The sequence below is a fragment of the Erpetoichthys calabaricus genome, chromosome 2, assembly GCF_900747795.2.
Source record: "Erpetoichthys calabaricus chromosome 2, fErpCal1.3, whole genome shotgun sequence".
NCBI lineage: Eukaryota > Metazoa > Chordata > Cladistia > Polypteriformes > Polypteridae > Erpetoichthys > Erpetoichthys calabaricus.
Window position 1 is genome coordinate 197,477,265 of NC_041395.2, and position 72,089 is coordinate 197,549,353.

The window sequence follows — 72,089 nt, forward strand, 5'->3', positions numbered from 1 at the left end:
AGAATAGCAGACACTATGTGAGCTGTGAGATGAAGGTCAAGATACAAGAGCTTTTATATAACCAAAACCTGCCAGAATATTCTGATTACAGAGAGAGAGTAAGGAGATGAAGAGGCATCTGGTATAACATGGTAGATACTGTGAACAATAATGTGATGAGAAGGCAGCTACCACACTTGCTCGTGGGACTGTGCAAGTGCTGTCTTGTCAGAAGTCATCAAGCCATAAAGCTTCTGCACCTTTTCCCCAAGCCAACTGGACATAGTTGAAGAGCCCAGATCTGAGCCACAGACCACAAATGTGTCCATATTTTCATTGGACCTGAGACTCTTTTATTCTGATGATGTGTTGCTATCCTGTGCCTTGATGGCTGTTTGCTTAAAGAAGTTACAAGAGGATTAAATGTCAAGCTAAGTCCTTTCTTTCTCAAAAGTTCGAGTGTTTTGATTGTAGCCACCAGCTTCGAGGCATGAGTAACTTTTTAGGTTAGCGATAGGGTACAACATGTCATTTTCTAACCTGCTTAATCCAGACCAGGGTTGTGTGGCAGGGCGATGGAGCCTATCCCAAACAGCAAAGTGCACAAGGTAGAAACAACAAGCCCAAGACAGGGTGCCAGTCCATTGCAGGGGTTAACACAAACCCACACACCAAACACACACACTAGGGTCAATTCAGTATTGCCAAGTCACCTAACCTGCATGTCTTTGGACAGTGGGAGAAATCCTACACAGATACAGGGAGAACATGTAAATTCCACACAGGAAGGACCCAGGATGCAAACTCTGGTCTCCTTACTTACAAGGCAGCAACAGCAACAGTAGAAGCACCACTACTATGCCACCATACTGCCCAGCTACACAAGACGGAAGGAACAAATTTTCAAGGAGCATCGACCCCTATAAAACACAGCATACAGTATGTGTAGGTCTTTCAAATACTGGTGGATTACCAGAGTCCCAGAGATATACCCACCCAGACACTTTACAGAAAGTATAAGCTCCACATAGACTGCACTCAGGTTGGGATTCAAACTAAGACCTCCGGGACAAAGAAGAAGAAGTGCTAACCACTGCAGAGAGGCTTCTACTGCTCCGTGGCTCAGACATGTAAGGTGCAGAGCCATTATCCCCTAAGCTGTCCCGTTTTTTGGTCTGAAGCCGATTTCCGTGTTATTAAAGAGCAATATGAGGCAGGTGGTGGTGTGGTGGTTAAGGCTATAAAACTCAGACTTTGAGGTTGTGGGTTTAAGTCCCACCATTGAGTCACTTCACCTGCCTATGGAAAAAAAAACAAAAAGAAATGTAACCAATTGTATCTCAAATGTTGTAAGTTGCTTTGGATAAAAGTGTCAGCCAAATAAATAAATGTATGTATATGAAAGCAAATTATAAGTTGGAACTGAGCAATGCAGAGGATTTCATTCATTAGATTGCCTAGATCACCATTTAAAGATTAGAAATTCCTAAAATTGCTACTGGCAGGCTTTTTTAAGTCCACTCATTTGTCTACTTGGTGAGCCCTTTGTCCTACACCTTGGACTTACTGGGATTGTTATTTTTTTCTTTTCTCCTGGTGTTTCACTCCTCTCGCACTTTCCCTTCTCTGCTCCTCCCACTTTGATTCCCTCTCCTTCTCTCCATTTCCCACCCCTAAATCCTTTAAAGGCAGCACTCGCACAGCTTCCGAGCAGAGGCTCACATCACTCTCTGTCTGTCTGCACTCCAGACCCGTAGCATCACACCACCCGCTGGACTCACTCAAAGCTGCTCAAAGAAGAAGAAGAAGAAGAATTGCTCAGTGTTCCATGGCATCTTTCGGGTGAGAACAACAGCCAAACTGCTTTGTGTCATCCATCTGTGTGTTAGACAGGCAGGTCTGTTAGCTCGCATTATGGTTTTAGTGGGGAGGTGGGCACTCCAACTGTCAGATAGCTTTGATAAAAGAGTGCAGAGATAAGGCATCATAAAAAATAAACACTGAGTTTGTGTGAACTTTCTCACTTGAAGCAGATAAGGGAGAAGAAGAAGAACTGTGGCTCTCAAAATGCAATTGTAGGGATGCACTGTATTATCTCTGAGCTTTAAATTCAGGTTAACATATGGATGCTCAAGAAAAGGCAAATTTCGGATCTGTGAGTTTAGCCCAGCGTGCAGCAGCTCTGAATCCGGTAGCTCCGTGGGTATAATGGACGTTATGGTATGTGTGAGCTCTCAGTCAGATGAGGCGGAGGGGCTTAAGCTTTGCTTACTTTGTGACGACTCTAAGTCATACAGTTCAAAAATTTTCGAATACAGTTTGCTAATTCTAGATTAGGTAGTCCTCTATGTCGAAGATCTTGAGCAGAGAGGTGTACTTCAAGATCGGTTTATTATTAAAAGATTCTTATTTTTACTTATTATTGGGCTGACATCTTCATCCAAGGTGATTTACAATATGTGAGATAGAATTTGTCACGTATCTTTTATTTTTCAAATTGGAGCACAAGCAGGTGAAGTGACTTGCTCGTGCTTGCAGTGTCAGTAGTGAGATTTGAGCAAACATACTCAGAGTTTGAGGTTCAAAGCCTTAATCATAATACCGCACTGCCTAATCAGACAGGGATATATCTATTTGGTTGGTAAATTTTAAATTCTACTTGTTCTTCAAATTTAACTGCAGGTCTAGAACTGAATTCAGTTTTAAGGCTCTGGCTGAAAGACATTTATAGGTCTCAAGTTTAGTTCTCTGTATGGAAGCTGTAAATCTGATGAGGCATTGGGTCTGCGGCTCTTTTCAGTATGTGGGATAGAGCAGATGTGGCTGTGGGTCTCAAATTTGGTTTACTTTGTGGACGGTAGGGATTGCTCACAAGCCATCTGCAAACCCAAGCTGAAGAGGCCAAAAAGAAGACTTTACTACAAGAAAAGTGAAAAGATGAAGATACTGTACAGGGAGGTAGTAAAACACAAACTAACAATAGAAGAGAGATAAAACAATAATCCAGCTGCATCTCTGGGCCCATTCTCATGGCTCAGAAGGCCACGTTAACCAGTTGAGGTGGTTGTCTACAGTCACAACCAGGTATCTTGTATGCATTCCCATCTCTTCTCTGTAACTTTCTTGCATGCCATTATCATCTAGTCTGGACCCTCTCACTCTTTGCCTGTGCACTTATACCATGGGAAATTCATCATAATGACATCATAATGCCCTGGGGAGGTACTGCTGGAGCTGCTCCTAGTGGCCACAGGCATTCATGCACTTGCCCAGTACTATAGTAGTAGTAGTAGGAGCAGTACCAGAGTACAGTGAAATTCTTACTTGCCTGTCTGACCAACATACAACACATTGCTACTGTCCAGATCATGATAAGAATGTATTAAAATAAGGATTTTTTTTAATTCAATAGAATACCATAGAAACCTGACCAGTTGTGCTCTCCAATATGGCTGACATATCCCAGCATATTATACCAGGGCTATGTAGTGCCCTCTAGCAGCTTGTCAGACTTCATTCAAACTAATCAGGGACCCCAGGTTTGGTGCACCCCAGCTCTGTACTGAAGACCTCAGATGAAATGCAAAACAGGTTTCTGCCACAAGTAGAGAGGAGGCAAATTTAATGAATAAGGCACCAGTAGGTAAGACAGAGTCAATAAAATGGAACAAAGTTTGTTACCAGAACAAGAATAAATTGAAACATCAAAGCCTAACCACAGAATTACATTGGAGTCAGCAATCAAAAGTGAAGAGATCAAAAGGCCGCAATATTAATTCATATGGAGAAGGTTTTTGGATTACATGTGCAATCATGGGCAACCAGGGCATAGATCTTTATACTATCACAGTGGTGATGCACAAGCCTCACACCTCTGGTTGTTTATGCATAAAAACTCAGCAGTAAATATAAACAAATCCTCCCAAACTGTCAGGGCCTAGACAAAACTGTAAGAGTTGTAATAATTTCAGCAGCTAGAAGGATTCAATGTTAGAACTAGATGATTTTAATTATAAAACTCAAATACAAAATACCCCAAAAAGCACAAAAAAAAACACAAGAACAAAATGTACAAAAATAAACAGATCATAATACCTAGGATTCCTTATGACCACTTATCGAAATTCTAAATCAGACAAGACTGGCTTTCTAACATTTTAATACATAGCAGTTCCAAAGAAAATTCAGTTGCCGAGTAGAGGTTCTTGATGAAGAAAGATTGTGGGTCTCCAACTATTTTTCAGTTTGTGGAGAGTCTAGGTCAGACAACGTTGGGGTCTTAAATTCAATTCACTGTGTGGAGGTTCTTGATCAGGCAAGTCTGTGGGTCTTAAATTCAGATAACTATTTAGTGGTTCCAGATCGGAGAAGGCCTTTTTTGACATTTAATTCAGTCAGACAAGGCCATTTTTTGGGATCAATTGTTTATTGAATTTTTTTCACGCATAGCAAATTAAACAGAACCATACAGGAGCTGCTAAACTCCTCCTGGCTACATGTTAGAAGGTCATGGATTTATAACTCAGTTCAGTATGTTACAATTCCAGATCAGGCAAAATTGTAGGTCTCCAAATCATCTCACCATTCTGGGAGTTCTTGCACAGAAAGTGCTGTGTGTCTCATACCCATTTCAATCTGTTGAGATTCTAGATCACTGATAACTTTAAGAGGTACTCTGCAGAAGTGGTAGATCAAATGAAGCAGTAGATCTCAAATTTAGACAAACCAGTCTCAGGTCCGTATAGAACAATTTTAGATCTGACAAATCTGTAGGTTTCATAATTCTTTAAATATGTGAAACTTCTATATAAGTCAATCTGCTATATCTTTGTTTTTGTTCTGTGTGGGGAGGTCTTTGATCCAGCAAGGTTCTATTTATCATGCGGGGAAATTCAAAATCATAACTCCAATGAGGTCTGAAATATATTTCAATGAATGATGACTTTAAGCTGCTTTATATGAAGATTCTGAATGATTTAGATGCAGCTCGATGTGTGAAGAGCATTTACCTATATAGCACATTTTCATACAACATGGCTTCCATGGCTTCCTCCTCATACTCCGCTTTTTTCCCAAATACTGGCAGGTTAGGTGGATTGGTGAGGCTGAATTGGCCACTGATGTGTGTGTGTGTTCACCTGTGATGGTCTGGATATCTGTCCAGGCATTGTTCCTGCCTTGCTCTTAATGCCAGCTAGGATAGGCTCCAGCTTCTTTTCACGTAAAAAACATGTGAAGTCTCCTCATTACCTACAGAGACCAGGTTGCTATATGTAATTTTGAATTCAGGCCTACATTCTACATGATTAAGGTTTTAACATTTTAAAATTACTTTAAGTGGACATTCATACAAAAATAAAAATGTACGGGTGCCAGATTTCAAATATAGATTAATATGACTGAGTAGAGTTGATAAATTAGTTACAGATTAACATAGCAGTGAGTTTAAAGGCTCTAGATTAGATAACCATGTAGTTCCCAAACTCATTTCAGTTTAGAGTCTACATTGGGAAAGGATGGGCCTTTCAAACTGAGATTTTTGCGATCACTCTAGAAATCAGTGGTTCCCAAACTCCATCCTGGGGACCTACTGTGGCTGCAGGTTTTTGTTCCAACCATTTTTCGTTGGACTCTTAGCCTACTTAAATGAGTTGTTATTTCTCAGTTTGGGAGTCAATGTAGAGATTACAAATTAAGTTTGGTAGTTTTTTATTAAATTGTAATAAGCAGTTAAATGGTGAATATAGAGTTTGTTTTTTTTAAGTCATTAATGGCATTTTCAACCTAATCTGTTTTTTTAATTTACTAATTAGGGGGTCTGATACTGAAGTTGTTGCTGCTTTCATCATCCCTGGTGTCTGCTATGCTGGTTGTTAATTGTCACTACTAGGGTTAAATGAAGGGAATAAACTAAACAGGAATAGGGAAAAATAATAGGAAAACAACAAAAGAGAGTTAGGCATTTATAGCTTTAAAAAAATAGAAATTTTTCTAAATATCTTATAAATGTAAAAACCATACTGTCATGTTTTCTGAATGCAGAATAAGAGAAGAGTAAAAAAAGACCAGCTGATTAAATGAGATGAGTTGTTATCGATTATTGTCACAGATTGTGAATCTGGTTGGAACAAAAACCTGCAGCCACAGTGGGTCCCCAGGATCGAGTTTGGGAACCACTACTCTAGATCATTTAAGTCCACAGCATGGAGACTATAGATAAGACAGAGCTAACCCTGGATGTGGGGAACTATAAGGCTCCAGATTTTGTTTCTAATCTAATTTATTCTGTTGTTCCTGTCTCATTGAATTAGATGGCTTAAATAAACTTTCTGTCCAAGCTCCCAGAAACAATCACTGGTGTGGCTATAAATCCATCCATCCATTATCCATCCATCCATCCATTATCCAACCCGCTATATCCTAACTACAGGGTCACGGGGGTCTGCTGGAGACAATCCCAGCCAACAAAGGGCGCAAGGCAGGAAACAAACCCCGGGCGCCAACAAAGGGCGCCAGCCCACCGCAGGGCGTGCACACACACACCCACCCACCAAGCATGCACTAGGGACAATTTAGAATCGCCAATGCACCTAACCTGCATGTCTTTGGACTGTGGGAGGAAACCGGAGTACCTGGAGGAAACCCACGCAGACACAGGGAAAACATGCAAACTCCGCTCAGGGAGGATCCGGGAAGCGAACCCAGGTCTCCTAACTGCAAGGCAGCAGCACTACCCACTGAGCCACCGTGCCGCCCGGCTATAAATCTGTTTGTGAAATTCAAATCATTTTGCTCTAGAATCAAAACATTGTAGGGCTCATCTTCTCTTTTCCTGCAATTTTAACATTCTTGTTTGCTAACACTTTCAATTAAAAGCAAGTGTTGCACCTGCGAGTAGTTAAGAAACTGGATTTGCTTACCTTGGTTTACGATTAGGGTTAGGGTGCAATTCTGATCAATTTCCCCTCTGGGATTAATACAGTGTACCAAAAAATGTGTTCTCCAACTTGGTTCAACAATATAATTGCTTGATTAAATGACACAGTTGATATGCAATTCAGATTACTGTGTTGAGACTCTTCCAGATGCAACAGCAGGGTTCTCAAACTCATTTCAGACGATTAAAGTTTTTTCATAAGCCTGGACTACAGCTTTAAACTTTACAGTAGGACTAGAGCAGGGGAATCTGGGGGTTTTCAAATTCAGATTAGTATACAGTATTTCTTAGCTATGGTTAATAAAATCTGTAGCACGATGGAGAGCTTAATCAGAAGAACATGAGGGCCTAATAGTGCAGTGTGTGGATGCTCTCCATCAGGGAAGGCTGCAGGTCTCATATTCTCTTTCTGCAAGGATAGTCTAAATTAAGCAGTGCTGCTGACAGGGAAGAGGCAAGTCTAACAGAAAGGGATGCGATTAATGGGCACTGTGGCTGATCAATGACTGTATTGTATTGAAGTTGCAAGTCACAGAAACCCCTTTAGTATCCCCATTGCATCTTGAGGGCCTAACCAGTATCCCTAACTGATCTCTGCACTGCCTCTCACAGGATCATGGCCAATCTGCAAGTCAACTGCTCAATGCAGCAGCCTGCGTGTGAAGGAGATCTGCAGAACCAGAGTGGACACCAGCTAGAGGACCCGGACTTGAGCCTGGAGGAGCTGCTCTTCAAATACCTTGGGCCAAGGCGCTCAACTGCCTTCTTGCCTGTCTGTATCACCTACTTGTTAATCTTCTTAGTGGGAACTCTTGGGAACAGTCTCACCTGTGTGGTCATCATCCGGCACCATGTCATGCAGACACCAACCAACTTCTACCTGTTCAGTTTAGCTGTGTCTGACCTTCTGGTACTGCTGTTGGGAATGCCCCTAGAACTTTATGAGATGTGGCACAACTACCCCTTCCTTTTTGGCACTGGGGGCTGCTATTTCAAGACATTCCTGTTTGAAACTGTCTGTTTCGCCTCAATTCTCAATGTTACTGCTCTCAGTGTGGAGCGCTACATTGCCGTTGTTCACCCCATTAAGGCCAAGTTTGTGGTGACCAGGACTCATGCCAAGAGGGTGATCATAATTCTGTGGACACTGTCAGTAGTGTGTGCAATACCAAATACAAGCTTACATGGAATATTCTATCTAGTGACTGGCTCTGGAGATACCATTCAGGAGTCTGCCATGTGTACACTGGTCAAGCCTCGCTGGCTCTACAACCTGACCATCCAGTTAACCACCTTGCTCTTTTTCTTCCTGCCAATGGTGACCATCAGCATCCTCTACCTGCTCATCGGTCTACAGCTCAAGAGAGAAAGGGTCCTAGAAGGGCTGGAGGCCAAGGCTGGGACTGGAAGATATAACAATCAAAGTGGACGCATCAAGCAACATAACAACCGGAGGCGGCAAGTCACCAAAATGCTGTGTGAGTGGCAACTTGTGGGTCTGGGTGGGGAAGAAGAGGGCAGGTAAAATTGTGCAGTATGCTGTAATGGAGGAAAGAACAGCTGAGAGGAGGGGGTGGGGTGACAGGTCAAGGAAGACACGGCATTCTAACTGGCACATCATGATGAAGAAGACCATGCAAATACCCCTCAGGGTACCATGTTGGGTTTAACCTTGGGACTTTATGTGTGTAGCTGGATATAGCTTACTCATGTGCTTCTTTAGGATAGATAGATAGATAGATAGATAGATAGATAGATAGATAGATAGATAGATAGATAGATAGATAGAGAGAGAGAGAGAGAGAGAGAGAGAGAGAGAGAGAGAGAGAGAGAGAGAGAGAGAGAGAGAGAACCCATACAGTATATCCTATCCTGTCCCCAGCTTAGCATTAACAGACTAAGCCTTTTTGTGAGAGTGTTGCACTGCAAAGTCTGTGGTAGTTCATTCTGGGGGTAATTTAGTGTCAGTTTAGGTTGTATTTGGAGCCCTGTCAGGTTTGAAGATCTCAAGATGTCTTTTTAGGTTAGACCTGATATTCTAGAGACACTCCTCTACATATAATGTCTTCTATAGCACTTTTTGAAGAAGCCTTGTCAGTGTGGCAGTGCCTCTCTGAAGCTTGATTTGTCAGGCTCTGATAGTTACTTGGGTAGCACAGTAGTATGCACTGCTGCCACATCAATCCAACACCCTTTCACCTCCTGAAGATGCATGCGTTAGGATGTGTAAGATGAGTTTGTATTTTGATGTGATAGACTGGTGCCCTGTCCACAGTTTGTTCCTGCCCAGAGTTGTCAATATTACCTCTGCCCATATAACCCTGAACTGGAATAATTACATTTGAGAATATTATGTTGCGTAATGGCGGTCTTATGACTCTAATTTCTTCCGCTAGTACTGCAGGCATTTTCGCCTTATGGACAAGCTGGTCTCTTACTTTCTTATTCATTAGGCCAGCTGGGCATGGAGGTCAATCTCCTGCAATTTAACTCAGACTTGTGATGACTGAAAGTCATGCAATACTCCTGCCACAACTGTTGGTTCACATTCAGCATAACAGTAAAGCTCAAGTGGCCACGCTGAGGCTGCCCTTCAGTGTCCCTGTCATATACACTGTCATTGCTTGCTTGCATAACCACTTGTCAAAAGTGAACAAACACCAACACATCCAGTGCTATCCCTTATTCTTTTTTTTTGTCCCTTCCCACAGTTGTGCTGGTGGTTGTCTTTGGGGTATGCTGGGCCCCCTTTCACACTGACAGGCTGATGTGGAGTTTCATTGACCAATGGACAGGAGAGTGGCACCTCATCTTTCAGTATGTGCACATCATCTCTGGAGTCTTCTTCTACCTCAGTTCTGTTGTCAATCCTATCCTTTACAACCTCATGTCCAGTCGATTCAGAGAAATGTTCAAAGAAGTCATGTGCCACCGGTGGCGGCCACGCAGCACCAGAACATTCTCACTCAGCATCACCCGGGTCACCGTGCGCAGCACCACAGGTGACACCTTGCCGAACCTGAGCACAGGCCCATTTGAAGCTGGAGATTCAGAGTTCTGCATAGAAGGTCACAACCAAACTTCATGCACCTAGCAGAAGCCATGTGGGAAAGTCCCTTTCCTCAGACAGCAGCATTGCCGCCATGACTGATCAATTAAAGAGGCGTGACTGGTGGATGGAAAGACATTAGAGGATTCTAAAGTGTCCTGTCATGCATCGGCCAACTAGGGTCCTTAATAATCTGGTAATGACCACACGTGTGACCTCAGCATCAGAAGCTGGCTACTATGCAAGTGGACAGGAGGAGATGTAGAAGGGACAAACTAGCAGGATGTCAAACATTATTCTATAACCCAAAAAAAGCTTATTATACATATCCACATATCTTCAAGAGATGCAGTCTGTTTTTTTTCTTCCATTTGTCTTAATCAATCCTATATTATTTTCTTTTTTTAATTCTTGTTCCCCAGTCTTTTATATATACTTTGCAGTAGAGGCCTAGCTAGAAGTGGATCTCAGGAGGACACCCATCCCCCCCCATGGGAATTGTGGTACACATCCTCCTGTAATCTATCTACCCCAGTGCCCCACTCCTGACCTCCTCAGGCTGCTACAGTGCACAAGTGAGGTCACTGGCCAATAGTTGGCATGGTAACTTGCCGCTGGCTGATTAGACAGATCATTTCACTGAGTTTTATTTTATTGAGAGCCTGAGAATGAAACAGAAGTGGTCAACACTCAAAAGAAAATTATAACATCAACTTATCTGATCTTTTCAGACATCAATTTTAAGCACCGACTAAATGTGTATCTTGCTCAAAGGTGCACCCCACTAACTGCCTAACAGGTGGACAGGTGCTGTTAATCCTTAAAGGACCCACCTTTATTCTTCAATTAACTTGAAGGACACAAACAGACAAGGTGTCCATACTTCCCCCAAACCCCCCCACCCCACCCCTTGAAATGCCAAATAGAAACAGTGACCCCTTCTGCCCTCAGACCCACTCATCTAAGACAGTAACCTTCTTGAAGGTCAGCCATTCAGCCAGCTGTCTCCTTCTATCAGCACCCGGCTCCTATACAAATGTCGCCTTGCATTAGGCTGTAAGGAGGCTCACATAGCCACCTCTTAACAAGCGGATGACCCTCCTCCACACCACCTGGGGCAAGAGTGACCTGTGCTTTGTAGAACCTGAGCTACACTCGACCCCAGAACCACATCACCAATGACAGACATCTTCTTGCAAAAAAAGCCCCTAGGCTGGTCATTTTTGGTTACATGAAGGGGTCCACTTGTTATAGTGTCCCATAGCCCTCCAGTGAGGCTTACTGAGGAAACTCAACCACATTCAGGGTCACTCTGGTTTTTGTTGCTCAATCAAAAGGGCTAACAGTATTTTCATTTTTTTTTAAACATTGTATTGTTGTGTCATGCTGTATGATCCTGTCATTTGCTTTGTAAAGCACCTTGTGATTATGGTAATTATGAAAAGAATTATATGAGCAGCATTTTTATTAGATAAACCTGCATTTACAACATTGACTATTCAGTCATCAACAGTATCATTTGGGCATAGAAATGCCACGAAAAGGAAGCAGACAAGTACATCACATGTGTGGTGTAATTCATGGGGAGAAAATGGGACTGCAGATTTTAGGGGCTTGATATTTGAGAAGACTTGCCAACAGAGAGCAATGGGAAAAACAAACCTGTTGGGAATTTCCGGCAGAAAGATTATGGCTGGCATACTGGAAATGGATCACCACCACAAAACATCTGCAGTCCTGAAGTGCAGTGAACTCTAGTCCTGGACCATTGCAGCTGGTAGGTATTGCCAATCGAGGTGTACTACATTGTTTATCCAGTTTTACCAAACATGTATTATATGTATGTTACATAGGGCTAATTTAGTGTTTTATTTTAGACTTTAAGACTTACTAGGGGGTTCTTCCCCCTGCTAAGTATCTATCTATCTATCTATCTATCTATCTATCTATCTATCTATCTATCTATCTATCTATCTATCTATCTATCTATCTAACGTCGCTCAACCAACCCCCAGGCAGCCGTTACGTGCTAGCCACTTTTCAGATCTGCCGCTCGTGTATGGGGAAGCAGATGTAATTTAATTTAAACAGATTGCTATTTTCATGGGAATTATTACATATGTATAATAGAACTAACTATTTTACATTACAGCGAGTAATTAACAATAATAAAAAATAGTAAAACATAATAAATTGAAAGAAAATTATGTTTCATGTGGAGCTAGAGGTATTCGTTGCATTATACATTTTCGTTCTGTTTTTGCTTCTGTGTTTGGACTTACATCGTGAAAACGCAACATATAATTGCCCGTGAGTGAATATCATTTCTTTCTCTCTAATAAATGAACCAACTTTTTCAAATGTTTATCCCTGCGATTTGTTAATTGTCATAGCAAAATCTATTCTAACGGGAAACTGTAAACTTTTTAATACGAATGGCATGTCAAGATCTCTTTTGGTGTCTAATGTTTTCTGCAGAAGGTGTACTACATTACCTTTCTTGTCGCCTGTTAAATTTTACATGTTAGAATTGTTCGACCAATTTTCAATACAACTCATTTTGTCCTATTGCAGGGGTCCTCAATCACAGTCCTGGAGGGCCGCAGTGGCTGCAGGTTTTTGTTCTAACCCGGTAGCTTAACTAGAAAGCAATTCTTGCCAATAATTTAATTTCATGGCTTGTCAGTGCTTTTTCTTCCGCTTTTTAAGGATATCATCCAAATGATTTGAAAGTTAATATGGATGAGTAATTCTCAGTCCTTCACTTTCTTCTCTTCACTTTCCTTCCAAGTATAACTATATTTAATTAAACCCAATAGTGCATGATAAATACACACAGGTGTAAATGGTAACAAGCTAAATGGAGAAATGCTGGTCTCTTTTGTCATTTGCATGTTATTGCTAATTAGGAGCAATTAAACACAGAATACAGCTGTTTAAGACTAAAATAAGCAATAAGGGTTCAAAATCTTAACGAGCGAGACAACTAAAGTGAAGCTGAAGTGTTACTTGAGCAATAAGTGCTTCTTATTAAGCAACTGGGTTGGAGCAAAAACCTGCAGCCACTGCGGCCCTCCAGGAACGTGATTGAGGACCCCTGTCCTATTGCATACTCCACCGCTCAGACATAAATTACACAATAACATTACGACACATCCTTCTTTCAACAGTAATTCGGTTGGTGGAAGACCGGACGGTGTTAACGGTTGTAGATATTCTACGGGATATTGTAAGTTGATGCGTTCATCTTCCGCACAATCACCACTAACTGTTTCAGCATAGTCTATTGATAAGCATTTAACCATTTTGCCGTGTAACCTGATTGACAATATTCTCATTAATTCATTTTACTTCATCATTTCTCTGTACTAGGCTTGCTCGTGTACTCATTTCTTCTGTTGATAACCTTTCAGGATGAAATTCTTCATTAAGATTTGGACATAATAAGTCTTCTTTTATTGGAACTTAAAGTGAGGAAAACATAAAAATTTATAAGACCTGAGAGCACAGGAACTGTGTCTGACACAAGCATTCATACGAATGAGAGGTGAGAGGAACGTGCGCGTGGACCGTTAACCGCAAATAGATGAGAGGAGGGCGGGACTTAAAAAAAATCTCTTGGCAATAGTCTCGTCTCGTCTCAAGATTTTCTTTTATAATAGAGAGATTATCATTGTCGCGATTTAAATTCAGTTATACCAGGCGTTACTTACTAAAAAGCAAGCTAAGAGGCTAACACTGCAGGAGCAGCACCCTTGTTATTAATATACAGTGCATCCGGAAAGTATTCACAGCGCATCACTTTTTCCACATTTTGTTATGTTACAGCCTTATTCCAAAATTGATTAAATTAATTTTTTTCCTCAGAATTCTACACACAACATCCCATAATGGCAACATGAAAAAAGTTTACTTGAGGTTTTTGCAAATTTATTAAAAATAAAAAAATTGAGAAAGCACATGTTCATAAGTATTTACAGCCTTTGTCATGAAACTCAAAATTGAGCTCAGATGCATCCTGTTTCCCCTGATCATCCTTGAGATGTTTCTGCAGCTTAATTGCAGTCCACCTGTGGTAAATTCAGTTGATTGGACATGATTTGGAAAGGCACACACCTGTCTGTATAAGGTCCCACAGTTGACAGTTCAGAGCACAAACCAAGCATGAAGTCAAAGGAATTGTCTGTAAACCTCCGAGACAGGATTGTCTCGAGGCACAAATCTGGGGAAGGTTACAGAAACATTTCTGCTGCTTTGAAGGTCCCAATGAGCACAGTGGCCTCCATCATCCGTAAGTGGAAGAAGTTCGAAACCACCAGGACTCTTCCTAGAGCTGGCTGGCCATCTAAACTGAGCGATCGGGGGAGAAGGGCCTTAGTCAGGGAGGTGACCAAGAACCCGATGGTCACTCTGTCAGAGCTCCAGAGGTCCTCTGTGGAGAGAGGAGAACCTTACAGAAGGACAACCATCTCTGCAGCAATCCACCAATCAGGCCTGTATGGTAGAGTGGCCAGACGGAAGCCACTCCTTAGTAAAAGGCACATGGCAGCTTGCCTGGAGTTTGCCAAAAGGCACCTGAAGGACTCTCAGACCATGAGAAAGAAAATTCTCTGGTCTGATGAGACAAAGATTGAACTCTTTGGTGTGAATGCCAGGTGTCACATTTGGAGGAAACCAGGCACCGCTCATCACCAGGCCAATACCATCCCTACAGTGAAGCATGGTGGTGGCAGCATCATGCTGTGGGGATGTTTTTCAGCGGCAGGGACTGGGAGACTAGTCAGGATAAAGGGAAAGATGACTGCTGCAATGTACAGAGACATCCTGGATGAAAACCTGCTCCAGAGCACTCTTGACCTCAGACCGGGGCGATGGTTCATCTTTCAGCAGGACAACGACCCTAAGCACACAGCCAAGATATCAAAGGAGTGGCTTCAGGACAACTCTGTGAATGTCCTTGAGTGTTCCAGCCAGAGCCTAGACTTGAATCCGATTGAACATCTCTGGAGAGATCTTAAAATGGCTGTGCACCGACGCTTCCCATCTAACCTGATGGAGCTTGAGAGGTGCTGCAAAGAGGAATGGGCGAAACTGGCCAAGGATAGGTGTGCCAAGCTTGTGGCATCATATTCAAAAAGACTTGAGGCTGTAATTGCTGCCAAAGGTGCATCGACAAAGTATTGAGCAAAGGCTGTGAATACTTATGTACATGTGATTTCTCAGTTTTTTTATTTTTAATAAATTTGTAAAAACCTCAAGTAAACTTTTTTCACGTTGTCATTATGGGGTGTTGTGTGTACAATTCTGAGGAAAAAAATGAATTTAATCCATTTTGGAATAAGGCTGTAACATAACAAAATGTAGAAAAAGTGATGCACTGTGAATACTTTCCGGATGCACTGTAAAACAATTAAGGGAGTAAACATGACAAACAGATGTGAATTAGTAAGAAAATGACAAGCATTAATGTAAGCATTTAAAGCAATGGTAAAATATAAGTATCCCTGAATTTCTTTAAAGTATACATCTCATAACACTGCACTTTTCTAATTGCAGAAAAAAGACCAGCTAATTAAACAATCAGATCAATTCAAAGTAAAATAACTCACTCACTGTGAAACTGGTTGGAACAAAACATTCAGCCACAGTAGGGGGGCACTCCTGTAGTGAAGGGAAAAAATTAATTAATACAGCAGCAAAACATAAGCTAACACAACCTGTGCAGAGCACAGAAAGTACTAGTCAGTCACTTATCAGCAGTGCACACTGTCACCAAAGCAGACACACTGTATAGGCTCAGAGTAAACATACTTGCACATGCTAATCAATGCACAACGCATCACCACTCTACAGTACCAAAATTAAAGAGCATGACAACCTTACCTTGAGAGATTTCTGTCTTCCTTAAGTGAATAATCTCAGAACATGTTTTTCATAGCAATTTTGAAACTTTATATAGCTTTGAAGAACATTAACATAGCCTGACAAATCTCATATAAGACCATACCATTCACTGTTCTTTGTCTCAGATGGCAGCAGTTGTACACTTGAGAAGGGGCATTTTTCAACTGAGTACTGCTCCATCCTGCAAGGCCAAGCAAATCCTATCAACAGTTCCCTTCGCTTAAAAGCAAAATTATCTTAATGCAATGTCCCCACCAGTCACTACATTCAAGCCCATGAATGTGAAAACTCTACAAAGGTCAGCATTCATGCTGTATTTCTGTTATTCTACCCAGTTCATACCCTGATGATTTCTGTCTGTTCTGATGGCAGATAGAGGTGAACATACCAAAGTGCCACTCACTAACTACTGGGTCACTCTGCTGCTGGCACAAAAAGGTACAGTAAGGAACTGCAGGCATCTGAACGAAGTGCATTATGTATAGAATTTAAATATTTCCCCCTGTGTGTGCACAGCATTTCTTTGGCAAGTCCAGCTCAAACAACACACGGACTTGTTTTTCAGACATCAGAGAAAACCATCCATCCATTTTCCAACCCGCTGAATCCAAACACAGGGTCACGGAGGTCTGCTGGAGCCAATCCCAGCCAACACAGGGCACAAGGCAGGAACCAATCCTGGGCAGGGTGCCAACCCACCGCAGGACACACACAAACACACCCACACACCAAGCACACACTAGGGCCAATTTAGAATCGCCAATGCACCTAACCTGCATGTCTTTGGACTGTGGGAGGAAACTGGAGCGCCCGGAGGAAACCCACGCAGACACGGGGAGAACATACAAACTCCACGCAGGGAGGACCCAGGAAGCGAACCCAGGTCCCTAGGTCTCCCAACTGCGAAGCAGCAGCGCTACCCACTGCGCCACCGTGCCGCCCCAGAGAAAACCAGAGTTCCTTTAAGAGTCAATCTTGAGAGAAAACACAGAATGGAATGCCGGGGTGTGTCAGAGAGGTGAACACCTTCAGCTATGCTTCTGGTTACCCTGTTGTGGCTGCACAGCAGGTATTTATGTGCATTCCTAAGAGCTGCACATCTTTCTCACAAGTCATTTAATCGAGTGTTATTAACTCAAAGAATCAAAGGGGATTGAATTTGAAGAAAATGAAATGCTCCATCTGACAAGCTATCAAAGACATTAGCTTCATCTGTTTGAAGATGTAGGCAGCAGAAGGAAAGACCATACACTGATGGGATGATAGCGGGAAGGCAAAGTTAGCAGAGTAGAAACATGACTCATCCTGCTCAATGCACATGTCAGAGATAAAGTCCACTGCCTACTATGTCAAACATCCAAACACCCGCTACAGTCAGTGTTCACACTAGAAACCCGATCAGATATAAACAGAATATACACTCACTGGCCACTTTATTAGGTACACCTTGCTAGTATCGGGTTGGATCCCCCTTTTGCCTTCAGAGCTGTCGTAATTCTTCGTGGCAAGGAAGCATTCCTCAAGGACTTTGGTCCATTCTGACATGATAGAATCATGCAGCTGCTGCAGATTTGTCGGCTGCACATCTATTACGTGAATCTCCCTTTCTACCACAACCCAAAGGTGTTCTATTAGATTGAGATCTGGTAACAGTGGAGGCCATTTAAGTACAGTGAACTCATTGTCATGTTCAAGATACCAGCCTGAGACAATTTGAGCTTTGTGACATGGCATGTTATCCTGCTGGCAGTAGCCATCTGAAGATGAGTACACTGCAGTCATAAAGGAATGGACATGGACAGCAACAATGCTCAGGTAGGCCGTGACATTTAAACAATGTTCAGTTGGTACTGAGGTGCCCAAAGTATGCCAAGAAAATATTGCCCACATCATTACACCATCAGCAGCCTGAACCATTGATACAAGGCAGGATGGATCGATGCTTTCATGTTGATGCCAAATTCAGTCCCTACCATCCGAATATCGCAGAACAAATTGAGACTTTTTTCCAATCTTCTACTGTCCCGTTTTGGTGAGCCCATGCGAATTGTAGTCTCAGTTGACTGTTCTTAGTTGACAGGAGAGGCACCTGGTGTGGTCTTCTGCAGCTGAAGCCCATCTGCTTCAACGTTCAACATGCTGTGCATTCAGAGATGCTCTTCTGCATACCTTGGTTGTAACGAGTGGTTGAGTTACTGTTGCCTTTCCATCAGCTCACCCCAGTAAGGCCATTCTCCTCTGACCTCTGTCATCTGCAAGGCATTTTCAACCAGAGAGCAGCCACTTGCTAGATATTTTCCCTTTTATGGACCATTCTCTGTAAACCCTAGAGATGGTTGTGTGTGAAAATCCCAGTAGATCTGCAGTTTTTGAAATAATCACACCAGCCTATCTGGTACTAACAACCGTGTCAAATTCAAAGTCACTTAAATTACCTTTATTCACCATTTTCATGCTCAGTTTAAACTTCAGCAGGTTGTCTTGACGTCTATATGACTAATGCATTGAGTTGGCACCATGTGATCAGCTGACTAGATATTTGCATTAAGCAGCAGTTAAATAGGTGTACCTAATAAAGTGTATATGACCTTGACAGTGAATTTTTCAGGGAAAACCCCCAATTGTAGACTTAAACAAAATAAATGCAGGCAGAAATCAAAAGGAGCTTTTTCCGTTTATTACATAGACCAATTAAATTCAAGGACAAAAAGAAATAGACAAAATGGCCTTTTCTCTCAAGTATCCAGTAACCCCAACGAGAACACATGTGGTGCTGGCCAGCAACAGGGACTACGAGCAGGAAGCACCAGACAGTGGTGATCTAACACCCGCTACCACCCAAATGGTGGCGCTACAAAGTAGCAGGGTAGGTGGTGGTGAAATTCTCTCAGCTGGATGGAAACCATCCTGTTTCCATGGCAATATTAGTAAGCTGTCCAGTCCACACCTCCCTCTTTTCAGCAGGGCAACATTGTGCTTATTACTTTTCAGGAGTCAGCTAGGGCAAAATGGACAGGGCTAGTCATCCTCTTCCTCATCCTCGCTGATATTATACGCCCTGGCAGCACTTGCTCGGGGGGATGAGGGGGGCGATGATTTTGTGAAAAAGGGTAGACGGAAGGAGGGGGATGGAGACCGCTCTCTTGTAGGGCTGCTGTCAGGACTCTGGCGTGGGCTGATTGCCTGCAGCATGCGACCTTTCCCTTCCTTCAACATATGCTTCTGTAGACAGAATGAATGAAACATTACATCAAAATGGGGAAGTAGGGTGGAAGGAGCATTGAACATTGAAAACATGGTACACAAACACTGAGTAAGAAAATTGATGTACATATGCTGAACAACATAGAAAGGGCTCAGTCACATTAGAGAGAAAAAAAAAATCTTACCAGTGCTCCTTCTGGACCAAACATCTGCAGGAAGTTACCAATAAACTCTCGCGATTTTTCTTCCCACTTCTGGATCAAGTCAATGCTCTTCTCTTCTACCTTCTGAACGAACTCTTTGGAACGCTCTTCCACATCCTTCACTTTCTTCTTGACTTTGTCAACCCGCTCCTGTAGATGATATTTTTTCTCCTGACAAATGAGAAGAGTAGGAGGAAAATGAGAGTAGGGTAGTCTTGATGGTTGAAGAGTGGACACAAATTACATGAAATTATGCATAAATCATCAAATACATGTCCACACTCACTCTGTTCTACAAACTACATTTAACATGCTGCCCCAAGTACTTTACATGAATAGTCCCAATAAATTTCTCAAAGATGCACCTGCAGTGTAGGTGACAACTTAGGGTTATATCAAATGACACCAGGATTCTTAATTTAAAAAAATTAAACTCGTGGATAAGTCAGGACTTGATTTTACTATAGAATTTCTGGTATTTTATAATGTCGTCGTATAAGTTGAATGCGGAAAACTCACGCTATTGGTCCAAGAGATTATGATATGCTAATGTTCACCTGAGAGAGTAACCACGGAGCACACTGCCTTTCTTTTTTTTTCTATGTATTGTGCCTAAGTGACCACACGGTAATACCCGAACTATTCCGAAGCAACATTTGCAGCGATTTGTGTTTTCTGTATCTCATACCCTCATAAACCTTTATCATAAGAGATTCTCTTATCTACAATGGAGTGTTCGATCAGAATAAAATAAGAAGCTGGTTTTAAATTAAACGTTGTTAAAGTAGCAATAGAAATTGGTAACTGCACTGCTGCAACAAAATTCAAACCATCTGAGAAACTGGTGCGAGATTGGAGGAGGCAAGATGTAAAAAAATAAATAAATAAAATAAAATAATTGTCGCATTTTTGAATGGGCGTATAAGTCAGGGTCTGATTTTATGATCGATTTTTTGGGTTTCAAGACCCGACTTATATGCGAGTATATACGGTATTCCTAGTGAGCATACACAGTTCAAAGTGTGAACTGGGAACCACACACATACCTCCTTTAACACTAGAATTACCAGAGTCTACGAAAAAACTCGTAGATCCGGCCCACCTTAAAACTGTTCTCACCTCTCCGCCAGCGTCTTTTTTCTTCTAAATGTGCCTATTAAGACGAACAGCAAGCAGCCAGCTATTCCATCCCCCACTGTTGCAGAACATTCACTAAAAGTTTTCCCAGCTCATGCCTTGTTTGATTATCTGGGAGTAAGTGAACTGCTGGAGTTTTAGAGTGGAAATAATAGATCGTTATTTGGAACACATGCATTTCATGTGTGTTCCGTTTCTACAGTAATCTGTGTAAACATATTTTTAAAACAGAAACGTTTTTCATATTTTAGTAGTAAATGACAAAATGTAGGCATAAACTATATAATGTATGAAGCCTGAAGTCCAAAGATCAAGTAAACACTTTCACAAAAGGTTCAAGGAAGAGACAACAGCTTCAGTGGCATCGCAGTAAGATTTGCTGACTTGTAATCAAGAGTCCCCGGTCCGATCCCCACTCACTCCTATATTTGCCGTTTTCAGTAGCGAGCTGCTCTTTTTGTTAATATTATACAGTACACACATTTTGTTTGTGTGTGTAACACACGGTGTGCATTTACAGGACTTGTAAAAGTTAAATTTTTTTTTATTTTTTTTTTTTAAACTTTTATTCTCTCTAAATCACAATCACGATTCATACTACCGCTCCCCCTACCCAGGGATCTGACGCTGTTATTTTTTATTTGAAACGGAATAACTGGAGATGTGAGTGGTGTTTTGAGACAATGGAACTGGACATTCTCTCATCTGGAGGGATTAAAGCTGACACACGAACGCTGGCCAATCTGCCTTCTTCGTATCTCACCATCACTTGATTTTTTTTTATTCAGTTTTATTGAGTGTTCCTGCTCATGCTGAATTAGTATGCACCTTATGGTGTATGATGTCAAAAAAAAAAAAAAAAAAAACACAGACGTAGGTATATATGATATTTGGAATTATTAGTTTTATGACCTGTATAGTACATTTCGGAAAAGTTTGTGGCACGGATGCAACATTATTCATATTCATTCGCATAACATCTTGCTGTTTGTAATCAGTGACTGCGTGTTTTTTTTCCCCCGATCTTGCCAGTCCCCACATGTTGCTGTATGCCTTTTCTTTTGTACTCCAGGACATGCAGAGGATAGAATAGTACAGAGCAGTAACTTCAGTGCTATATGCAATCATCAGATTCAAATGTTAACTGTTCACACACACGCAAGGATCGTCTTTCCTACATTTACAACGTGTGTACCTGTTACAATGTACTGTACACGCTTCTTTCTATGCTGTGGTTTCTATTACACACCTGAAAGAAAGAGACAATATATGTGAAAACATCATCGCACTAATGCAATATTATTTGAAAACGAACAGCGTCAGATCGGGTGTGGATTTATGCTGTCGGCTATTACTGAAAGAAAAAAAAAGATCAACATGTGCGTTGATCCTGCAGCACTGAATAAGCTCACGCGCTCTAAGATCCCTCCCCCATACCCCCCTCCAATTCAACTCTAAGTAACAGCGCAAGTACAGAAGCAAACCAAGTGTGATCAAGAGTGTCCGGTTCGATCCCCACTTACTCCTATATTTGCTGTTTTCAGTAGTAAGCTGCTCTTTTTGTTAATATTATACAGTACACACATACACTTGGTTTGCGTCTGTACTTGTGCTGTTACTTAGAGAGTCAGATTCGGGGGGTGGGAGATGTTAGAGCGCGGGAGCTTATTCAGTGCTGCAGGATCAACGCACATGTTGAGCTTTTATTTCTTTCAGTACATGTGCCTTCCCTGTTTATTTATATACTAGTAAGCCCGCGATTTGCCAGCAAATCGGATATCCAAGAATGGCAATCAGTTTCTGTTCCGTCTGATATCTGGATGGATGACATATCATGGAGGGTGGGTGTGTCTGGGGAAATGTCATTTAATTACATACACATATCTGAAGTAAAGCGGTCTCGTTTTGTGGAGACGTGATTCCGTTGCCTTTGCTGACACCGACTGCTGGCAGAGTGGAGCACAGCAAGTTTAGCCCTGCGCCCTGCGTCCATATCCGGTTTACGCCGTGTAGTTTGGACGTCTGGGGCTTCCGTACTGTAATACTGTAATGTGATTCACATATGCGCTGAATCCTCTCGTTTTTGTTTTCTCTGTGGCGGGCTCGTTGCAGTGCGGCAGTGCGAGTGCGCCTCGATGCGCCCTGCGTCCATATCCGGTTTACAACCTTCGGTTAGTAAGATGGATCTAGTGACTTTTCTGCCTGTCTGTCTCTCTATTACGCAGTGCTCTGTCTGTCTCTGTGTTATGGATCTTAAAAATAAGTTATAAGGACACTTGTTCATGTTAACTGCAATCTCGATTGTTAAAAAATATTTTAAAAGGAGCATCCCACATGAAAATGTAACGATGTCATTAATTGACAGTGCATACCAATTTATAAATTTTATGTCCGTTTGAGGTTAAAAAGAAAGAAAAAAAAAACACACTTTCTCCTCAAACGGGAATCGAACTCAGGTCTCTGAGGGACGGTAAGCCTACTGCGCTCTGAGACAGCAAATCTTACCGCTATGCCGCGGAAGCTGTTGTATTGTTCTTGAACCTTTTGTGAAAGTGTTTATATGATGTTTGGACTTCATGCTTCATACATTCTATAGTTTATGCCTACATTTTGTAACATTTATTACTAAAATATGAAAAAAATTCTGTTTTAACAATGTGTTTACATAGATTACTGTAGAAACGGAACACACATGAAAGGCGTGTGTTCCAAATAACAATCTATTATTTCCACTCTAAAACTCCACTTCTCTCCCAGGTAATCAATCAAGGCATGAGCTGGGAGATGCTCTTGCACGTTCTAAGTCGGTGGGGGGATGGAATAGCTGGCTGCTTGCAGCTTGTTTTTATTGGCACATTTAGAGGACAAAGGACGCTGGCGGAGAGGTGCGAATGGTTTTAAGGTGGGAAAGATCTACGAGTTTTTTCGTAGACTCTGGTAATTCTAGTGTTAAATAAGTCATGCATATACACCAAACACTTCTTCCAAGACCTGTCAACAAATACACACATTGCTATTCTACTGCCAACCACATGCTCACACGCCACCAGCGCACCTTACTATTTCACATTCAACTACATGCAGCACATGTACTCTCACTGTGGTGCCCCAAAATGGGGTCCTCTACTCACATTGATGAAACTGACGTTGAGCTCCTTGGCTGTGTAGCCCCTCTGAAGGTTCCGACGCACGTAAACATCATAGTCCCGTACTATGCGGGTAATGATATCGGAGGTAGAAATGCCCTCAGTGCGCTGCGTAGGAGCAAACATCCCTAAAAGAAATTAATACATCAGTCCTCTCTCTGATTTCAGGTTAATAAAGGAAATCTAAAGAACCCACAGCCCCAACACACCTGCCTCTTTAATGTGTTTGTAGACATCATCACTTCCTGCTGAGGAGTATGGAATATCATCATGGGCTACAAAGTCAATCTGCAAAAAATACATTATGGAAAAAATGCTTTGTACTGACATGCTGCAGTGCAGCACGGGTCTCAGTGTATGCACTCACCCGATGCTTGGCAAGAAACTCTGGCGTGAGAGTCCAGGGTGCATTGCGAACAATCTCATCCACATAGCGGCAATGGCTCACAGCATCATATCTCTCGTCCTCACTCATAACCGTGAACCCCTTGAATTTGTGTGTCAGATCATCATTGCATACTGTGTGAGAACAAGATATGTAACAGGCTGCTGCAAACACAATGAGTGGATATATGCATTTCCCAGCTAGATACAGCTCACTCACCTCCCACTATCAAGTGGGTATTTGGAAAGAGATCTTTGGCCTGCATGAGAGCACGAGCGTGTCCAGAGTGAAAGAGGTCAAAGATTCCATCAGCATAAACCCGCACAGGCCGATGAGCTGCAATCAAAGGGGACAGTGAGCACAGAGCAAACCACTGGTATAGGGATTTTTGTGGTACGAGAGTTTAAATCATTTACTTACGTGGAGTTCCCTTCCGAGCCTCTTCTATTGAAACTCTGCAGTATGGCTGTGTGTGTGGAGTCTCAATCTCATCTGCAAATGGAGCTGGCTGGGACAGACCCTGAAAAACAGTAAACCATCATAGCAAGCAATACAGCACAATAAATCAGCAAATCCTAATTTATAAACACATTAATCAAGCAGCTTGGCTATTTTAAGACCTAGAGGAACCATCCACTTAAGTCATGGTTTAAATCAGTGAAAGGCAACCTTTCTCGAGTTGCGGCGAACTAAGTCCAAAAATTTTCTTTCGTGGCGCACCTGAGGGACTGCCCATAAATAAAGTCATGACGACACAATCTATGGACAATCGCCAATAAAAACAGTTAATTTTACAAGTTTGAAAGACATTTTATTAATAAAAGAATCAAAGGATAAATCTTAACTTTAATTAATGTGAACATTGAGATTGTTTTTCAGCATATATGAGATTGATGCGAGGATCAATTTTCGAAAGACAGACGCGCATTTCCTTGTCGATCATTTGAAGTCTCTCGCGTTTCTTAGACTTCATTTCCGTAAGTGTTGAAAAACCTTGCTCACAGAGATAAGAGCTTCCAAATGGTAAACTGGAAAAGGTCACTGAGTTTACAAAGTTTACTGTGTTGATCAGCGGTGTCAGAGCGAAAATAAGGTTAATTTTTCCATAGTAATACTCAGATGATTAAGTGGTGAGAGCTGCAGCTACAGCGATACTCTCTCGTCGGCAAGAGCCGAAATGTAGCGTTCGTATTTTCTCGTTCTATATTTGCTCCGCCTTCTTCTATCCGTATAGTGAGCGAGATCTTCTAACAACGAGACTTTTTAAGTCTCACGAGATGTGTTTTTGACACAGCTGGTGTTGATATTATGATGAATGATGAACAGCGAAAATTTTAACTTGCATTCAAAATAAATACATTCGTTTATTCAACAATCTGATTAACAGTTATCTGTTTTTTCAACATAAAATATATTTTTTTTAAACATTATCTTTTTAATCAACCAAAAGTTCAAAAACACTAGCAATTTTAAATATTTTACAAAAGTTTTTGCAGCGCCCCTAGTAAATTCCACGGCGCACCGGTTGCCCGACAGTGGTTTAAATAATGACTTCAAGTAAATTTTTCCAGACAGACCTTGGACAACCAATACATGTCAAGCCTTTTTATTTAACTCAAGCAATGACCCAAACTGTCAAAAGTTACAATTGAGGGTTACTGGCCCAGGTATTGGGGTTCTGTGGTTTGGGCTACATTAATAGGACCTGCGGCTACACCAATGTCAGGCTAGACGGTTCTGAATGATTCACAACTTCATTTTAAATATGCCAATTATTAAAAGTAGGTAAGCCAGTGATTTTGTCCACTGGTGTCATGTTCATCTTGCCTGCTGCATGGTTCCGCATTTTTTCCAATAAAGTTTGTGTCTGTTCCACATATGCGAACTTTCACAAAGCTTTGAGCTCAGCAGCTTGTTTTAAACTGCTCACCAACCACATTAAATTCTGCTCTACCATTTTAAATCATGATACTCTTTCATACATAATTATTGAACGTGTTGAATATCAGAGTGTTTCAAATATTCTTTAGGTCATACAAATGTTTTATGCTGAGCACATCAGTATTTAAGAGAAAAGTTCAGAACATATAGGAGGTCTTTCTATGTCACATCCAGCTGCAGTGAGGACAATGCCTTGATTAGCAAGCAAAAAAACTGCAAATTCTTTTATAGCTATACTGCTCTACTGGAGCAAGTCAACTTTGGACTCTAGACAATTCGTGGCACTTCCTGTAGTTATTTTAAACTATGCCTATGATTCTCTTGATGAGTAATTTATATCCATTTTGCAATGCTCACTTGTGAAATTTCTAATCAAAATGGATAAAATCACAATATGAACAAAACAGCATCTTTTACAAAATAAACATCCCAGTCCTTGTTGGGTATACCTTGGAAAAGCATCAGTTGTAATATCTATTTCTATAATTGTTGTTATTTACTGTGTAATTTAGTCAGAGGAACACCTGAATAACACAATATACCTACAAGATTGTTTGAGTAAATAATAATTTATGATTTATTTGAATTATTACACATGATATTGGTCATCAACTCAGCTTTTACAAATAAAAAAAAAGCTACTGGCAATAATTTATTAAGCTTGACTTCAAACTGGTTAATGAGAAAGAAGCAAATATTACAGAAATAAGTGCCTCATGGGCTAAGATCATTAGTTAACATGTGCATTTCTAACTAATTTTATATCTAGATATCCATACACTGTATTCACATGTAAAGAAAAACAAAACATCTTTTGGGCAATATTTATTTTTGCTGTTTGGATTCTGGTAGCTGTTTCCTGTCTAGTAGCAATCTCTCAGGTAGCTTTAAAAAAATGGTATATTTTTCACAGGAAAAAAACTACAACATCTGTAAACAAGTTCTGTCATACATTACACAAAGATAATAAAAAAAAAACATATAAACCTATTTTTAAACAAATTTAAAAATTCAAGTTTTGTCCAATATTACACAAAGGTAACAGAAAAAAATACAAATTGTTAAATTCTACTGGGGGAACAAGTTGTGTGACAGAAACACCAGTCTGTTCACAGCATCTGGATTCAGAGTAGCATGGTTATAACATTTCCTCCAATGCTTAATGCCCTCGCAGAAGGGCTGCTTGAGGCTAGGATGCACATGTACTTTTTTGCAAGTTTCCCCAATTTGGAGAAATGAACGTCTTGTGTATTCCATCACACAAGTGGGTTTACATCACTGTTATCCTTCTCTGAATTCCTATGTTTTTCTAAATAGCTGCCAAAAGACTTTTTTTTTCTTTTTTGCTCCCTTCCTTGTGTCATCACCTGCTCCAACTTTTGCAGTTATAGGGGTGGGATGGAATGGGGAGAGTAGGCAGGGACCTGTGCAAGTGTTTTAAATAATGAAAGAAAAAAATGTGCTCTCAAATTGAGGACCCCACACCAAGACGGCTTGCAAAGTAAAACACACCCAATAGGCATATGCTTCTAACAGAAATAAAACATATCCATTCAAATTATGTAATTTGTCCAAACTGATCAATAATTCATCTAAACTGAATTGTTTTATTTTTGCCTGACACCTACAGGGCTCCATACTAGATCAATTTCACTTAAAACTGCATTTGGAACCCAAATTACTCACCAATGGCAATAGGAAGCCTATGTCCAAAATAAGGAAGCTTCTTCCAATTGTTAATCCATATGACACTGACAACGTTAACCCCACTGTCTGTTATCATACAAACCATGCAGTCATCTCACAGCGACCATGATACCAGCACATATTTCAGACCTTGCGCAATGAATGTTGCCTGTGTGGTCTTCTGGGAAGTAGGATGTTTGCAAACAGTAGCTTATGCCAGGTTTCATCGATGAAGTGCACTGTCAAGGAGGGGTATGGCTCAGATGTATGGCTTGACTATAAATCCATTCTTGTGGCAAAGAATTAAACCTTCTGCAGTTTATGCCTCAAGAGTCTGGCGACATGAATCATACAATTTAGGCAGAGCTGAATTTATAGAGCTGATTTTTTGTGCAAAAATAACAACATACTGTAGGCTCAAGACTATAAGAAATCTTTGGGCTGTGAGACAGTTTATTGTCTGCCAGATATATAGAATGCACAGCATCACATGTCTACTTGAAGAGTGTTTCTGAATTCAATAGATTGATAATACTTATTTGTCCCCAAGGAGAAATTGTCCTGCATATCAGAAAAAATACTCTGAACAATGCAAGAATATATTCTTGCACTGTGTACACATTTACATTTCTGCCTTTAATGCTCCTCTCTAAGGCTCCTTAATTATTCACTACACTGCTTTGTACCATAATTTGAGTAATTCATCCTTATAAAAGCCCATAATATATGTTATATAATATCATCTTCATTAAAACATGATTAAATAACATTTCAGTCTTGTGCAAAGGCCAGGTGTTAAACTACTCTCCTTCTGAACAGATACAAGTTAGAAAATAATAGGTATTTTGATAGTGTAAAAATGTATAACCTTGCAGGTACTGATAGATATTAAGGGTAAAAGTCTTGTTGTATAAAATGTATTGAGTCATAAGTATGCAAAAGATGAAGATAGTCCATGAAAAAAAAAAAAAGTTACTAATGACTTTGCTCTGGTAGTAGTGTCCACCTCAAAATTAGCTTAAGGTATCTAATTTAATGCAGTCATAAACATAAGTGCTTAATAGTTCAAACACAGAATCAATAAGGCAATCTGAAACTATCAGGCCAGGATAGGTTAGGTTGGGCAGCATGCATTGGTAGAGTGCATTGCCACACCCACCACACAATGAAACAGCTCAGGATCCTGGTTGGCAACCCCCAAGGCAGACACTCAGTTCAGTCCCACCCACCAGGAAATGACCATCTAAGTCATTAAAGGCCTGAAACTGTCCATATCAATAATTTGACAAAGCAATAAAACAGGATAGGTGAAAAGCAGCACAAGTCTGGGCAAACCTCTTATGTAGGCAGAGCATCTTTTTTATGAGAACTCTGATACCCAACTGATGTTTCCCATTGCATTAGATACTTACTAGGGGGCTCCGCCCCCTGCTCGCTTCGCTCGCCAACCCCTGGTGTTGGGAAATGACAAAGAGCGTGATGTATGAATGAGATGTAGAATAGTGTGAAGGTGTAGATGATGCATATAGAAAGCAAACAATAAAGTGTGTGGCACAGTGTAAAGGTTTATTGGAAAAATTCTTTGTAAACGCCGTTTAAGTGTAAAAGGTAATTCCAGGTCAGAACTTGTAAGGTCAATGAAGATGGTCATTGTCGTGATCAGAGTCAACTTTGTCAGAGCTTAGAAAGAGTTGTGTGTCTCCAGGAAGTAATGCAATGACTTGGGTATTTATGTTTTACACATTAATATTTTTTGGACATAATATAGTGCGGTGTGTTAAAAGGGGCATTTGGTCTAATGAGATTGCTGTTCCAAATATCTCTGTAACTAAGTCGTCGCAGATAAAGGCTTGAGGAATTGTAATAATATCTGGGTGAAGTCTATCTATATTGGTGAGTGTACCATCTCCCAGTTGTAATAACCAATTGTTATGATCTGGATCTGGACATCGCATGTTTTGTACTAACTGTATCTTTTGAAAGCAATGCCAATTGTCTGCGTATTTTAAGGTGCACTGAACAATAGCTGAGCGCATGGCATGTGGAACAATAGCTAAGCACTGTCTAAAATCTCTTCCTAATAAAAGTACCTTTCATCGAAAGGGAATATTATTATTCATCAACGTTTGTAGAAGTTTATGAATGGTGTTGAGTAAGTGACTGGATGCCATTGTACATTCATCAATAATTAACAGTTTTGCAAGACGGATGTCACGTGCAGTGCTACTGTTCATGTTCATAGTGGATACCGATTTGTAGGATCTAATGCAGTTCATAAAGTTTTTACTTTCAGGTACATCGTTAGTTAGAAGCTTCTGTAGATATTCAGGATATGAATGTAAAGGAGGCAGTCTAATTTGACCCTTTTGATAACAACGTGTAAATGTATTACTTGTATTGCCAGTTGTTTCTTCAGGGAAGTTAAGTGAATGACAATGATTGCAAATGACATTCATTAATCCGAATGAATTTTCCTGAATAGTGGACTCATTATTGAACGCGTTGTCAGCTAAGTGGCGTAAGCGGTTAGCAGGTGTCTGTCGTTGATGTCCGTGACCTGTACGTTTTGCTTGTGCCGTTTGAGAGGCGCGTCGTTGTATGTCCAGTATTTGGGATGTGTTGTTTTGGAGCTGTAATCAATTTGCCTGTGCTGTGTGAGAAGCCCGTTGTAGTTTACGGCGTGCATTGTTTGTATTGAGCCTTGCCCGTTTTTGTATGTAGGTCAGTTGAGCTTTCTCTTTTTGGAGCCTTGCCTGCTTGTTTTCTGGCATCCCAGATGCGCGGTGTAGACGTCTGCGTTTATTTATTTTGTCCCTTCGCTGTCGTTTCTGTATGTCTGAGACGGGAGGTGTTTTGTTTTGAACCCGTGCCTGTATCGATGCAGCACTGTGAGACGCGCACTGCATGCGTCTACGTTCATGTTGTACCTGTGATCGTGAATTCATGACTTGTTTGTTCTTCAGCGTTAGATATATGGATAAGTAATAAGGAGGATCGCACTCACTGTTAATATGGAGCCTTTTCTGCGGTTGAACGGTTAATAGTGCCTCATTGTAATGAGATCCACCTATGCTGCATAGTGTGAATTGTGTTTGGTCCCGTTATCCGAGCCGTATCGTTTTGTACCCGTGATCGTGAATTCATGACTTGTTTGTTCTTCAGCGTGAGAAATATGGATAAGTAATAAGGAGGATCGCACTCACTGTTAATATGGAGCCTTTTCTGCGGTTGAACGGTTAATAGTGCCACATTGTAATGAGATCCACCTATGCTGCATAGTGTGAACGTGTTGAGATGTTTAATAGGGACGGTTCATTTAGAAATGGGGCTTTGTGTGTCATTTGTTATTTATGTTAGTGTGGTCGTGGGTCTGAATAGTCATTTTTGTGTACGTTTCGTGTGCTATGTCCGTAGTCTGTCCCGTTTTGTGTCCAATGGGTTTTAAGTGGTGCTCGCGGCTTCTTTTTTTTTGTGTGGTAGGGGCTTGTTGAATCCACCTCTTTGTGTGTGTCCCGTTTCGTGTGCAATGGGTTTTGTGCACAGCGCCGGCGTCTGACTCGTTTTTTCTGTGGTCTGACTCCTTTTTTCTGTGCGCGGTGCCTCATTTCTTATTTTAGGTTGCATTCCATCCGGTTCCCGTTGCTTGCGGGGGGGGGGGGGTGTGGGATCTGTGGGGCGCCTGCGCAGTACGTCTTTTGTGTCCACGGCCCATTGCCGGATGTCCCTGCGTCCATCCGGTTTATCATTCTCGGTTAGTAATGTGGATAGCTACGCTGGTGGAATTTTATAATCTGGCAAGTCATGCAAATGGTTAACCAACACCAGCATGACTCAACTGAGTCTGAAACAGGAAGCCACAAGTTCTTCTCAGGCCAGCCTTTAAACTGTGATAGAGATTTTCTCTTCATTTCAGGACACCGACTGTCTGACCCAGGCTCAAGACGTGGGGCCTCATGTATAAACGGTGCGTACGCACAGAAATGTTGCGTACAAACGTTTCCACACTCAAGTCGCGATGTATAAAACCTAAACTTGGGGTAAAGCCAGGCACTTTTCCACGGTACCTCATGCCCTGGAGAATGCAATTTCTCCACTCGGTTTTGCAGACTGGTGTCACCCAGCGTCAAAGCAGTGCTACTGTTCCTGAGTGGTCACCCTTTCTTTCTTAGATCCACATTCCTGACGCGGCTTTATAAATACACTGAAACTAACTGCATATTGTTTATTAGTGTAATGCATCTGATTGTAATTAACCTGCAGCAATATAATGGTCCAGGGAATAGCCATAGTATTCCAAATACCATAACTGCTTTAGCGTTGTTACTCTCAGTGCATCTTCTTCCTCTTTCAGCTGCTCCCGTTAAGGGTTGCCACAGCTGATCATCTTTTTCCATATTACTCTCACTGCACCACTCGGAGTATTTATATCACTGTATCTGAGTGGGGAATCATAGCAGCAGCTGATCGGAAAGAGAATTATCGGTATACAGCATGAAGCAGACGCTTTCCTGTACGGACTTCGCGGTTTGGAAAAAGTTTCATCCCAAGAACTATAAACGCACTAAATCAATCCATCAAGTGCTCCTTGTAGAACTGTTTTGACTTAGAAGTACAATCACTTCACTGTAAACTTGGGATACAGTTATAATATCGCACAACCTGTGCCACTTTATAAAGCGCGTATTTACATATGATGACAATATCATTTTTAAGATGAAATGCAGCAAAATAAGTTGATTATATTATACAGATAAAACTTTAACTTCATTTAAATAATCTGTATTGTTAATAATTAAACATGTGAGGACACGGTGCCGCAGCGCTAGCTAGTTCAGGGATTGTTCCTGCATTGAGTTGTATTCTTGCTGGTGCTGACGCGACACTGGAAGGATGGACGGATAGAATAATTAAACATGTACTACGAAGATATTTCAATGTTCCTTAAAAGTTTTGAAGAATCTGCATTCTAAGCTTACAGATGGCTTCACGTCTATTACAGAGCTGATTGTGTGGTGATTGGGCATTTGGAGAAAGAAAAGGACGGACAGGAATTGGAGGTTAGTACGTTTGAAAGAGACAGTACTGCTGCAATAAATTATTTCATCGAAGGTCGCGCATGGCGCAGCAAGCCTCTTGCGTGAGACATGAACAAGCACTGTGCCGTGTTCTCATGTTTAATAACATGCTTTAACTCCTATCATCATGAAAAGGATATCAAGTATACATCTCAGTATTTTAATTATTCAGAGAGCTGTAATATCACGAATGTAATGGATTCTGTGTCCTGTCAGAGAAAAAGAAAGCCCGTTTAAGAAGCAGGTAGTGATTCTCACACAGAGCACATAGAAGATCAAATACAGAACAAAGCATTTATGTGCTACTTTATTTACAATGGGATTTGAGAAACTAGTAAATTAAACGATTTTAAGATGAAGTTTATGATGTTCTACTTTAATGGTAAAATAAACTACGCGATTAAAGTGGAAATTTCGAGATTAAAGTTGACATTTCGTGCTTTTTTCCCCACTGTGTGCCTATTTTTTTTGTCTGTACCCTAATAAGCTTTCATATGACACTCAGATGGTGGGCTACGACTTGCCTTTTTACGGCGACTTTGCTTTGTGACTTCTTTTTTATTTCGGGCACTGTGCAACTTTGTGAACTTGAGCTTTCGAGTTTCTCCGACACTCTGTCACTTGATCAACTTCATTTTGTTGATTATACCACTGTTTAAACCAACAAATAGAACGTTTTTCCTTTGCCCCCATTTGGTATTCGCTGAAATTCTTATATTTTCCCCCGTGCTTTTCCCATTGTCTTTTCACATTGATTTGCATATTCAAAGAGGCGTAATTCTGGGAGGAGTTGGGGCGGGACAGAAGGCACGTGCACGTGCGTTACTTTTCACGCTGATCAGAATTTATGTAGCGGAAGAACGTGGAAGTTTGCGTACGTACAGATTCCTGCATCTGGATTTTTCTGTGCGTACGCACATTCCTGCTTTTGTGCTTACGCCATGTTATAGTGTGAGTTCTACACACGGCGTTATGCATGAGGCCCCTGGTCCCTTACCCAATTCAGACAAGTAGCAAGTTTAAAATATACATTAACTATTTTCCAGTTCTGAAGCCTTGCTTTATGGAAGATGACAATAAATTTTGTTTTACTTGGAGAACAGTTGTAAACTATGCCATCTCTGATGATGCATGCTATAAATGATTTATGATTATTATATGCTTAACCAGATGTTTTCACACTTCACAATGTAAGACATGTCAATTTGTTTCTCACATGTCCCTTCTTGTACTAATTACACACTGATCCAAGATAAAATACCAGCATATGCACTATGCAGCTGGAATATTATTGTGACAAAACAAAAGTGTTTCATCATGCCCAGATTGGGGGGTGGGAGTGAGGAAACCACATCAATTCTAATTCTTCTCAAATTAGTCTAGCACAAAACCCATCTGCTGTGATGGACAAGTATGCTAAGTGCAGATGACAATGACACTCTATGCCTCCAAGTTTTCCTCGTCAAGACATGTCTGCTAGGGTTAAAACCTATGAGACAACATACACAGTATTTATTTATCAGATCACAACTGTAACCACTCAATGTTAAGCTAGTCTAGAGTTCACTTTGCTTAAATCTGTAAACATTACTTTTTACAATGTTTCTACTCAGCTACTTACACCCACAAGTCAGATAAACTCAAGAAACTGAAATCCATGCAAAAGTCCTGACTACAATTTAGATTAGAAAATCTAAACAGAATCTTCCGGAAAGCCAATACAGTACTTACAAATAACTCAACAACAATTGTCAAAATATGCCACAGCTTAGGAGAAATCGTAAAAAGGAATAGGGTCAAATAAAAGCATCAAAACAAATTGAACAATTAACCAAGTATCTAGCACCATCAAAAGTGCTATATATCTATATCTATCTATCTATAAAAAAAGTCAATGTATGTTCCAGCATCACGTCCGAACGGCTAGAGCGATTTTCACGAAACCTGGTACATAGGTTTCTCAATAGTCAACTAAAAATACTGTAGGGTGAAATCAGGCCTAACCCACCCCCTTCTTGGTAGGGTGGGGATGATCTTGCGGTCTTGTATGCATGTTATCATTCAGTTAAGACTCGGAACGACCACCAGAGGGCAAACTGGAGGTGACTGCCAGCATTCTTTATGTTTGAGCACACCGCGCCCCTGTTGCTTTTGAAATTTAATAGAGTTCTACGCGTGTAAGCGTGTGTGTCTGTCCGGCCTGGAAGTGAGACATAGAGTCAGGGTGAGGGCTCCAACTCCGAGAATGCGCAAGCGAGGCCAGCACACCAGGAAAAAGGAAACATCCTAAGAAAGACAGTCGCTTAGCTGCTAATGCATAAACGATGCGAGCACGTCTGCAACATGAATCCTCATAGCAGAGAGATTCCCACAATAGTTCTGACGATGTCAATACTTTGTAGGATCCCGTGCTGGCTCACACAGTTAGTATATAGCAGGTGACTGCCAGCATTCTTTATGTTTGAACGCTACCACGCCCCTGTTGCTTTTGAAATTAAATACTGTAGAGTTGGCCGGTTCCGAGTGTCAACTGGATGATAACATACATACAAGACCGCAAGACAAGGACATTAGTGAGTCTTTATTGTTTGTTAATTTATTTTTAAAGTTGTGTTTTTTATTTTTATTATGTTTTTCGCAAACATAATTAAAAAAAAAACACTATTTTCCTCCCGGGCAACGCTGGGTATTTCAGCTAGTATACAATAAAAAAAAAAAAAGAACTAATGCAATCAAGCACTACAGTGCCTAATTAAATAATTATTTCAAAATTTAAACATGAATCTGCCAATTCAATCCACATGTCTACAAACTGGAAACAGGGTGAGCCCTGGTTGAAAATGAGCTATTGTCTTCCACTATTTAAGTGATATTTGAAATAAATAATCCTTGTACAATTAAAATGCTTTTCTTTTCACTTGGCATCAATTCAGTGTCACACGTTTCCTCACTAGAATACTTCACGTTTGTCACTATTCTAGTTATAAGGCTTGAGAGTCAACCCTTTGTAGTGTCCCTGTAGTCCCCTGTTTCCCTCACCACAGTGCAGCGAGGTATTTTGACAGGAGCAGAGCCTTCTTCGGTGTCCCCATTTGACCCCTCCTTTCTCCTCTTCCTCGATGATAACTTGTTTGAACTTAAAGCCTCCATTTGTAAAACACCTGAGGAAAAAAAAAAAAAAGACAATAATGAAAAAATAAAAATATAATTACATCCTGCAGGACTAATTCAATTTTTTGGGGGGTATGGTTCCTTTTAAACACAAAGTTACATACTCACTGGACCAATTGAGGCTCATTATAAAACCCTTTGCAGAACAGAATACAACACCTACTTCCAATATAAATATCCTGGCAGTGCCTCCCTTTCTAAATTTAAAGCATACTCAGCGTGAAATTATAGAATAAAGGACAAAGGATGGGTCAAAATCCATTCTTTATATTATTATAGGACAGATTTGCAAACTGTGCTCTTTCCACAGAGTATAGAAATATTGGTCATTTATACATGTATTTTCCTGATGAAATTTTGCATTATTAGTATACTTTTCAATTCACAAAACAGCACTGTCTGTAATTATGTTCCAGCATGAGATAGACAGACGGATATACTTGTCACCAAAGGGAAATTTAAACTATACAGAAGCTCAAGAAGATAAAAAAATATATATCACACATGCACACGTGTATATATAGTGGAATGCACCCTTGCTTAAAATGTCTGTTACGGTGAATAGTTAAGTGAGCAGAATATGAACTGATCACCAAAAGGATAAAGATAGAAGACACATTTCTTTTATGAAAAAAGTAGCACCATGCAAAAGTTTGGGCACCCCAAGATATTTCAGGTCTCAGATTTCTTCCAGGTCACAGCCTTTATTAGCTCATTTGGGCTACAGCTTGTTCACAGTTATCATTAGGAAACCTGCGGTGATGCAAAATAGTTTATATTCTCAAACCATGTCCCATCAGTCAGCAGCCATAGGATCCTCTAAGTAGCTGCCAAGCACTCTGAAAAATAAATTAATTGATTCTCACAAAGCAGGATAAAGCTATAAGAAGATAGCAAAGCGTTTTCAGGTAGCTGTTCCCTCAGTTCATAATGTTAAGAAACTGCAGTTAACAATAATGGTGGAGGTCAAGTTTATGTCTTGAAGACCAAGAAACCTTTCTGAAAGAACTCCTCACTGAATTGATAGAAAGGCAAATGAAAAAAACCCATTTGACTGCAAAAGACCTTCAGAAAGATTTAGCACACTCTGGAATGGTAGGGTTCTGTTCTACTGTGCAGCGACACCTGAATAAATATGCCCTTCATGGTACAGTCAGCAAAAGAAAATCTTTACTGTTTACTGGCCACAAAATTCAACATCTGATGCATTTTGGAAACAAGTTCTGTGAACTGATGAAGTCAAAATAGAACTTTCTAGTCACAATGTACAAAGGTATTTTTGGAGAAAAAAGGGTGTAGAATTCCAGGAACACAATTAATTATTAAGCATGAGGGTGGATCAATCATGCATTGGGCTTGTGGTGCAGCCAGTGGTACAGGGAACATGTCATTGGTAGAGGAAAGAATGGATTCAAATAAACACCAGCAAATTCTGGAAGCGAACATTATACCATCTGTAAAAAAGTTGAAGTTAAAAAGAGGATGGGTCCTACAACAAGATAATGATCTGAAATACGCCTCACAATCTATAACGGAATCAATGGAATACCTCAAGAGGCGCAAGGTGACAGTTTTGCCATGGCCCTCACAGTCCCCTAACCTAAACATCATTGAAAAGCTGTGGATAGAGCTCAAAAGAGCAGTGCATGCAAGACAGCCCAAGAATCTTGCAGAGGCAAAAATTCCCCAGGTAAGAACTGAAAGAAGTAAGAACTTAGCTGGCTACAAAAATTGTTTAAAAGCTGTGATAGTAAACTCCCCTTTCGGCAAGTTTTCTAAGTACTGACAATGTCAGGTGGCCAAATTTTTGCTTCAGGCCCTTTTAATTTTTTTGGTATTTTTGTACCTGTGAATGATGGGAAAAAATTAAATCTTGCATAAAATGCTGATAAGAAACGTGTCAACTCTATCTTTATGCCTTTTGGTGATCAGTTCATCTTCTGCTGACTTAACCATTCACAGTAACAGACATTTTAAGCAAGGGTGCCTAAATGTTTACATACCACCGAGATATTATATATATATAAATATAAATACACACAAGGGATGTTCAAAAAGGTTCTGCACTTTTTTTTTTTTTAAACTCTGTTTATTAGAATTTCAAAAACAAATTACATCACCTAGGACATTGCCACCTTCATTTGCAATGCAAATTTTCCCAGCGTCCTACCAACTTTTTAATGTCCAATTACTACTCCTCCCGCCTTCAACATTTCCAACAAAAATATAAAAGTGCAGAAACTTTTAAAATGTCCCTCATATATATGCATATACGTATGTATTCATAGTTTCTTCTGTTGCAAGTCTTGAGTAAACATCCACACACCTTCACACCGCTACCATATTTTATTGTTGGTATCATTTTCCTGCTGCATCTGCTTTACATTTTACATAATAGCACTGATGCTATCCAAAAAGTTCCATTTTTGTCTTAGCTGTCTATTGAAAATTCTCCCAAAATGATTGAGATTTGCCCGAGTGCTTCCTGGCAAATAGTAGATGAGCAAGCATTTTATGCTCTTCTTGATTAACAGTGGTTCGCACATAGATACTCTTCAATTAAGCCAATTTTGCCAGGTGTCTTCCTGCTAGTAGAACTCAGGAACAATTAAATTAGCGTATGCAGGAAAATGGTGGAGTCCCCTGCATATTTTAGGACCCACTGGACGACTTTAAGATCCCTCACTGAATTTATTTGGGCAGGACAGCTATTCCTGTTACATGAATCGCTAATTTTCGAAGCATTCCCCAGTCTGGAAATGATGGCCTCCTCTTTGCTTTGACAGAGCCCCAGAAGCTTTGAAATAAGTTTGCCTTTTCTAGATTGATAAACATCTTTTTTCTCATCTCTTCAGGAATTTCTGTTAATTACAGCATTAAGTGTTTGAGTCTTTGGGCTGGGAATTTGATGGTATGGTTGAAAATACGTAATATCTATATTAAAAGCTGATTGCTGTAATCAAGCTAGTTCTGATTTTTCCTTTAACTGAGTAGCTTTAACTAGTGGGCGTTTACTGTTTCATTCAAAGTTAGGTTTTATGGGGTAACTTTCTTCATTCAATAAATGTGGTTAAAAAAATTATTTCACCACTCAAGTGCCTTTTATCTAATACTAAACTTTGATTAAAGATATGAAAAAACATTCCTTGTCAACAATTTTCTATAACAGAAGAAACCAGGAAAGGGCAACTAATGCTTTACAGCACTGTACTTAACACTTGGATAATTACACCCACACTTTCCACCTGAATCGAACTATAAATGAAAGGAGGAAATCAAGAGCTAGGGAGAAAGCATGGGTAGAACTAAAAACTTATACCCAACAACAGGGACTATTTTTAAAATGCAATAAAGTAATTAAAGTAGTAAGGAGTTTAAGAACTCTTAACAACTAAACTGGTGTTAAACCAGTATCTCAACTCGCTATTAGTTCAGCACACTGTAAATATGCTCAGGAAATCTTTCTTTCACTGCACTTTCCTATATACACTCTCCCTCAAACCAAATCCTGGTAAACAATTGAAAATATCAGTTTGAAGAGTAATGTCTAGGAAATAAAACAAATTATTAATACATTCAGGTATTTTTAGTATTAATTAATTAACCCAGCCCAGATGGGGATCGGCAGTTTTACATATCAGGACATCTGAACCCCACCCTGGTCAAACTCAAACATTTTGAACATCTAAAATTTATTGTAATCTTAGGAAATACACCAGCTCAGTCAGTCATATTAGATGTGGTTCTGCTCCAGACAGAAAAATGTCTCCCACTTGTATTAGTCCGGTTTCACATGGTATCATTTCTTAAGCCCAACTTTGTTCGGTAATACAACTGTAGGTACCCTCTAAAATCCTACCAAAATCAGCATTTTTGGCGAGAGCATTCCTAAAAAAAACTCGTTCGACATCATATTTGCATTTCTCAGTAGTCCTCTTAACCCCACCCTGCGAAGAGCGTATCCGTACTTAAAACCAAGCCTCAAAAACCCATTCCCATAAAAATTCCGGAAATCGCTAAAATTACAAGTTATTCAGGTAAACCATCATACTCGAATCCTCGCATATAACGTCGTCTGCCAAAACGTTAGTGTATTCTAAACCAGCTCCACAAGCCCGATCAACCCTAAAATAAACCATTCACTTGCACATGCCTGACTTTCTTCAATCAGTGCTACGCAAACTTCAGCTGTCACAACATACACGTCCAGCCACTCAAGCTATGATGAAAACTTTTTGAATCCACACAGGCACCACTAGACACGTCAACAGGCAACTCTTCGAGCTGTCTCTTGGATTAACACTTCAGATACGAGATGACCTGCCCCCAGTCAGCACTGTCATCTCACCCACCCCATGTTACCAGTTTCGCCTGACTTGTCATTCCGATACCTATCACAGGTAGTTTCGGGTACAAACGTCGTCCGACCCGAGCTTGCCAAACTCTTAAGACAGATAAAGCGGAAATACCACAACAAAAAAGGGCGTCAGCCCAGCACTGGCATTACCCAGACATGTCCGTACCTAAAAGCATGTAGGCTAAATTTCCTTTCACTCCTTAATTCCGCCTTACCTAGCAACGAAGATCAAACTAAACTCCTTTTCAGTAGTGCCGCGGGCACAGAGGCCCCGAAATGAGAGAGCGACAGCTGGAAGTGACGTTCAAAGGCACCTCTCGCTCACTTCCGACGTAGGTGGGCATATCCGAGTCTTCAGTCGCGGCTGTGCCGACAACTGCGGCTACTAGGGGCTGGAGGATCGAGCGTATACAACCACGCTCGTGGGTGAGGATTGGAGTGACGACAACTTTGTAATCGAGTTTGTATATTATTATATATATATATATATATATATATATATATATATATATATATATATATATATATACACCAACGTTTTACAAGTTAGGAGAAGATATGCAGTGTGCACAAGTTGGGTTAAGTTTTGGGCTTTAAAATGAATGGTGACTTTAGCTTAATGTTTTACAAAGCCATTAATGCCATGTAAGTAGTGCAGAGAAGCTTTGAAAGAATATTCACTTGCACCAATAACATGAAGAACTCACATAAATTGGTTGTTTGATCTGGCCTATCCCATACAGATGTATACTATTTTCCCTCCTAAAGAAAACAACAGCTCAACATCTTTTTGCTCATAGACACCCCAACTTTAATCCAAAATACTCGAACTGACATCCACTTTTCTGAGTTGAAAAAAAACAAAAACACTCAAAGCCAAATGCTGTGAGAGATATTTACTAGGCTCTCTCATTCTGCACACACACACAGCCAGGCAGACAAACAACCCATCACTGGCCCCTTCCCCCGACTTGCTTGTGGTTCGCCAGTCGTGATGCTTTTCACCTCCGTCCTCTTCCTGGAACTTCAGTAATAGAAGCAGCCAAATACAGCAGCCACACAGAAAAGACTATCCTGAAAAACAAGTGAGTACCAACACTTAGGACTCTGAAATGAGAGAGACATAACTACTGACTAATATCTCTTATTTCTTCACAGAGGCCTGCAATTTACTCTAGTTAAGTATTCAGGGGTCGGTGAGCTTGAGAAGCAACCATGTCCACAGCCACAGAAGTTGTCCAAGCAAACCTGCATGAAATCTGCATAGCCATGACATTTTATAAGAAGACAGAGGTACTCACATTCATATAGACATCCTGCATGTAGCTGTCTGTGTCAGCATCCCACAAACACCTTGCAGCAACCCTAAAATTAGATATACAATTGAGCATTAAGTGATAGCATTATTAATACCTCTAGCATGAACATTTTCAGACTCTTTCACACCTTCTCTAGCACAGCACTTTCAATGGTCACTCTTATTTGTCCGTGCACTACAGTCTTCATACAGGTAATAAGTCCTGCAGTCTCACTTGCTCTTGGGGGCTACAGCAGATGGAGTAGACTGGTAGACAATGCATGTTTGCCAGTGCTGCACTGTTCAAATATACCATGCAAAGTTTTCTTTTGTGTGATTTTTGAAAAGTCTTCCCACTTACCTTCTTGTTTTGAGAAGTTTATCATACAAGATAATTTTTGTCAAGCACTCGTACAAGGCCATATAACCTTGCACCATGTCTGAACCTAAAAAAGTGCCAGTGAATTGGTTGGGGCACTTACACCACCCCCAGGTGGTGTCTCTGACTAGACAGTAACTTTAGTTCCTTTATTAATTCACACTTGCTACTTTAACTTCACAGTATGCGCAACACACTTCTCCTCAGCAGGTCAGTAACCCATTTGCATAGACAGGAGTCTAATCTAAGCAGGGTAGTATGTCACAATATTTACTCTGGGATAAAACAGCTTTAACTTAGCGGAACAAAAATTCCAGGGTGGAGGAAGAAACTAGATGAATCAAACAGAACAAATAGGCAATATCCATCATGAAGGTCTCAAAACAATTTATCCCTTCTACTCCGACCTCTATATCAGCATCTGAACGTCCACTTTCAAAAAGTCTTTTTGTAGGAGGTTAAGATAGTAAGTGCTAATCTCACCAAAAACAACTAGTCTTCACTGTTCAAGTTCAAGGTGGAATCAATGATTCAATTTTGGGCCCTTTCTACACACTCAAACATTCAGAGACAACAAGGTCAAATTACACTAACTTGCTGTCTAATCAGAAAATAATAATAATAATTCTTTTTATTTATATAGCGCTTTTCTCACTACTCAAAGTGCTCAGCAATTGCAGGTTAAAGATGACAATAATGCCATACCAATAATAGTGTAAATACCATGCAACATTATTATATATAAATATATAATAGACATACACTAATATATTTGCATTTGATTATATACACTGCTGATCAAAAATGTGGGGTCACCCAGAAAGTTTCATGTTGTTTCATAAAAATGGATAACATTTTTATCAGTATACCATTAAATTGATTTTAAAATATAGCCAAGGCATTACTATATGTGTGCATAATGGCTACTGCTGCTTGAAATTACTTATTTTTAATGTATTATTTTACATTTGGCTACAAGCCTCATTCTCAGCAGCCATTTCTTCAGTGTCCTAATGGTAAACTCCCTTAGCTTATCCTTAATTAGTCATGTTTACTTTTTTATTAGTAGAACCTTTCTAACTGCATTAGCACCAATGAAACCTGTTATTCCGTTGTCTTGTGTTGTAAGGTACCAGTATTCCTAATGTTCAAATGTGGATTCAAAAAAGCCATAATGAAACTACTTTATCACAAAACGTGTCATTCTATCATTTTTGGGTTTTTTGGGGTTTTTTTTGCAGAATAAATATTATCCCATGTGACAGACTGCCAAGAAACTGAAGATTTCATACAAAGGTGTCTATTACTCTCTTGAGTGAAGATGGCAAACTGAAAGGGCTCAGACCAAGTTTAGGTTTATTATGACCTTGAGTGAAATGCAAAAACAACAAGGAATAGCATAGGGAAAACTCTGTGAATGTCTTTGCATTGTTCAGCTAGATGCCAGACTTCAACCTAATTAATCATCTATGGAGAGACCTGAAAATAGCTGCCCACTGATGGTTGCCATCCAGCCTGACAGAGCTTGATAAGATCTGCAGAGAAGAATGGCAAAAAAATCCATCAAATCCAAGTGTGCAAAGCTTGTCACATCATACCCAAAAAGACTACAGGCTGAAATCACTGGCAAAGCTGCTTCGATGAAGTACTGCATAAAGGGTCTAAATAAAATCACAATGACACAAGTAATTTTAATAAATTAACAAAAAATGTCTAAAATCCTATTTTTTTTTCATTTCAGGGTATTGAGTGTTGCTTGATGGGGGGGGGGATCATTTAAACTATTTTAACATGAGGCTACAATATAGCAAAATGTGAAAAATGTGAAAGGATCCAAATACTTCTGAATCCACTGTATATATATATATATATATACATATATATATATATATACATATATACAGTACATATATATATATATATATATATACATACAGTGGTGTGAAAAACTATTTGCCCCCTTCCTGATTTCTTATTCTTTTGCATGTTTGTCACACAAAATGTTTCTGATCATCAAACACATTTAACCATTAGTCAAATATAACACAAGTAAACACAAAATGCAGTTTGTAAATGGTGGTTTTTATTATTTACGGAGAAAAAAAATCCAAACCTACATGGCTCTGTGTGAAAAAGTAATTGCCCCCTGAACCTAATAACTGGTTGGGCCACCCTTAGCAGCAATAACTGCAATCAAGCGTTTGCGATAACTTGCAATGAGTCTTTGACAGCGCTCTGGAGGAATTTTGGCCCACTCATCTTTGCAAAATTGTTGTAATTCAGCTTTATTTGAGGGTTTTCTAGCATGAACCGCCTTTTTAAGGTCATGCCATAGCATCTCAATTGGATTCAGGTCAGGACTTTGACTAGGCCACTCCAAAGTCTTCATTTTGTTTTTCTTCAGCCATTCAGAGGTGGATTTGCTGGTGTGTTTTGGGTCATTGTCCTGTTGCAGCACCCAAGATCGCTTCAGCTTGAGTTGACGAACAGATGGCCGGACATTCTCCTTCAGGATTTTTTGGTAGACAGTAGAATTCATGGTTCCATCTATCACAGCAAGCCTTCCAGGTCCTGAAGCAGCAAAACAACCCCAGACCATCACACTACCACCACCATATTTTACTGTTGGTATGATGTTCTTTTTCTGAAATGCTGTGTTCCTTTTACGCCAGATGTAACGGGACATTTGCCTTCCAAAAAGTTCAACTTTTGACTCATCAGTCCACAAGGTATTTTCCCAAAAGTCTTGGCAATCATTGAGATGTTTCTTAGCAAAATTGAGACAAGCCCTAATGTTCTTTTTACTTAACAGTGGTTTGCGTCTTGGAAATCTGCCATGCAGGCTGTTTTTGCCCAGTCTCTTTCTTATGGTGGAGTCGTGAACACTGACCTTAATTGAGGCAAGTGAGGCCTGCAGTTCTTTAGACGTTGTCCTGGGGTCTTTTGTGACCTCTCAGATGAGTCGTCTCTGCGCTCTTGGGGTAATTTTGGTCGGCGGCCACTCCTGGGAAGGTTCACCACTGTTCCATGTTTTTGCCATTTGTGGATAATGGCTCTCACTGTGGTTCGCTGGAGTCCCAAAGCTTTAGAAATGGCTTTATAACCTTTACCAGACTGATAGATCTCAATTACTTCTGTTCTCATTTGTTCCTGAATTTCTTTGGATCTTGGCATGATGTCTGGCTTTTGAGGTGCTTTTGGTCCACTTCTCTGTGTCAGGCAGCTCCTATTTAAGTGATTTCTTGATTGAAACAGGTGTGGCAGTAATCAGGCCTGGGGGTGGCTACGGAAATTGAACTCAGGTGTGATACACCACAGTTAGGTTATTTTTTAACAAGGGGGCAATTACTTTTTCACACAGGGCCATGTAGGTTTGGATTTTTTTTCTCCCTAAATAATAAACACCATCATTTAAAAACTGCATTTTGTGTTTACTTGTGTTATATTTGACTAATGGTTAAATGTGTTTGATGATCAGAAACATTTTGTGTGACAAACATGCAAAAGAATAAGAAATCAGGAAGGGGGCAAATAGTTTTTCACACCACTGTATATATATATATATATATATATATATATATATATATATATATATATATATATATATATGTATGACCTGTTGATAGAAGAAACTATGCCTGAATGTACTGGTGTGAGTTCCAATGGTCCTGTACCATTTGTTAGAAGGAAGGTGAGAAAGCAACTGTGCAGGATGACTGAGGTCTTCAGTAATACTGTTTGTCTTTCTGAGGCAATAAGTGTCATATATGCTCTGAACAGATGGCAGCTGGTTGCTACAAGTTTCCTGTGTCATCTTTACAACCCTCTGAAACCTTTGTCCACTTTCATATGGAGCTGTAGGATTCATTTGTCATCAAATAGATTATTTAGTTAGTTAGTAATCAATAAAAAAATCATTCAAAATGCATAAAGTATAAGCACAAAGGAGAAAGCTGGAGCAGAAGTTGCAGAATAACAGCATGAAGGAAGTGTGGGATGGGATGAAGATCATCACTGGCTGCAGCTCGAAGCGGGGGTACCATCATCGAGAGAGACGTGAAGAGAGCAAACCAAATGAACAACTTCTTTAACAGGTCTCCGAGGTCTCACCTCAGAGTACTGCACTCTCCACACATCCTTCTGCTGATACCAGCATAGGAGAGACATCCCCACCCACAATTACAGCAGCACAGGTGAGCAGAGAGCTGAGGAGACTTTGTGCCAGCAAAGCAGCGGGTCTAGATGGAGTATCGCCACGACTGCTGAAGGTTTGTGCATCGGAGCTGGGGGGTCCTCTACAGCGCATCTTCAACCTTCAAGGCTTTGGAAAACATCTTGCATCACCCAAGTCCCAAAGGTATCACGTCCGAGTGAGCTGAATGACTTCCGGCCTGTTGCTCTGACATCACATGTGATAAAGACCATGAAGAGGCTGCTGCTTCACCACCTGAGGCCACAGGTTCAACACGCCCTCGACCCTCTGCAGTTTGCATATCAGGAGAAGGTGGGAGCGGAGAATGCCATCATCTATATGCTACACCGATCCCTCTCCCACTTGGACAGAGGCAGTGGTGCTGTAAGAATTATGTTTCTAGACTTCTCTAGCGCCTTCAACACAATCCAACCTCTGCTCCTTAGGGACAAGCTGACAGAGATGGGAGTAGATTCATACCTGGTGGCATGGATCGTGGACTATCTTAAAGACAGACCTCAGTATGTGCGTCTTGGGAACTGCACGTCTGACATTGTGGTCAGCAACACAGTAGTGCCACAGGTTGACTGTACTTTCTCCGGTCCTGTTCAGCCTATATACATCGGACTTCCAATACAACTCGGAGTCCTGCCACGTGCAAAAGTTCGCTGACGACACTGCTATCGTGGGCTGCATCAGGATTGGGCATGAGGAGGAGTATAGGGACCTAATCAATGACTTTGTTAAATGGTGCGACTCAAACCACCTACACCTGAACACCAGCAAAACCAAGGAGCTGGTGGTGGATTTTAGGAGGCCCAGACCCCTCATGGACCCCGTGATCATCAGAGGTGACTGTGTGCAAATGGTGCAGACCTATAAATACCTTAGAGTGCAGCTGGATAAAAAATTAGACAGGACTGCCAATACTGATGCTCTGTGTCAGAAAGGACAGAGCCGGTTATACTTCCTTAGAAGGCTGGCATCCTTCAACATCTGCAATAAGATGCTGCAGATGTTCTATCAGACGGTTGTGGCGAGCGCCCTCTTCTACGCGGTGGTGTGCTGGGGAGGCAGCATTAAGAAGAAAGACGCCTCATGCCTGGACAAACTGGTGAGGAAGGCAGGCTCTATTGTTGGCATGGAGCTGGACAGTTTAACATCTGTGGCAGAGCAACGGGCGCTAAGCAGGCTCCTATCAAAGATGGAGAATCCACTGCATCCACTAAACAGTGTCATCTCCAGACAGAAGAGCAGCTTCAGCGACAGACTGCTGTCACTGTCCTGCTCCACTGACAGACTGAGAAGATCGTTCCTCCCCCTAACTATGCGACTCTTCAATTCCACCCGGGGGGGTAAACGTTAACATTATACAAAGTTATTGTCTGTTTTTACCTGCACTATTATCAATCTTTAATTTAATATTGTTTTTTGTATCAGTATGCTGCTGCTGGAGAATGTGAATTTCCCCTTGGGATTAATAAAGTATCTATCTATCAAAGGCTTTTTTGAACACTGAGACACAAACACAGCCACAACTCACTTGACACCTTCTCCTCTTTGTTCTCCTAGGACCACCTGTACCACCAGCTTGTATCTGTGAAACCCAAGCTCTGCGAAGAGAGACAGACAGCAAGAGAAAGAAATTATTCAGCTGTTGACCAATGATGGGAGAAAATGGCCTGTAGTCAGCCCTTTGCCAAATCCAATAGGCTTCTCTCACTTTTGAGCTGATCCAGTATAGTTTGTGACAGGCTGCGCGACAGGGTCCCCACTTCTTCTGGGTCGTACTGTTTGCTGGCCAGCTCAGTCTTCAGGACACTGCGAATGCACTCTTTCACCAGAGCACCCTTGAACCTATGTAAGGGACATAATTAATTATTACCCAACTCACTCAAAAAAATCGGAAATCTTTTCCTTTTTTCCCCCAGAGTGGGGTTAACTTTTAACTGTTTTTTCATATTAAAATAGCATGCAATTCTCAAATACTTTTACATCCAATGTAGTGTTACAAGGATCTGGAGCCGATGTATTAATGATAGTAAAGGCAATATGAATATGAACCCAGCTGTAATACTATAGATTCTACTTAGAAGCTCTGTTATTAAGTTATCAGATAGCAGGATGACGGTGGTACAGTACAGGGCCACAGCTTTCATTCCCAACCTGGCCACTGCCTAAATGGAGTCTCTGTTCTTTCTGACGTTTCTCCCACAACCCACAGGTTAGTTTACCTGGTGGCTTTGAACTCTTCCTGCATAACTGCGAGCGGAAGTATGTGTAAATGACTGTGTCCTGCAAAGGGATGTTATCCTATCCTGGAGTTATCTGCCAAGCATCTAATAGTTACAATATTGTCTCAAGGCCCCCTTATTTTGGATTAAGTTTTTAAAAGTGTTTGCTGCAGTAATGCTTCACCCATTCCGTCTTACACTGAATACATTTTTAAAATACTTTTATTGTGACACACGACTATGTAAAACTGTAATATCAACACTATTTGAAGTGTTATATTCGTACACTGCTTATTTACAGCTTAATATATGGGTATCTTTCTTCGGATATTAGAGAAGGAACACAATATGATTTCAACACGTAGCCGTTTGAATATAAGCCATCCTGTACTCATCCTTTTACAGTAAATACCTAGTGAACTGCCCCAGGAGTAAAACACAACCACTCACTTGTGCTGGAAATTGGGCCTGATGGTGTACGTGCTCTCCGCCGCCTCACCGCTGCTTTCCATCTCCCACTCACTACCGCCTCGTAATCACAGTCTTCGTCGCAGCCGACGTCTATTTTCGTCCCAATTGGAGACAACTAAACATTTAAACACTGCACAACGACAAGAGAGAGAAGCTGGCAAATGGTAACAGAGAAACGTCCCACCCACTGAAAAATTGATAGAATAAAAGTCCTACACTTCCGGCCTCTCGTTCTGTTGTATTCGAAAATAGGGTTTGTTTTCTGACAAACGGAGGTACATTATAAAAATTGCATCTTAGACATATATGTGAGTAATAAAGTGCTTTTTTCTCTTAGGATTTTTTTGTTGTGACAATTTCTGTCTCTTGTCAGGTGCATCTACCTAGTAATCTTCCCTTGGGGGCCGCCCGAGGAGTAGCCTACCAGGTAACCCAAATCGGCTCAACTGGCTGCTCTCGATTAGAATAACAGCTGCTCCACGCCAGGGTTCTCCTGACTGGCGAATTTCTCATTCTGTTAAAAAGAGTGCACATTATAAACATGCGTCATATTTTGTTACATTTTCTATGAACTTTACTTAACATTTAAAAAAATCTTGTTGCGGTCTTAACAGCGTTTTACAGGGCGGTCCTGAATAGCTACAGTTTGAGAGACTGGTTCCCAACTGGCGCCACTGCTGGAAAGGTAAGAATTTGCAGTCAGTGATCGTAAACTGGGTAAAATCATTAAAAAAGTGGATAAATGGACGGACTGCTGGATTTTAACTCGTTAATTTTATATTCATCATTTAAGCAAAATGCAGAAGTGATTAAAAAGGTTAATGTTAGGTTATATCGTTAAAACGTTTTACTGTATGCATAAAACAAATACTAGCAAGTAATCATATATTGTATATAATTGTATATATGCGTTGTGTGTTTTTATGTCTTGGTTGGTTTATTGTATGATTGTCAGCTATTCGGAGGAGACATGCAAGCAAGACTATCATTACACAATTTAATCTTTGTGCTATGTAATCATGAAAATTAACTTGGTCTGAGTCCTGTCTGAAACTGCGTCCTGCCCTGCACAGACTGATGTCAAACCATGTGACCCTGAACTGGACTAAACCAGTGCAAAAATGGATGGACTGATATTATAGTGTATTCAAACCTCAAACTCTGTGCAACAAAATCATTTACTAGAAATATGTTTGCTTGACTGCGGTGGGTTGGCACCCTGCCCAGGATTGATTCCTGCCTTGTGCCCTGTGTTGGCTGGGATTGGCTCCAGCAGACCCCCGTGACCCTGTGTTCGGATTCAGCGGGTTGGAAAATGGATGGATGGATGTTTGCTTGACTAAATGATCTCTTCTCATATGTGAAATGCCTTAAGGTCTCGTGCATATGTGTTGCATCTGATTTAACTTGTGCAGCTTAGTAATATACCACATGTCCATCAAGTTCATATAGGTCAAGAGTTCCCAAACTTTTTTCAGCCGCAGACCCCTTTACCAAAAACTTTTAAAACCGTCGACCCCCTAATTACATGCAATGGTTTTTCATATCCGCACTTGCTTTGATATGTTCGATAAGACAATGAACAGACATGTTTGTGCTACATGTATTTTCATGCATTCTTACGTGTGACTCTTTTAATGACACATTTTACCGTTTCGTTCGCAAATTTGGTATGTAATGTGTTTTTTTTTAATGATTTTACTTCTTAATTAGGTACCTATTGGAATCATAGATATTTTGAAGTAACAAACAAATAGCAGTAGTAAGGGGGTCTATTTTTGCTGTCGTTGACCCCCAAATTTTTTCATTGAAACTATCGACCCCTAGAAAGTTCAAATCGACCCCAGGGGGTCAATATCGACCACTTTGGGAACTCTTGATATAGGTGTAATGGTCAGGGATCTACGAACCTTTAGCCATATGGTGTACAGTACAGTATATGTTTTAGGATTGCACCATAGTAAATGTGCATCGGTACGAGGGCACTTTTATTTTGATACAGGAATTTGCCTTTCAGACCGGAAGTAGTTCTTGTTGCTACCCTAACAATAATGGCGATGCTAAGCAACAAGAAACAACAACAGAGTCGGACAGCAGCGTAAAGTGTGTGATGAAGTAGGCTTTCGATACATATGCGCTCGCGCGCGAATCGGGCCGGCAACGCATCATTGGGTAGTGACAAGTCTCTGTTTCCAAGTAGATATTGCTGGAGACGGACGTTTCCCCACCCCCGCTAGGCCAACTTTGTGATACATTGTACTGTCAGTCAGTCATTTTCTAACTCGCCTGTTCCGGAAGAGTAGTGATGTGTAAAATTATTCTTTTTAGTGATTATGTTAATTTCGTTCAGTTCATCAAAATGTTTACAATCTTTGAATCGCTGATTCGTTCACTTCAAAAACAACAAAAAGCTATATTCTAGTTTATAATCTAGGATAGTATCAATAGTATCATAACAGTGTAACAACTTTAACCACCAAACAATATTAACAATATAAAAAGCAAGCAACAAAGTAAGTAGTTTACAAGTAATAATAATAATCCTCCTAAATGAATTCTTAAAAAAAATGAAATTTCATCAATAAACAGAAAAAAACAATTATACAATTAAAAATTTAGAATAGTGCACACATCATGGAAAACTTTGATGCAATCTCCCATACAATCAATTAACTGAACTGAGATTCAATGTAATGAGAGTCTTTGGTCTGGAGTTCATTCCTGTACACAAACTGATTCTTTTGGGGAACTAGTTCAGCATACCGTACTGCAAGTCTCTTGTCTGCAGTTTTTCCACAACAGAATTCAGTCAGTCGGTGTACGCACTGCAATGGTCATAGTCACTCAGTTAGAGAGAACCAATCAATTGGAGGTGCTTGGTGTCATCTACAAATTCAGTCATTAGCTAGTTTTTTTTTTTTTTTTTTTTTTTATTTCGCCTTATACAATTTCTTGTATTAGGAATTTGGTAGTTTTCACATACCCCTTGGGGTCAGAGCGCAGGGTCAGCCATTGTACAGCGCCCCCTGGAGCAATTACAGGTTAAGGGCCCAGCAGAGCAGGATCTCTTTTGGCAGTGACGGGGATTCGAACCGGCAACCTTCAGGATACCAGCGCAGATCCTTAGCCTCAGAGCCACCACTCCGCCCGTTGGCATGAACGTTTTGCTGAAACAGTTACCTGATAGGCTATTTCCCGAAGATGGCAGTCATTTAAGTGAAGTTAAGATGATAGCTCTGGACTGTCACAGAATGCAATATAAAATATAGGACAAGCTGAGCATGCCTTGAAAAGAATCGTTCTTTAATGTCATTGCATAAGTACTTTCATTCAGAGACCAAAACAAGTACAAAAGAGCTAGTTCGTTCATTGCACATCACTACTGAACAGGGTCGCGGGCATCTGCTGGAGCCTATCCCAGCTTACATAGGGCACAAGGCAGTAATCAAACTCTGGAAAAGGCGCCAGTCCGTTGCATGGCAAACATCTGCACACACACCGGGGACAATTTAGGAAATGCCAGTCCACCTAACCTGCATGTGTTTGGACTGTGGGAGAAAATCCAAGTACCCAGAGGAAACCCATGCAGACATGGGGAGAGCATGCAAACTCCACACAGGAAGGACCTTGATGCAAACCCTGGTGTCCTTGCTGCAATGTAACAGCGCTACTACTATGCCACCTGTGCTGTAAAGTATAAGCCAACTCCAAATGAAAATTCTTTAGCTTACAAAATGAAATGGAATTTAAATATTGTTCTTGACTTCAGTCTGTTCAATATCAAAAAAATACACATGTTCTAGCACTAAAACTTTCAAAACTAATATGTCTTAGAGAATTGTATATAATATCTTTGTATCTTATGAATAATTACGCTTCAAATGTAACTTCCATCCATCCATCCATTCTCTTCCGCTTATCCGAGGTCGGGTCGCGGGGGGCAGCAGCTTGAGCAGAGATGCCCAGACTTCCCTCTCCCCGGCCACTTCTTCTAGCTGTTCCGGGAGAATCCCGAGGCGTTCCCAGGCCAGCCGGGAGACATAGTCCCTCCAGCGTGTCCTGGGTTTTCCCCGGGGCCTCCTCCCGGTTGGATGTGCCCGGAACACCTCACCAGGGAGGCGTCCAGGAGGCATCCTGATCAGATGCCCGAGCCACCTCATCTGACTCCTCTCGATGCGGAGGAGCAGCGGCTCTACTCTAAGCCCCTCCCGGATGACTGAGCTTCTCACCCTATCTTTAAGGGAGAGCCCCAGACACCCTGCGGAGGAAACTCATTTCAGCCGCTTGTATTCGCAATCTCGTTCTTTCGGTCACTACCCATAGCTCATGACCATAGGTGAGGGGTAGGAACATAGATCGACCGGTAAATTGAGAGCTCTGCCTTATGGCTCAGCTCCTTTTTCACCACGACAGACCGATGCAGAGCCTGCATCACTGCGGATGCCGCACCAATCTGCCTGTCAATCTTACGCTCCATTCTTCCCTCACTCGTGAACAAGACCCCAAGATACTTGAACTCCTCCACTTGAGGCAGGATCTCGCTCCCAACCCTGAGAGGGCACTCCACCCTTCTCCGGCTGAGGACCATGGTCTCGGATTTGGAGGTGCTGATTCCCATCCCAGCCGCTTCACACTCAGCTGCGAACCAATCCAGAGAGAGCTGAAGATCACGGCCTGATGAAGCAAACGGGACAACATCATCTGCAAAAAGCAGTGACCCAATCCTGAGTTCACCAATCCGGACCCCCTCAACACCCTGGCTGCGCCTAGAAATTCTGTCTATAAAAGTTATGAACAGAATCGGTGACAAAGGGCAGCCCTGGCGGAGTCCAACTCTCACTGGAAACGGGTTCGACTTACTGCCGGCAATGCGGACCAAGCTCTGACACCGGTTGTACAGGGACCGAACCGCCCTTATCAGGGGGTCCGGTACTCCATACTCCCGGAGCACCCCCCACAGGATCCCCCGAGGAACACAGTCGAACGCCTTTTCCAAGTCCACAAAACACATGTAGACTGGTTGGGCGAACTCCCATGCACCCTCCAGGACTCTGCTAAGGGTGTAGAGCTGGTCCACTGTTCCGCGACCAGGACGAAAACCACACTGTTCCTCCTGAATCTGAGGTTCGACTATCCGACGGACCCTCCTCTCCAGAACTCCCGAATAGACTTTTCCAGGGAGGCTGAGGAGTGTGATCCCTCTGTAGTTGGAACACACCCTCCGGTCCCCCTTCTTAAAGAGGGGGACCACCACCCCGGTCTGCCAATCCAGAGGCACTGTCCCTGATGTCCATGCGATGTTGTAGAGACGTGTCAACTAAGACAGCCCTACAACATCCAGAGACTTGAGGAACTCCGGGCGTATCTCCACCCCCGGGGCACTGCCACCAAGGAGTTTTTTGACCACCTCGGTGACCTCAGTCCCAGAGATGGGGAAGCCCACCTCTGAGTCCCCAGGCTCTACTTCCTCATTGGAAGGCATGTTATTGGGATTGAGGAGGTCTTCGAAGTACTCCCCCCACCGACCCACAACGTCCCAAGTCGAGGTCAGCAGCACACCATCACCACCATATACAGTGTTGACACTGCACTGCTTCCCCCTCCTGAGACGTCGGACGGTGGACCAGAATCTCCTCGAAGCCATCCGAAAGTCGTTCTCCATGGCCTCCCCAAACTCCTCCCATGCCCGAGTTTTTGCCTCAGCAACCACCGAAGCTGCATTCCGCTTGGACTGCCGGTACCTATTAGCTGCCTCCAGAGTTCCACAGGACAAAAGGGACTGGTAGGACTCCTTCTTCAGCTTGACGGCATCCCTCACTGCCGGTGTCCACCAACGGGTTCGGGGATTGCCGCCACGACAGGCACCGACCACCTTACGGCCACAGCTCCGGTCAGCCGACTCAACAATAGAGGCACGGAACATGGCCCACTCGGACTCAATGTCCCCACCTCCCTCGGGACATGGTCGAAGTTCTGCCGGAGGTGGGAGTTGAAGCTACTTCTGATAGGGGGCTCTGCCAGACGTTCCCAGCAGACCCTCACAACACGTTTGGGCATACCAGGCCTGACCGGCATCCTCCCCCACCATCGAAGCCAACTCACCACCAGGTGGTGATCAGTTGATAGCTCCGCCCCTCTCTTCACCCGAGTGTCCAAGACATGTGGCCGCAAGTCCGACGACACGACCACAAAGTCGATCATCGAACTGAGGCTTAGGGTGTCCTGGTGCCAAGTGCACATATGAACACCCCTATGCTTGAACATGGTGTTTGTTATGGACAATCCGTGACGAGCACAGAAGTCCAATAACAAAACACCACTCGGGTTCTGATCGGGGGGGGCCATTCCTCCCAATCACGCCCTTCCAGGTCTCACTGTCATTGCCCACGTGAGCATTGAAGTCCCCCAGCAGTACGAGGGAGTCCCCAGAAGGTATGCCCTCTAGCACACCCTCTAGGGACTCCAAAAAGGGTGGGTACTCCGAAGTGCTGTTCGGTGCATACGCACAAACAACAGTTAGGACCCGTCCCCCCACCCAAAGGCGGAGGGAGGCTACCCTCTCGTCTACCGGGGTAAACCCCAATGTACAGGCTCCAAGTCGGGGGGCAATAAGTATATCCACACCCACTCGGCGCCTCTCACCGGGGGCAACTCCAGAGTGGTAGAGAGTCCAGCCCCTCTCAAGGAGATTGGTTCCAGAGTCCAAGCTGTGCATTGAGGTGAGCCCGACTATATCTAGCCGGAACCTCTCGACCTCACGCACTAGCTCAGGCTCCTTCCCCTTCAGAGAGGTGACATTCCACGTCCCAAGAGCCAGCTTCTGTAGCCAAGGATCGGACCGCCAAGGTCCCCGCCTTCGGCCACCACCCAACTCACACTGCACCCGACCTCCTTGGCCCCTCCCATAGGGGGTGAGCCCATGGGAAGGGGGACCCACGTTGCCTCTTCGGGCTGTGCCCGGCCGAGCCCCATGGGTGCAAGCCCGGCCACCAGGCGCTCGCCATCGAGCCCCACCTCCAGGCCTGGCTCCAGAGGGGGGCCCCGGTGACCCGCGTCCGGGCGAGGGAAAACGCCGTCCAAATTTTTTATTCGTCATAGGAGGTCTGTTGAACTGCACTTTGTCTCATCCCTCACCTAGGACCAGTTTGCCTTGGGTGGCCCTACCAGGGGCATAAAGCCCCGGACAACAGAGCTCCTAGGATCATTGGGACACGCAAACCCCTCTACCACGATAAGGTGGCGGTTCCTATCAACATAATTTTTCCACTACTTTCACATCAGAAACTTTGCTAACAAGAATCTACACAACTTTCCACACTTCCCACCAACCATGCACAGAATACAATCCAGCTCCATATGCACAAAGCATTCAATTATTCAACTTATAATCTTTTATCAAGCACATGTATCTAGTTTAAATTTATCCAAGATGTATCCAAGCCAAGATTCAACCTGCAAATTTTGCAGTCTAGTTCCAGCTTCACTGGGCAGGCACCCACATGTTTTGGGCAGGCACCAAATTAACATAATTTTGGACAAAAATCAGATAGCCTTGGCGTCACAATCATTCCTAACCCATTAACATCTGTGTTTGGTGGACTCTCAGGTGAGCTTAAAGTGGAGAAGGACAAACTGATTTTAATTGCCTACTAGGGGACTTTGCCCCCTGCTCACTTTGCTCGCCAACCCCCACGGCCTGCGCTACATGCCAGCCACTTTGCGTCTCTGCCACTCGCGTATGTGGATTTCACTTTCACCAAACAACAAATCTTTTAATTCTCGCGGATACGTCTCTTCATTGACAAAAAAACACTACTTTTCCCTGATGGCAACATGAATTAGACAATCTAAAAGTCTACAACTTAAAGTTTAAATCCAAACAATATATTCAATCTCTTTTCGCTGTTCCGTTATTTCACTGTGTAATAATTTCCATTTGTTTGCACTAATGCGATCTTTACTATCATTTTTTTGAGTCTTTCAAATTTTAGTACTGTCATTATCTCTAACCTGCTCTGCATGTGTATCGCGCCAACATTTTTGAATTCTTTACGACGTTCTACTTTGTCATCTACTCTTTGTCTTTTATTTTGGCCCCGGGTGTGGTTACATTTCTTGGCACAAAGTCTCATTTCGCGGGACGTGAAAGTATCTCTCTGAAAAAGTCACGTCTCGTTCCAAGCTAAAAAATCTTGTCTCGTCCTAGGACTTTTTATTATAATAGAGAGATACCACACTACTAGCACATACACTCATCTTGTTCAACTAGAAGTATCCCAGCCCATCTGTTATAAGTCAGTGAATTCAGTCAGTAAAATCAGTGAACACTGATGTCCTATACTATTTGAAATTGGAAAAAATTCTCACTTAGAGGATCTCTTCACAACTTTTTAAAAATATGGCAATATCTAATTAATAAAATTTTAGAATAAGCATTTATGTCAGGGAAAAGGACATTCTCTCTTTTTTGGTGGTTTTAAAGATTTGCCTTTCTTGTTGTCTCTTCTCTTGTTCTCTCGAATGGGCGTTTAATTTTGATTTGTTATGTTATTTTCTATAAATAAATAAAATGTCACCATACTGGATACAGGAAAACACAGTGTGTTTTACTGGGAAGCTTTACTTTACGTTTTAATTTTTCCTTTTCTGTAGAGTTTTTCCCCCTTAACTGTATCCAAATGAGACGATTAGAAGTAAGCAGTGCAGACACAGGTGCAAAACCACTGAATGCTAAAGGAAATCAGTTAATTCACTGCCATTTTCACTGGTCTGTATATTAAAAGCATTTCTTGCAAATGAGGAGACCAATGAATGTGGATATCAAGTAATTGTTCTCCTCAACATTAAAAAATGTTGAAAACAAACATATGTTAAAAATACACCACTTCTCAAAGTACTGGGCCTGCATAAGCATTCTACCTGTTTGCTCTGCCTCGTTGAATCACACTGTTTGGGGTCACATGGAAGACCACTAAAAAGGGGCTTGAAAACTCTGGATACCTCAGGTACTACCCTTTTGTTCTCAAAGGTAACTACTAGAGATATGTTCACCAGGGTACACCCAGGCATGCCATGCAGAAATGGAGGGATGAAAGATGGTCATAGCGGAAGAATGAGGACTACCTTCTCCTGCATCATCCTTCCAGAGTGTATAGGAGACTAAGGACAGTTCACCTACCTTTCCTGTAGTAGAGGAACTCTGCCTGAGTTGTTGCTGTAGGTACCCAAAAGGTGACATAGCCCTTCCCACATGGGCATATTAGATCAAGGGGCTTAAAACTCGCTGTTTAATAAAGGTGTCTGTATGTCTGAAGTGGGAAGATTTGTGCTCTAATGGCCAAGTGTCTCCTATCAGTGACAGTATCTGCAGCTGCGCTGATCCTACCTCCTTTTGACTGACTTGGGTGAAAAAGATGTATGAGCTTGTTGGACTGAATTCCTGTTCTCGTCACAATTTTCCTAATATTCTGTGCTTTTGTTATATTTATAGTTCTATAAGCAGGCCATAACCTAACTGCAGAACTAACGATTCTTGTATTTTTAATATTTTGTTCTTTGTTGTTTGTTAACAAGTAATTTATGTCCATCCAATCAGGTGTACTATGCAATATGTATTACATTTTTGCAATCATCTTGATTAAAAGCATCTACTAAATAAAGAATGGTAGGTCATATAAAATGTTAATGGACATTTTCTGTGTGTTAATAATTCATACTACTACTTTAATGTACCTTAAAACACACACTAGAATTAAGTACCATTCTAAAAGGAACATATATAACAATTACTCAGACATATTCAGTGCTTGAAGTGGGCCAGTGCTCACCAGTACATAGTACCAGCATCTCTTCCAGTTTCTATCTACAGTGCCAGCACCTTTACCTAGTGTACCAGTGAACAACCACAACACTGCCCCCCCAAAACACCCTGCAATTTGATTGAACACTAGTTTATCACTATAACTAAAACACTGCCAGTAATTTGGTTCCACTACAAGCACTGAGCAGATTTAAACATATATTCAATTGAAATATTCTAATTTAATTGCAATGAAAAATAAGAATTGACCTACCTAAGGTAATATTATGATGTTTGCATATGTAAAACAGATTGTATTAAAATACACTGCTTAAAAAAATTAAGGGAACTCTTAATCATTGCAGTCTAACATGAAGTCAGTTATGCTTCAGGGATCTCAAGCTGTCCAGTTAGGAAGCATTAGCGATTGTGAATCATCTGCTTTGGTGCCAATGAAAGTGACAACAGGTGTAATGGAGAGGGAACGGCAAAATAAGCCCGAAAAAGGGAATGGTCCTGCAGGTGGTGGCCACAGACAATTATTCTCTCCTTATCCTTGCTGATTGATTCCTCTCTAGTTTTGCATTTTGCTAGTGTCCTTGTCACTACTGGTAGCATGAGGTGGTACCTGCAACTGATTCAGGTTGCTCAGGCATAGTCCAGCTCCTCCAGGATGGCACATCCATATATGCCATCACAATAAGGTTTGTTGTGTCTCCCAGCACAATCTCAAGAGCATCGAGAAAATACAAGAAGACAATCCATTACACCAGAAGAGCTGGTCAGGGCCATAGAAGGGCATCAATCCAGCAGCAGGACTGGTATTTGCTCCTTTGTGCAAGGAAAAACAGGAGGAGCACTGCCAGAGCCCTACAAAATGATGTCCAGCTGGCTACTGGTATGCATGTTTCTGACCAAACTGACAAAAACAGACTCCATGAAAGTGACATGAGGGCCCATCATCCTCTAGTGGGACCTATGCTTACAGCCCATCACGGTGCAGCTCAATTGGCATTCGACAGAGAACACCACAATTGCACCTCTGTCATTGGCGTCCCGTTCTCTTCACAGATGAGAGCATGTTCACACTGCGCACATGTGACAGACGTGAAAGAGTCTGGAGATGCCATGGTGAACATTATGCAGCCTGCAACATCATCCAGCATGACCAGTTTGGTGGCAGGTCAGTGATGGTCTGGAAAGGCATATCCTTTGAGGGTCACACAAACCTCCATGTTCTAGGCAAAGGTATCCTGACTGCTGATAGGTACCAGGATGAAATCCCCTGAGCCATTGTTACACCTTATGGTGGTGCAGTGGGCCTTATGTGGCCAGTGTGTGTAGGCAGTTTTTGGATGATAAAGACATTGATGCCATTGACTGGTTCGCATGTTCCCCAGACCTGAATCCAATTGAGAACCTCTAGATTGTTATGTATAGGTGCATCCAATGCTGTCAAGCAGTGCCACAGACTGTCCTGGAGCTCACTGATGCCCTGATCTACAGTAGGTCTGGGAGGAGATCCCCCAGAACACCATCCACCATTTCATCAGGAGCATGCCCAGATGTTGTTGAGAATGCATACATGCACATGGGGGCCATATTCACTACTGATTCACATTATGAGTTGCCGTGATGAAATTTATGCAAGTTGGGTCAGCCAGTGATGTCAATTTTTGACTTTGATTTTCAGTGTGATGTTGAATCCAAAACTCAGTGCGTTAGAGATTTTGGTTTCCATTAAACATTGTTATATCATTTTGTTCTCACCGAATTACACTTTATTACTCAGTAAAGACTTTCCACTTAAATAGTCAATTCAAAAGAGTGATTTAAGGGTTCCCTTAATTTTTTTGAACAGTGTAGATTGATCAATTAGTCAATCTAAGAAAGATTTCTATTTAATGAACCTACTCTTTTCAGAACAGAATTGTGCAAAGTCAGAACATATCACTATGGCATGAAATACAAGCTAAAAACAAAGCTAGGGTAAACTCTCCATCATGCGGTCTCTGTTGACTAGCCATTGCCAGAGAAAAGCAAGACCCATTATCAGGGATCCGTACTGTCCAGGATACTTCCTCTTCACTTGTGGTGACACCAAATGTAATCTCAGCTGTCACAGACCTGAAGCATTACAATCCATAGGAGCAGGTTCATCAAGAGCTTCTTCCCCTCAGCAGTTAGGTTCGTTGCTAAAAACATACAGGATGGGGTATCCCAAGCCCACAGCCCATCCAGCCATATACCTGTGCAATATTCTCAAGGACTTATTATATGGTCCTATTGCCCGATTGGGTAAAACATGTCAGTAAACTATGTATTTTAGCATCAGTTTTACTTTTAAAAAATTCTATATTCCCCATATACTATCTATCTATCTATACATGCATGCATTTTCTATATCTTTGTACTACATTTCTGTACCAGCATCAAGAGCCATACCACCTGCACTTCAGAACAAGTAATCCACCTGAACCTAAGCATGTCTGGGCCTGGCCAGCACTTGGATCGAACACCATCTAGGAAAAGCTTGGATTGTTGCTGTTGGTGAGGCCATTAGGATGTGCTTACTCTGTCGTCTGTGTGTAGATCCCAATGCCACAGTACAGTGATGAGGACTCTGTGCTGTAAAAGCTGGCACCGTCCTTCGGATTAGATGTAAAACCAAGGTTCTGACTCTCTGTGGTCATAAAAGATCCCTAGGCATCTTTCAGAATAATTGTGTTTCCTAATTTTCTAGCTGCATTGCCCACCATGGCTTGGTCATTCTGGTGCCCTGATTATCCCCTGTCTCTAACTGGCTAACTATAGCTCTCACCCCTTCACCACCTAATAGCTAATGTGTGGTAAGTGTACTGGTACAAGAATGGCTGCCATCACATCATCCAGATGGATGTTACGCATTGGTGGTGATTGAAGTGGTTCTCTACTGTCTGTGTAAAGCACTTTCAGTAGTCTAGAATAATGCTATATAAATGTAATTAATTATTTTTATTAATTATTGCAAATATACACATGTTCTCTGTTTGTCATAAATCTTGCATGTAGTGAACCAACTGAATGATTATCCACACAAGAATTCTCATGCACTTGCATTACAAATGATAAAAAGTGCCTTATCCATAGAAGCATTGATACTGGACAAATTTAGAGGGGATTACCATACACCTGATTGCCCCAGCCCAAATTGCCAAAAGGTTGCGCTTCTCTATTTAGAAGGTAGCTAATCTGATCATTAAATAATCAAGTGAGCTTGATTAGTATTGCCTAGTTCAAATTACTTGAAGTAATATTGAAGCTGTTAGGTTGCACTTAACTTTTCACACATTACTTTTCATTTTTCTTGTTGACTAAATATCAACAAAATAAATTCTGTTGTGTGTTTGTTCCCTATGATGTATCTAATTTTATCATTGAGGTAAGGACTAGGTGAATATTAGTTATGTCCTGATACAAAATTACAGAACTGAAAGGCAGTACAGTCATAGCCAAAATTTCTGAGAATGACACAAAAAGAAGGGTCAACACTACAAACATTGACTCTTTGCATAAATGTAATGTAATTGTCAATAAAAGCCTTTGAAACTTAGGAAATAATTTTAATTATACTTAAGTATACCATAGAAACATCTGACAAAAAGATCTAAAAACACTCAAGCAACAAACTTTGTGAAAACCAATACTTGTGTCATTCTCAAAACTTTTGACCACAACTGTAGATGCACTTTTCCAAAGGATTGCATAGTTACCTCTAGATGGCACTCACACAATTAAAACCATAATAAAGCTGTGTTCCATTTTTACTTAAGTCAAATCATTGGTAAATGAATAAGCTTTACTTTTGAAAGAGGCCAGAATAAGCTTGTAATTTGTGAGCTTCTTTATTTACAAAAGAACTTGATAAAGAGCAACATTTTGTTGAAATCCGACTAGCTGCCCAGGCAGGTATCTACTACAAGTAGGTACAATGCCTTATTCAAAACCCTCACCCACAAACACTACAACCTAAATTCAACACTACTCCATACAAAATTATATTAAACATTAAAGTGAAAATACAAAAATGAACAGTGTAACACAAAATAATCATCATGAATAAATACCCAAACAATTTCCATTGGTACCCCAGAGAACTTCCTACTTAAATTACATTAAATCCCATCCATCCATCCATTATCCAGCCCGCTATATCCTAACACAGGGTCACGGGGGTCTGCTGGAGCCAATTCCAGCCAACACAGGGCACAAGGCAGGAACAAATCCCAGGCAGGGCGCCAGCCCACCGCAGGCCAGACACACACACCCACAAACCAAGCACACACTAGGGCCAATTTAGGATCTCCAATGCACCTAACCTACATGTCTTTGGACTGTGGGAGGAAACTGGAGCACCCGGAGGAAACCCACACAGACATGGGTAGAACATGCAAACTCCACACAGGGAGGACACGGGATGTGAACCCAGGGAGATGCCCCTTTCTTGTGCAGATAATTAATTAAGTCACCTGTCATCTGCAGGGTACTAAATTCCATTAAGTGCAAGCTATCAGCCAAGCATTTCTTTAGTATTTCCAATTAGACCAGTCCTCACTTTCAGTCCTGAAGATCGTCTCCTGTATTTTCCCCCCATTTCAGTATTTTTCCTTAAATTGTTTCAAAAAAGTTGTAGACTGTTAAAGTCTAGAGGTCCTCCAGGACACAATTTACTCACTATAAATGACACAACCACAATTCCATCCATCCATCCATTATCCAACCCGCTATATCCTAACTACAGGGTCACGGGGCAACCACAATTGTGTTTGACAAATATTGTGGAAGCCATTCTTTTTTTACAAGTTATATACCATCAATAACATTAACTATAAACTATATATTCAAGATCTAAATAACCCCAGTAGACTTTCATTAGACAATTCACTGACTCACCTTTTTCCTTTACTTTAAAACCCAGCCACACAGTCAGTATATTTCCTTCCTTTTGAACCAAAGAGACACAACACATTGTTGTTCTCATTGACGGTTTATGCTGCAATCCATGGCAAACTTGATAAAGGCTAGGCAAATATTACTGCAAATTGTTTTTGAAGAAGTTAATGTAAAGTCAAGTGAACACCATCAATTCTATACAGTATGACACAATCAAGTTCAACCTTTCCTTTAGCACAACTGCACCACCCACTAAAGACATAAAAACACTTTCTTTTTAATTTTCTTGATTTTTTTTCTATTGTTATTTGTAAATGAGTCATTTAGTGGTGCTTAGAAAAGACTGAAGAGCATATGAACTTAACCTCTGGCGACAGAGCAGTCAGCCTGAAACAGAAAGACGTAATGTCATATAGGAGGTCCGCTGATTTAGTACTGGCCAGAGCATTCCTTCCTGCATGAACTATTATTACTGAGGGTGAAGCCCACCTCTTGGTGGCCAGGTTCTGAAGATACCACATTTCTTCCCATTTTTATCCCTCTCCTTTCTAGACAATGTGCCTTCCTATGGCTAACCTGGCTTAAATGTAGTCCTATTATAGACCTTGCAGATAAAGAAGCAACCCAGGATCCAGATGTTCTGGGATGACAACAGAAACGAAAGTTAACTGAAAATCCAAAACACTCACATGTTGAAGCGTCACTTCAGGGCTGCACATATCTCTTTAAGATATTTAATCTCCACCTGCTTAAGGTCTTAATTTCACATTCACTCCTACCCTTTGCAGTGGCCAGTTTGGCTGCCTTAATTTAAAAAGAAGGGGAGCTAAAGCATTCTGGGTTGAACCCAGCTCAGCATTAGGACCTTTATGTGTACTTTCTTGACTGGTAAAAAGAAAGTATAGTCTCATAATTACTGTATGTCTTATAAATAGTTTGTCTCTCATCCCTCTTACTTCAATATGACTGTTTACTGTCTTAACTGAGCATAGTGAATCAGGGTATCAATAACAACCATATTTCCTCCCCTTTTCATCTATATGTAGCATAGTACAGTTTCCACAGACCTCTTTACATGTTAATTTAGAAGACCTGACACTGCAATCTTGCTTGCTTGTACGAGATCTCAGAATCTAAAAGCCCCTCTACATACTTCTCCCCATGCTTCCAAACTTGTAAGTAGCCTATCCCTCATGAATGACTGTCTCTCTCATCTCTCACCACACTTTCAAGTTTATCCCAGAACAAAGTAAAGAACAAACATTTGGGGCACGGCCTTACTACCATCTCCTACTTAAACCCATGGCCGTACATCTACTTTAAAATTTTCCAATCCTTATGCTCTATTTTTCTTACCCCTCACAGAGCCCAGCTTCCATTTTTCAGTGCCACCAACCCCTAATCTATAGTAGATAGATAGATAGATAGATAGATAGATAGATAGATAGATAGATAGATAGATAGATAGATAGATAGATAGATAGATAGATAGATAGATAGATAGATAGATAGATAGATAGATAGATAGATAGATAGATAGATACTTTATTAATCCCAAGGGGAAATTCACATAGTAAGCACAATGTAAAGGAATAACGGAGTCTGGTTGCCTTGGTAAGATCTCTTGACTTTTTCATTTACATTTGTTCAGGTAATTAACTAACCTTTTATTAGTCATCTGAACTTCCAGCTCATCAAACATGTGAGGTGTGATTTGTATTGCTTCTTAAGAGGGCCAGAAGTGGTAAAGGGCTCTCTGCCTGTCTACCTTCCTGGGCCATACATTCAGCCTCATTAATTTGAGTAATTTCTGCTTCCACTAACAGGAATAGACAAAATAGTATAGACAGAAAAAAACAGCAACATTTGTAGTTATTATCCATATGCCCATGGTGATTCATTTTTTGACTTTTGTGGTTGTCTTTGAAAAAATGATAATTATATTACATTATGAAGACAGTTCCAAACATTTCAGGCAACAGAAGGCCAAGAAAATGAATTCTGCCATGAACAGATTGCAGGTTTATTCATAAATATTATTCCAGAGACAGGAAGTGGTAACTAGACAGTTGAGAACATTTAATAATTTAACAAAATAATATTTATGTCTTTAAAGCACATTTTTTGCTTTCTTCTTTATTCATAACTTTCTTTTTCAAGCCACAGACTTCAAGCATGGCAGGCAGGTACTTAACACTATTAGGTCAGGGTTTTGTCATATAATTTCAGCTGGGGTGTTTGTCATACCATGTGGCTTGACATCATGCAGTGCGATCAGTACACAGACAGATATTACAACACAGGCTGTAGGCCTAGCATATTGTCTCATAAATATACCTTTCTGGCAGAGAATTCGGATTTATGTCCTGCCTATTACATTTAATTTTGCATTTAATCAAACATTTCCTCTCACATTTTTTCACAGCCCCATGCCACCCCAGATGGGACCATATTGTTTTCAGAATTATTTATTGCAACTTGGGATCACAAACATAATCTTTCATCATTAAAATGTAGTTCACACCTGCTTGTGTTGTTTCTCTGTCGTACTTAAAGCTGTACTCTGCTAACCATTTTGCTTGCTTACTCGAATCTCATAACGAATTGGGATAATTAATAGTATTTAATCTAAATACAATCATTTTTCCAACTTTAAATGTACATAGGATTTTTGAAATTAATTGGCTGCAACACACCTGGTATGGCACTTGCTCAGCTCAAGGTCACAAAGTATTACAGAGGGTGGTGAAGACGGCATAGAATATTGTTAGCACCTTCAGGACATATGCAACGGTTGCTTCCTTAGAATAACAAACAGGTTTATTAAAGACCTCAGATATCCTGCACTTCTTACATCTACTTTCTGGCAAATGGTACATGACAATAAGCCTGACCTGACTTCAGTTGAATTCTAAATAAATCAGCCTTGAGTTTTCATTGTTCGGACAACTAATTTGACAAATTAGTTAACATTTAGCTCATTTGAGTCTGTACTCAGTGAAAAATGAATTGAGCTTGCGCATAAAATGCAAAAAATAACACAGAAGGTAATTATATCCTACTGTATAAGACACAAGTGATACAATCTCTATTCTATGTTGGTCTGTGCCTGCATAATCCTTTCATTTTCATGCAAATATTTATTAACTATTGCATGAACTATTCTATCTTGTGCTTGACAAAGCATGACAGAATGGAAAATGGAAAATGTTGGGCTAAGACTATGGCTAAACACCTTACGATCTCTGAATAACATTCCCACAGCCACATCCACTGTCAGACAGCACCTTAATTGGCTGTCATTGAACTTGTGACAATTTGGAAACTTGAAGCTTTTTGAAAGTCATAAGCAAGTCAGGTATTCAATCTTCCCCTGAGATTCCCAGATGTGTAATCTGACATCCTGAAGATGAGATCCAGCCAGGCTCTGACTAGAAGTCATGTAGTATGCCACCAGCCTTACCTGAATGAAAATTCTATTCTAGAAAAGTTCAAGTTGGGTTTTAGAGCTAATCACAGTACTGCCTGAAACTGCTCACTTAAAGTGGTTAATGACTTAATACTGACACAATAATGTCTTTACTCATACTTCTAGATCTGAGAGCTACTTTTTACCATATTTTTACCATTTTCCAGCACCTAAAACAGTATATTGACTTGTCTGGCACTGCCTTAAGCTGGTTTCAGTCATATGTAATTTGGACATAATTCCTTTTAGGTTTAGACGTCGGTCAGGAAGAAATATATGATAACAGAATATTATATGTGACAAGAATTGATCCTTAGTCCAGTACTATTGTCTTTGCAAATGGTCTCCCTGTGTAAAATCATCACAAAATGTAAGTTTTATTTCTATGGCTATGCAAATGATTCTCATTTATACATCAATCACACCATGTGACCTGTATGCTTTCAAATCTATAATGGATGAGCAGCAGCGTAATACATATTTTTATAAAGAAAAAACTGAAATTCTGCAAATTGTCTGTAGTGAAAAAATGGAATTTGATGTGAAATATTATTCTAGCTTTACAGATAAATGGAAAAGTAAAGAAGTTAGGTGTCATCATTGAGGTTGAACTATGACTACATATATGCAGATTACAGATGATACCAAGACAGTGGATTGTCAGATTATCTGGAATCCATTGAATCATTACAGAAGGACTTGGACAGCATGTAGGCTTGGGCAGATTTGTGGCAGAAGAAATGTAATGTAAGTAAATGCAAAGTATTACATATGAGAGGTAAAAATGTTAGGTTTGAATACACAATGGAAGATTTGAAAAATTGAAAATACACCTTATGAGTAGGATTTAGGAGTGGTAATAGATTAGTCACTACCAACTTCCAGACAGTATTCAGAAGCCATTAAGAAGGCTAACAAAATGTTAGGTTATATAGGATAATGTGTAGAATAAAAACAAAAGAGGTTATGCTGAAGCTTTATAATGCAATGATCGGACCTCGTCTGGAGTACTGTGGCCAGTTTTCATCTCCAGTCTACAAAAAAGACATAGCGACACTAGAAAATGTCCAGAGAAGAGCGACTAGACTGATTCCAGGGCTACAGGGGATGCATTATGAGGAAAGATTGAAACAGTTGAGCCTATTTAAGCAAAAGAGGAGACATAACTGAAGCAATGTTACTTTTAAAATGAGTTCTGCAAGAACATGAGGGCACAGTTGGAAACTTGTTAAGGGTAAATTTTGATCAAACATTATGAAGTTTTTCTTCAAACTAAGAACCATATACACATGGAATAAGTTGCCAAGTAATGTGGTAGACAGAGGAACTTTTAGGACTTTCAAAACTCAACATGATATTATTTTGGAAGAATTAAGTGGAAAGGAATGGCAAGCTTGGGTGAGCTGAATGGCCTGTTCTCATTTAGATTGTTCTAATCTTCTAAAATTCTAATATCTACACTATATACACACACGTACATAGATTTACATCCATTCATCCATCCATCCTCTAAATCCACTTATCCAGAGTAGGGTGACACAGAAGCTGCAGCAAACCTCAGGTGCAAGGCAGGAACTGTCCTTGGACAGAGGGCTGCCCATCTGGACTGTGAGAGGAAACCAGAGCACCCCAAGGATCCCATATAGAAACAGGGAGCACATGCATACTCCATGCAGGAAACACCTCAGACTTGAACCTCAGTCTCCTTGTTGAGAGGAAGCAGCACTACCACTGCACCATTTATACATATACACACACTAAGTAGCAAGTTTATTTTGGTAAATAAAATTATTTTGGTATTTTATTTTTGGTGCACATATTCATTGATGCAAAAAGCTTGCTCATCCAAATAGAAAATCATGGAATGGGTCAGACGTGTGACATGAGCAACTTTAGCCATGGCATGAATACTGATGTAAGACATGGTGGTACTAGCATCTCACAAACAAGTGGCCTTCTGGGATTTTCATGCACTACTGTAGAGATTATAGAGAATAGTACTATAAACAAAAAAACACCCAGTGAGCAGCTGTTCTGTGGGTGAAAAACACTGCTAATTAGAGAGGTCATAGGTGAATAGTTAGACTTATTTAAGCAAATAAAAAGACAACAAATACTCAAATAACAGTTCTTTACAACTGTGATACACAGAGGGGTATAACTGGATGCATAATGCATTAGCAAACAAGCTACAATGAGCACATGATCATTAAAACTGAACATGTCTAGGTTAAATCTCATTTCCTTTGTGAAGTGAAGGTGATAGGGTCAGAATTGAACATATGCAGCATGAATCTATGAATCTGTCCTGTTTTTTAATAGTCCAGGATGGTAGTGGTGGAATAATGGTGTAAGAAATGTCTTCTTTACACACATGAAGCTTCCAAATACCAAGTCAGCATAATTTGCTTGTCAATGTGTAGCTAAACATTGCTGCTGACAGAATGTTACCATTTATCAGAATTTTGCAGTGAAAAATAAATGTGTCTCGAGTGGGAAAAGAGATTTAATAATAATAATAATAATAATAAATTTTATTCATTGTGCCTTTCCATTTCCCATTTCAAAAGTGGATCATTGAGGAATGGTAAAAACGTTGTTTTGTTGGACAAAGCCAGGTTCCTTTTGCATCATGATCATGAAAGGATTGGAATTTGGCATATGGAACATGAGTCCATGGACCTGTAATGTTTGGTGTCAACAATGTGTGGAGTATGATTGTGTGGGAGACGTTTCTGGCACACATTAAGGTATCAGATACCCACTGAAGAATGTCTGAACAACAAGGCGTATCCGAATGTTATTACTGACCATGTAAATCACTTTACTGCTTCCCTTTTTTCAAATAAATACTTCCAGCAGGATAATGCACTATATCACGAAGCAGGCATCAACACAGGCTGGTTGTATGTGTCTAGGTCTCAATCTGATAGAGTAGGGGATGTCAGATTCAGAGGGGCACAGTGGCTATAGGTTTAATTGCAGCCACTCTCTTAATTTATGATCAGTTACTGCTGCTAACTAAACAGGCTTCTTTCTAACTGAATTTTAACCAACTCACTTTTAAGACTCAGAATTCATTTAACTGTTTCTTTTTTCCTTAATTAGGAGCCAAAGAAAAATGAAAAAGAAAAACCATGGACTAAAATCCCCAAGTACTTTATTAAATACATGTTTCTAAGTATTCTGGAGGTGAAAGGAAGTCTCACCCAGCACAAGATATAGTACATGTACTTAACAAAAGAGGCACTGAGTATACAAAATATGCAGTGGATTCAGAAAGTATTCACACCCCTTCACTTTCTATACACTTTATTGTGTTGTAGATTTAATTTTAAATTGATACATTTGCTATTGATATTGAATATTTTTCTGAAAACATGTGTTCACTTTGTCATTATCAGTATGTGTAGATTGTTGGGTAAAAATGAAAAATGTCTCCATTTAAAATTAAATCTACAACACAATTAAGTGGGCAGAAAGTGAAGGCTAAATATTTATTTTTGAATCCAATATATATATATATATATATATTGTCAGAAAAACGACCAAAAGACATCGAGAAGGTTTGGGGCAGCCACCCATTTAATCGTTTACGGCTGCTAAATGTATCAAAAAACAGAGACATGCTCATTCAACCGAGTCCAAAACAGAACTGATCTCTAGGAAGCAAGATGGCAGCTTTAAAGGCCAGTGGCGGAAGTGATGTCATCAAAACCGGAACCAGAAGTGACATCAGTGGCTGCCCCAGAGCCGGGTGGGATTTCCCTAGAATGGTCTGCAAAAGATCGAGAGGGAAAATTAGTCCACTCCACCACCCCCTAGTCTGGCATGGAACTACCTGTATTTAAGCCCTTTAGCTGTCTCCTAATCACACGTGACAATATATAATATATATATATATATTATATATATTATATATATATATATTATATATATATTTATATATATATTATATATATATATTATATATATATTATATATTTATATTATATATATATATATATATATATTTATATTATATATATATATTTATATTATATATATATATATATATATATATATATATATATATATATATATATATATATATATATGGGCGGCATGGTAGTGCAGTGGGTAGCGCTGCTGCCTTGCAGTTGGGAGACCTGGGGACCTGGGTTCGCTTCCCGGGTCCTCCCTGCATGGAGTTTGCATGTTCTCCCCGTGTCTGCGTGGGTTTCCTCCGGGCGCTCTGGTTTCCTCCCACAGTCCAAAGACATGCAGGTTAGGTGGATTGGCGATTCTAAATTGGCCCTAGTGTGTGCTTGGTGTGTGTGTGTGTGTGTTTGTGTGTGTCCTGCGGTGGGTTGGCACCCTGCCCAGGGTTGGTTCCTGCCTTGTGCCCTGTGTTGGCTGGGATTGGCTCCAGCAGACCCCCGTGACCCTGTGTTCGGATTCAGCGGGTTGGGTAATGGATGGATGGATATATATATATATATATATATATATATATATATATATATATATATATATATATATATATCCTCACAAGGTGGGTAGGCACTCATTACTCACAAATGAAACAAGTGGGTGGGGCCAGTGCTTTTGGAAAGCACAAATGAACATTTGCAAAACAAAACTTTCAATTTTGTAATTAGCAAGATAAAAATGAAAATAGCCTTTCTGGTAACTCGAGATGATTCCACCCACCTAAAATTGGGTTTTCCAAGAAAGAGTGGAACTGCACATTGGTAAATAAATAAACTGTGCAAACTGTGACTATTTTGGCAAAGAAGATGAGACATATGCATGTGTGTACTAATTGGAACATCTACCTCATTAATAGCAGAGGCAGAGGAGGGGAGAGCAGGAAATTATATGTGGTAGTTTGCCATACAAAGGAACATGTGTATGCATAAAAGCATCAGCTCCACTGTGGTAGTGGCAAGCAGCACCTGATAAGTGAAGGGGTTACGCTAATGTGTGGGTGTGTGTACTAAAGTACTAAAGCAGCAGCCACCTTAATGCAAGTATGTGTTCAGATACTGCACAACATTGCAAACATTGGTGTATGTATGTACTGTTTATATCTCTCTGTGTCATGGTTGGGAGGCTGAATCTGTGATGTACATGGGGTAATCTACCCCATTCATTCATTTT

At 40.8% G+C, this 72,089-nt stretch overlaps 3 protein-coding genes and 1 long non-coding RNA gene across 4 annotated transcripts; 1 reads left to right on the forward strand and 3 right to left on the reverse strand.

Annotated features, from left to right (window-relative positions):
- Positions 1-1,724: 1,724 nt before the first annotated feature.
- On the forward strand, positions 1,725-11,220 carry nmur1a (neuromedin U receptor 1a). The gene is made up of 3 exons (XM_028793352.2): positions 1,725-1,821; positions 7,529-8,394; positions 9,628-11,220. Exons 1-3 carry the CDS (start codon positions 1,808-1,810, stop codon positions 10,008-10,010), a joined length of 1,263 nt encoding a protein of 420 aa, XP_028649185.2. The 5' UTR covers positions 1,725-1,807; the 3' UTR covers positions 10,011-11,220.
- Positions 11,221-18,531: 7,311 nt separating this feature from the next.
- LOC114646655 (choline-phosphate cytidylyltransferase A-like) lies at positions 18,532-40,365 on the reverse strand. Its single transcript, XM_028794941.2, has 9 exons — positions 40,341-40,365; positions 35,686-35,807; positions 24,365-24,464; positions 24,164-24,280; positions 23,927-24,078; positions 23,769-23,847; positions 23,545-23,687; positions 19,259-19,447; positions 18,532-19,091 (listed from the first exon to the last, which is right to left on the reverse strand). Exons 1-9 carry the CDS (start codon positions 40,348-40,350, stop codon positions 18,888-18,890), a joined length of 1,116 nt encoding a protein of 371 aa, XP_028650774.1. The 5' UTR covers positions 40,351-40,365; the 3' UTR covers positions 18,532-18,887.
- LOC127526513 (uncharacterized) lies at positions 27,190-32,376 on the reverse strand. The gene is made up of 2 exons (XR_007934015.1): positions 31,344-32,376; positions 27,190-28,990 (listed from the first exon to the last, which is right to left on the reverse strand). It is a non-coding gene; the product is annotated as an uncharacterized LOC127526513 (long non-coding RNA).
- dynlt2b (dynein light chain Tctex-type 2B) lies at positions 35,715-48,946 on the reverse strand. Its single transcript, XM_051922078.1, has 6 exons — positions 48,727-48,946; positions 47,766-47,899; positions 47,586-47,655; positions 41,476-41,539; positions 41,146-41,248; positions 35,715-35,807 (listed from the first exon to the last, which is right to left on the reverse strand). The coding sequence occupies exons 1-5, from the start codon at positions 48,786-48,788 to the stop codon at positions 41,201-41,203; spliced, it is 378 nt and encodes a 125-aa protein (XP_051778038.1). The 5' UTR covers positions 48,789-48,946; the 3' UTR covers positions 35,715-35,807; positions 41,146-41,200.
- Between the last annotated feature and the right edge of the window lie 23,143 nt (positions 48,947-72,089).

Excerpts from the sequence above, each read along its gene's own strand:
- nmur1a (XM_028793352.2), top strand. Across the intron at positions 8,395-9,627 it reads GCAAGTCACCAAAATGCTGT|TTGTGCTGGTGGTTGTCTTT; the intron begins GTGAGTGGCAAC and ends CCCTTCCCACAG.
- dynlt2b (XM_051922078.1), bottom strand. The coding sequence starts at position 48,788 with ATGGAAAGCAGCGGTGAGGCGGCGGAGAGCACGTACACCATCAGGCCC. Across the intron at positions 47,900-48,726 it reads AGGCCCAATTTCCAGCACAA|GTTCAAGGGTGCTCTGGTGA; the intron begins GTGAGTGGTTGT and ends TCCCTTACATAG. Across the intron at positions 47,656-47,765 it reads TATACTGGATCAGCTCAAAA|AGCTTGGGTTTCACAGATAC; the intron begins GTGAGAGAAGCC and ends CTCTCTTCGCAG.
- LOC114646655 (XM_028794941.2), bottom strand. Across the intron at positions 24,465-35,685 it reads AAATACCTCGCTGCACTGTG|GGTCTGTCCCAGCCAGCTCC; the intron begins GTGAGGGAAACA and ends ACTGTTTTTCAG. Across the intron at positions 24,079-24,163 it reads TACCCACTTGATAGTGGGAG|TATGCAATGATGATCTGACA; the intron begins GTGAGTGAGCTG and ends GTTCTCACACAG.